At 35.8% G+C, this 72,089-nt stretch overlaps 2 protein-coding genes and 1 long non-coding RNA gene across 6 annotated transcripts; 2 read left to right on the forward strand and 1 right to left on the reverse strand.

The window, feature by feature from the left end:
* Window positions 1-20,716: 20,716 nt before the first annotated feature.
* On the forward strand, window positions 20,717-26,840 carry LOC141724713 (cytochrome b5 domain-containing protein RLF). 4 transcript variants are annotated; one of them, XM_074526946.1, is made up of 6 exons: window positions 20,717-20,808; window positions 21,803-21,863; window positions 21,975-22,275; window positions 24,939-25,076; window positions 26,418-26,468; window positions 26,600-26,840. In XM_074526946.1, exons 2-6 carry the CDS (start codon window positions 21,831-21,833, stop codon window positions 26,674-26,676), a joined length of 600 nt encoding a protein of 199 aa, XP_074383047.1. In that variant the 5' UTR covers window positions 20,717-20,808; window positions 21,803-21,830; the 3' UTR covers window positions 26,677-26,840. The 4 variants fall into 4 exon arrangements, with proteins under 4 accessions (XP_074383047.1, XP_074383046.1, XP_074383048.1 ...); XM_074526945.1 differs by having other exon boundaries at window positions 20,723-20,808; window positions 21,798-21,863; XM_074526947.1 differs by lacking the exon at window positions 20,717-20,808 and adding an exon at window positions 21,435-21,646 and having other exon boundaries at window positions 21,798-21,863.
* A 3,984-nt stretch (window positions 26,841-30,824) lies between these two features.
* On the reverse strand, window positions 30,825-32,412 carry LOC141723382 (uncharacterized). The gene is made up of 2 exons (XR_012576263.1): window positions 32,125-32,412; window positions 30,825-31,136 (listed from the first exon to the last, which is right to left on the reverse strand). It is a non-coding gene; the product is annotated as an uncharacterized LOC141723382 (long non-coding RNA).
* Window positions 32,413-60,307: 27,895 nt separating this feature from the next.
* On the forward strand, window positions 60,308-62,110 carry LOC141660595 (uncharacterized). Its single transcript, XM_074467584.1, has one exon. The coding sequence runs from the start codon at window positions 60,308-60,310 to the stop codon at window positions 62,108-62,110; it is 1,803 nt and encodes a 600-aa protein (XP_074323685.1).
* The last annotated feature ends 9,979 nt before the right edge of the window (window positions 62,111-72,089 follow it).

Consider the following 72,089-nt stretch of genomic DNA (forward strand, 5'->3'; position numbering starts at 1 on the left):
CGTGCAGCTTCAATAAGAGTTCTATTCTTTCTTTCAACAATTTCATTTTGCTGTGGAGTTCCAGGAGCAGAAAATTCCTGCTTGATTCCATGGTCTTTACAGAACTCTTCCATAATCAAATTCTTGAACTCAGTGCCATTATCACTTCTTATGATTTTCACAGAGCTCTTAACCAATTTATCCAGTTGTTTGACATGATCAATCAAAATAGATGAAGTTTCACTTTTTGTGTGCAAGAAATACACCCATGTGTATCTAGTAAACTCATCTACTATGACCATTGCATATTTCTTCTTTGCAATAGACATGACATTTACTGGACCAAATAGATCAACATGTAGTAGGTGATAAGGCTCAAGAATTGAAGATTCAGTCTTGCTCTTGAATGAAGATTTTCTTTGTTTTGCCTTTTGACATGAATCACAAAGGCCATCAGGAGCAAATACTGATTTTGGCAGTCCTCTCACAAGATCTTTCTTGACTAGTTCATTTATATTGCTGAAATTTAAATGAGAGAGTTTCTTGTGCCAATCCCAGCTTTCTTCAATTGATGCTCTACTTAACAGACAGATTGCAGAACCATCAGAACTTGTTGAAAGCTTGGCTTCGTAAATGTTACTAGGCCTGTATCCTTTCAGAACAACTTTGCCTGTAGATTTGCTTACAACTTCACAGTGTTCTTCAAAGAAATCCACATGATAACCTATGTCACAGATTTGACTAACACTTAGCAGATTATGTTTAAATCCTGAGACTAGAGCTAGTTTTTCAATGATGACATTCCCAAGATTGATATTGCCATATCCCAGAGTTTTTTCCATGTTGTCATCTCCATAAGAAACACCTGGGCCAGCTTTCTCCACAAAGTCTGATAGCAGGGCTTTATTTCCAGTCATATGTCTTGAACATCCACTGTCCAGAACTAAGATGTTTTTCCTGTTCCCCTGCAATCACAAAGACCACTAATGATTAGTTTTAAGGACCCAGACTTGCTTGGATCCTTTGGCCTTATTAAGTTTTTTAACATTTGTAGCGGATTTAACATCAGAGTTTATGTTAACATTTTTCTTATCAGAATTTACAGTATCAGACTTTGCATCAGAACTTACACTAGAAGGAATAATGCTAACTTTCTTTAAAGAAGGTTTTATTTGATAATAATCATAGTACAAACTATGATATTCCTTACAAGTATAAATGGAATGTCATAAACTACCACAATGAAAACAAGGATTTTGTGGCCTATATCTAACAGACTGACTCTTAACTCCTGATTTTGAAGGTAAGGAGTTTATATTTTTATTCTTCCTGCAAAAAGAAGCCAGATGGTTAGAATTTCCACAATTATAACATTTCTTTCTAGGAGCATTAGGAACAGGCTTATAATCATTGCTTTTATTCACACATTCCTTTCCATTCCTATTTTTTCTAGGTGGCGTTACCTTGTTTACATTCTTAACATCTTTCAACTTATGCTTAAGTTGCTTCTTTGTCATTAAGCCTATGTTAACTTCAGTTGGCTTATCCTGTTTTGGTTTGTCGAAAGTTAATTTCTCTTTAACTTCTGATTTATTAATATCAGACTTTACAGCTACAAACTTAACAGGATTTACCATTGGCTTTTGTTTAACATCTATAGGATCAATTTCTACAGTTCCTTTATTATTCTTATCATCTCCATAACCTAAGGCCTCTTTCCGGTTTCCACTACTTAACAAATTCTGAGTTGTTCTTCCAGAGTTAGTCCAAGTCCTGATAATCTCTCTTTCCTTTTCTAACTCAGTTTTTAAAGATTGATTCAATTTTAACACTTCATCTCTAACATAAAAAGCATCATCTCTTTCTTTCTGAGTTTGATGGAACATGACTAACTCCTTTTCTAAATAGTCATTCCTTTTCTTAAATGCCAAATTTTCAGAAGTTAACCTTTCACATGTTAAAGTTTGATCTCTATAACTAATGAACATGGTTTTAAGATATCTTCTCAACTCAGTAATATCATCAGAATGAAAAGCATAAGTTGTTTGAGGTACCTTTAACTGAGCAGCTTCAGAACTGCTATCAGCATTTACCATCAAAGCATAGTTCACCTCACTTTCAGAATCTGAAGTGTCTATCCAGCTTTTCATCTTTGTGATAAGTGCCATGCCTTTGTCACCTTTTCCTTTCTTGCAGTCAGGAGATATGTGGTCGTTCTCACCACAATTATAGCATTTAACATTTGAGTAATCTCCTCTCTCAGACTTTCCAGCTTTGCCTTCAGATAGTCTGAATCTGTTAGGAATATGTGTATTAGGTTGATGATAAGTTAAGCAAAACACTTAAGTAGAAATCTAGTGTTTGTAGCCTCAACGGATAAGACCATCTTGGCTATCCGTTGAAGGAGTAGCCTTACTTAGCAATAAGTTTGGTATTGTAGCACATTTCACTCTCTGGTTTCAAGCTGTAATTCTTAGATGTTGTTAGGAAATAATCAGTCATGTTGACTACTAATGGATGTACAAATAGGAGGGCTAATTGTAAATATTTCATGCCTTGTAATTTTGTATAAGTGAAGAAGTGTCAACGGATATTGAAGACCTTCAATGGATAAGAAACAAAGCTTCAACGGATGTCTCTAATGCTTCAACAGATAATATCCATCAACGGATAAGTGCTTCAACGGATAAAGCTTCAACTGCTAGAGCATCAACGGATAAAGCCATCAACGGATGAAAACTTCAACGGATGCTCAGTCTCATAACAGTTGATAGTGACAGTTAATAAAGCTGACAGAGGCACATGGATTGACAGAGATGTGGTAGCCTATTTCAGGAACAGCAGAAAAAGCAGCCGTTTTTAGTCTGGTTCAAAATGGAAAGTCAACAGATAATTCCATATTACACTGGATAAAAATGGAATAGAAACAAGTGGAGAACTATTGTCTTATTGTACTTTATCTTTGTCTTCACTTGTAATCTTGGTGATATATAAACCAAGTAGTAGCTAGTAATTAGATGTGAATTTTCCCCGAGCTGTTTAGAAATATCAAGAGAGAAAATCATCTAGTTTGTACTAGGAAGCAGCTGTGATTTAATTTTGAATCACAGATTTTCTGAAATAACACATCTCTGGTGGAACAACAAATCCACCAGAAAAGTTTTTAAGTTCTTTGTGTTCATTACATTTATGTTTGAATATATATCTGTCTGCATCAGCTCCAAGCAATTCACACACATTTGATCACTCAAATACTTAGCCTTACAAACTGCTCAAAACTTGAAAAAGTTTTGAGAATTACATTCAACCCCCCTTCTGTAAATCTCATTGTTAGTCCACTGGGAATAACAATTGGTATCAGAGCCAGGTTCTTAACATATAAAGAGTTTAAAGATCTATTCTGCTAACATCATGAGTGCACAGAAGAACTCTCCTGTTACCATCATGAATAGGAGGGATATTGGTGTAAAGATTCCAGTCCTGGAAAAGGATAATTATCATCACTGGAAAGTGAAGATGCATTTACATCTTCTTTCTCAAGATGAAAGCTACATCAACTGTATTAAAAATGGTCCTCACATCCCTCACAAGGTAGCCACAGCTGCTACTGCAACAGTTGCTGTTGGACAGTCTATTCCCAAGCCAAGAGCAGAATGGACTATTGAAGACATGGAAGAAATCCGCAAGGATAAGAGAGCCATGAACATTTTGTTTAATGGCTTAGATCAAGATATGTTTGACAATATCATCAATTGCCAAATTGCAAAGGAAGTTTGGGACACTGTACAAATCATCTATGAAGGTACTGAGCAGGTCAGAGAGAACAAAATGCAGCTTCTTATTCAACAGTATGAATATTTTCACTTTGAAGAAGGTGAATCATTAAATGATACCTTCAACAGGTTTCAGAAACTGTTGAATGGATTGAAGCTGTATGGTAGAGTGTACCAAGTCAAGGATTCCAACTTAAAATTTCTTAGGTCTCTGCCAAAGGAATGGAAGCCCATGACTGTCTCTTTGAGAAACTCTCAAGATTATAAGAACTTCACACTTGAAAGATTAAATGGAATTTTGAAGACTTATGAACTTGAAATGGAGCAGGATGAGCTGTTGGAAAAGGGAAAGAGAAAAGGAGGAACAGTTGCTCTTGTAGCTGACTGTGAGAAGATGGAAGCCAGGAATGAGGAGAAGACAATGCCAAGTCTCAAAGTTGGCACAAGCAAATCAGAATCAAGCAAGGGTAAAGAGCAAGTTGCTGAGGATAAAGACAATTCCAGTCAGGATGAATCTGATGATATTGAAGAACATTTGGCCTTTCTGTCCAGGAGGTTTGCAAAGATGAAGTTCAGGAAAAACACAAAGTTCACTAAGCCAAACAAAAACATGGTGGACAAATAAAAGTTCAAATGTTACAACTGTGGCATTAGTGGACACTTTGCAAGTGAGTGTAGGAAGCCAAATTCTGAGAAAAAGAAATTTGAGCAAGTTGATTACAAAAAGAAGTATTTTGATTTGCTCAAACAAAAGGAAAGAGCATTTCTCACTCAAGATGATTGGGCAGCAGATGGGGCAAACGAAGATGATGATGTGGAATATGTCAACCTAGCCCTGATGGCTAATTCTGATGAAAATGAAACTAGTTCATCAAGCAACCAGGTAATTACTACTGATCTCTCTCAGCTCTCTAAACATGAATGCAATGAAGCCATAAATGATATGACCAATAAATTATATCATTTGCGTGTTTCCCTTAAATCTCTAGCAAAAGAAAACACTAGGATCAAGGAGAATAATGTGTTTTTAAGTGATAGGAATGTTGTGTTAGAGGATCAGGTAATTGAGCTTGAAAAGATAAAACTTAAATGCCTGACTGTTGAGAGTGAACTAGCAGAAGCTGTTAAGAAAGTGGAAATTCTTTCTAAACAGTTAGAAAGTGAGCAAGAGGTAATCAAGGCCTGGAAAACATCTAGGGATGTCAGTGTTCAGATTGCAAAGGTCCAGGGAATTGAATCATTCTATGAGGATGCCTGGAAGAAAAACAAAAAGAAGTTAGAATTAATTGATGGATTGTCAACGGATGTGGAATCAACGGATGATGAAAGTTATCCGTTGAAGGAAGAAAAGGAGCATCCGTTGAAGGCTCATCAATTAAAACAGGCAAGTTCTTTTAAAAATAAAAATCTAAATAAAAAGAATGATTCAACTCTCAAGAACTTTGTCAAAGAAGGAGCTAGCACATCCAGAGATGTTAGTAAGGTGAATATAGGACATATGACTTTAGATCAGCTAAAAGATCGACTTAAGTTGGTTGAGGATAAGAAGGAAACTAAAAGAAAATCTAAAAGAAATGGGAAGGTAGGGATTAATAAACACAACAATTACACACCTGATAGGTATGCTCCTAGAAAAAGCTGTGTGCATTGTAAAAGTGTTAATCACCTATCTGATAATTGCAAATCTGTTAAAAATGCTCCCATGCCTTCAAATCCCTCCATACCTAACATGTCTATGTCATCTCTGCATGCTATGCCTGTTATGTCTCACCAGAATCCCCATGCACATTTTGCAAACATGCCATACATTAACAATCCTTATTTTACTGCATTTAGTATGCCTCAAATGCCATACAGTATGCCTATGTGGAATAACATGCTTGCACAACATATGCCTTATCAAATTTAATCAAATGTGTTAAATGATTCTGTGACTAACCCTACACTTCAACCAATCACATCTGAGACCAAGGTTGACCCAAAGTTACCTAAGTCAAAAGATGCAGGAGGAATGAAGTCTAGGAAAAAGACTAACAAGGGTGGACCCAAGGAAACTTGGGTACCAAAATCAACTTGATTGATTTTGTTGTGTGCAGGGACAAAGAAGGAATCTATGGTACTTGGACAGTGGTTGTTCAAGACACATGACAGGAGATTTCACCCTGCTCACAGAGTTTAAGGAGAGAGCTGGCCCTAGCATAACCTTTGGAGATGACAGCAAAGGATTCACTATGGGATATGGCTTGATTTCAAGAGAAAATGTCATCATTGATGAAGTTGCATTGGTTGATGGTCTCAAACACAATTTATTGAGCATCAGTCAACTATGTGACAGAGTGAATACTGTTTCCTTCAATTCTGAAGCCTGTATTGTCACAAGTAAAAAGGACAATAAAGTGGTTCTAACTGGAGTTAGAAAAGGAAATGTGTACTTAGCTGATTTCAACTCTACAGATACAGAATCCATTACTTGTCTTCTCAGCAAAGCAAGTCTAGTTGAAAGTTGGCTATGGCACAAGAAGTTGTCCCATTTGAATTTCAAGACAATGAATGATCTAGTCAAAAAGGACTTAGTTAGAGGAATGCCTCTAGTGGAATTCACAAGGGATGGACTGTGTGATGCTTGTCAGAAAGGAAAGCAAAAGAAAGTATCATTCAGTAAGAAGCTTGAATCTGCAATTGATGAACCACTGCAACTTCTACACATGGATCTTTTTGGACCAGTCAATGTATTGTCAATTTCAAGGAAAAGATACTGCCTAGTGATTGTAGATGATTTCTCAAAGTTTTCATGGGTTTATTTTCTTGGATCAAAGGATGAAGCTAGTGAAATCATCATCAATCATATCAAGCAAGTCAACAATCATCCTGATTTCAAATTAAGGAATATTAGGAGTGACAATGGAACTGAGTTCAAGAATTCAACCATGAAGATGTTCTGTGAAGAAAATGGGATCATGCATGAGTTCTCAGCTCTAAGAACTCCACAACAAAATGGTGTGGTGGAAAGGAAGAACAGATCACTAATTGAAGCTGCAAGGACAATGCTTGAGGAGTCAAAACTCCCAACTTATTTTTGGGCTGAGGCTGTTAACTGTGCATGTTACACTCAGAATATTTCTCTAATCAATCAAGCAAAATGCATGACTCCCTATCAATTATTCAAGAGAAGAAAACCAACTTTAAACTTTCTACATGTCTTTGGTTGCAAATGCTACATCTTAAGGAATCAATCTGATCACAAAGGAAAGTTTGATGCAAAGGCTGATGAAGGAATATTTGTTGGTTATTCTCCTGGAAAATCATATAGGGTCTACAATCTAAGAACCAACATTGTCATGGAATCTGTACATGTTGTGTTTGATGATAAAAAGATTGATGGACTAACAGATGAGGGACATCATGAAGGACTCAAATTTGACAATATTGAGATATATTGTGATGATAGTGAAGATGAGAATGATGAAGAAGGCATCTCAAGAAGAAACCAGAGTCTGCCTTTGGATAATGCACAGAATGCTGCATCCGTTGAAAGTCATAATTCAGCTTCCGTTGAAAGAAGCAATGCAGCATCCGTTGAAAGACAAAGTGCATCATTCGTTGAAGTTCATAACGAAGCATCCGTTGATCACAGTCTGTCAACGGATAATCAATTCACCTCATCAGTTGATAGAACTCCCAATTCCTTTCAAAGGATCAGCAACTCAGGGGGAGTTTCAACAAATCAACATTCTATCTCACATCATGACAATACTGAGGCAACCTCATCAAGGGCTAATCTACCACCTCAAAGGAAATGGACCAAGAATCACCCTTTTGAACTGATCATTGGTGATGCTACATCAAAAGTACAAACTAGAAGGGCTACTCAAGATGAATGTCTGTATAGTAGCTTTCTATCACAGGAGGAACCTAAGCGAGTGGAAGAAGCTCTTTTGGATCCAGATTGGATTTTAGCAATGCAAGAGGAGCTAAACCAATTTGAGAGGAACAAAGTATGGAAGCTGGTACCCAAGCCAAAGAACAAGAGTTCTATTGACACAAAGTGGGTATTCAGAAACAAGATGGATGAAAATGGCATTGTCATAAGGAATAAAGCCAGATTGGTTGCTAAAGGCTACTCTCAACAAGAGGGAATAGATTTTGATGAAACATTTGCTCCAGTTGCCAAACTTGAAGCCATCAGAATCTTTCTAGCCTATGCAGCTAATGCCAATTTCAAAGTCTATCAGATGGATGTCAAGAGTGCATTTCTAAATGGAGAATTGGAAGAAGAAGTTTATGTAAGCCAACCTCCAGGTTTTGAAGATCCAAATTTTCCAGACCATGTTTATTATTTATTGAAAGCACTCTATGGACTAAAGCAAGCACCTAGAGCCTGGTATGAGACTTTATCAAAGTTCCTTCTAGATAATCACTTCACAAGAGGTACTGTTGACAAAACTCTCTTCTTTAGAAATGTTAATGGCTCAAAGATACTTGTACAAATTTATGTAGATGATATTATATTTGGATCTACAGATGATAAACTTTGTAAAAAGTTTGCTAAATTAATGCAAAGTAAATATGAAATGAGCATGATGGGAGAGCTAACTTACTTTCTTGGTTTACAAGTTAAACAAGTTAGTGGTGGAATTTTCATTAGTCAAACTAAATATATTTATGATCTTTTAAAGAAGTTTGACTTAATGGATTGTTCACCTGTAAAAACTCTCATGGCCACTGCCACTAAGCTTGAATTAAACAAGGCTGAAAAGTTTGTGGATATTACAAGTTATAGAGGCATGGTTGGCTCACTTTTATATTTAACTGCTAGTAGACCTGATATTATGTTTTCTACTTGTCTCTGTGCTAGATTTCAAGCTGACCCTAAAGAATCTCACTTAGTGGCTATTAAAAGAATTTTCAGATATCTCAAGGGGACTCCAAATCTAGGAATTTGGTACCCTAGAGAGTCTGGTTTTGATCTAATTGGCTACTCAGATGCAGATTATGCAGGTTGCAAAATAGACAGGAAAAGCACAACAGGCACCTGTCAATTTCTAGGGAACAAGCTTGTATCATGGTTCAGCAAGAAGCAGAATTCTGTTTCCACATCAACAGCTGAAGCTGAGTACATTGCAGCTGGTAGTTGCTGTGCACAAATACTATGGATGAGGAACCAGTTATTTGACTATGGTATAACTGTTGACAAAATTCCAATATTTTGTGACAACACAAGTGCCATTGCCATTACTGAAAATCCAGTGCAGCACTCAAGAACCAAGCACATTAATATCAAGTACCACTTCATTAGGGAACATGTGATGAAAGGTACAGTGGAACTTCATTTTGTTCCAAGTGAAAAGCAGATTGCAGACATATTTACCAAGCCACTTGATGAATCAACATTCACAAGATTAGTAAGTGAGTTAGGTATGCTTAACTATTCATAATCTATGTCATCTATGTAATTTGTCTTGTAGCCTGAAATGAATTTGCCGCAAGAACAAAGTTGGCTTTAATCAAGACTTATCCTGTCAACGGATATTCCCTATCCGTTGAAAGCCAAAATTGTTCTATCAACGGATATTCGTCATCCGTTGAAAGACAAATACATTTCTGGTAATTTTATCCTTCAACGGATAAAATGGTGTTGTTCATCAACGGATAACTATTTACCTTATCCGTTGATGTGTCACGTCAGTGAGTCACAGCCGTTGATTCTTTTACTCAACCGTTGATACAGATATACAGTGTTGTATGTATTTGTATTTACGGTAGTTTTCAGAATTTCTACAGTTTTATTTATTCCTGAACGGCTGTCACTTACTTAAAAGTATCATTTAATTATTTTATTTATGTTTTAATTCAAGAAAGTATAAAAGCCCAATTGAATTCTTATTTTCACTTTACGCTTTCTTGCAATTATCATTCTCTTTCTCTCTCAGTTCTCAAGTTTTTCTCTGCAACCTCTACTCACAACAATGGCACCAGTAGTCAAAATTATGTCTCAAACAAGATTTGTTTATGAAAAGAATAATTTCATAGTCTTGGTTGAAAAGAATGAAGCCCATTCTGATTATCACAATATGATGGACTTCATCAAGAACTGCAAACTGAGCTATGCAATGCTGGAAGCCCCAACCATCTACTGTGAAGTGATTGAGGAAATTTGGACAACTGCAGAGTTCAACTCCACAGATATGACTATTGCCTTCTCTCTCAAAGGTAAGGACTATTGCATTAATTGTGATAATATACAATCTTGCTTTAAGTTGCCTGAGAATAATGCCATGACACCACATACTGATAAAGATGTCTCTGCAATGCTAGATTCCATAGGCTATGCTTTTGATTCTGCTAGTTTAGGTAGTATTAGAAGGAAAGGCCTTAGGAAAGAATGGAGTTTTCTTGGAGATGCCTTTATTAAGGTTTTCTCTGGGAAGATTAGCAATTTTGATGCTATCACTTCATCTCTTGTTAATATGCTCTATATGCTAGTTTCTGATAGGTACTTTAATTTTAGCAACTGTGTTATGCTAGAATTAGGTTCCAGATTAGGCAACAAAGCTAATAGACCACATAACATCTACTTTGCTAGATTCTTTATGTTATTGGCTAACCATGTTGCTGAAGGTTTGGTTATATCCAATGAGAATAATAAACTCAAATGCTGGGCTCAAGAGAAAAGGGTCCTTGCAGACCTTTTGAGAATGAACCTCAACAGCCAGGTGCCATTGGTATACTTGCCAATCATGAATGCACCACAGGTAAGTGAGGTAAATGTTTCTATAACTCCTACTATTTCCAACCCCAATATTTCTTTGCCTTCTAGTGTGGCTATGGAACCTGTGTCTTTGTCCAAATAGGCTCCTACCAAAGCCACCAAATCTAAAGTTTCCAAATTCAAGTCAAAGAAACCTACCTCTGTTGTTTCTCAAAAGACAACAGTTGTAACAACTACCATAAACCCTGAAGGGAGTGAACAGGGTGTGAGTGGTGAGGGGAGGGGTGAACATCAAAAAGCCCCTCAGGATAAGGTGGGAGAGGTGAGTGGTACCCAAACCAGCCAAGCCACAGTCTCTCAAAAGACTGTGGTGGTTCAAAAGGAGTCCAACACATCCCTAGTTGCATCCTCCCAAAAGGTTGTAACTATTGAAAATAGTCCCCAACCAGGGACACAGAACAAAAGAGGGAGGGACACTGAAGCCACACATTCACCATTTAAAGCCTTTTCAAGGAAGAAGAAGGCCAAGACCCTAGTTTCCACACAAGGGACACACACAGCACAGATACATCCACCTGTATCTGTGCCTTCTCAAATTTAGCTTGATGTGATTCCAGCAAATGTGGAATCACAACCCCATTCTCTTAATATAGAAACACACCATTCATCAAGCTCTCCAACACCCTCTCTGGATGTGGACATGATATTCACATCAATTCCTGATTCTCCCTCATTAAAACTCAGGGAGGAGCCCCACTCAAAACCTGGTGATCATCATCTTTTAGATGATTTGTTGGATCATCAGCCAATTCTTTCAGATGTAGTTGCAGAATCTGTGTCACCACACTTAAAATCAATCCACACAGATTCAACAATTATGTCACTTTCTATATCTACATCTTTTCCTTCTTCAACGGATATCTCTCATCCGTTGACAAGTGGTTGTTCTTCAACGGATAAGCTTAACAGCAGTTATCCGTTGATACCATCAGTTTCCACTTCAACGGATACTCCCTATCCGTTGATGGCCTCTACACACTTAACAGAAACAATTCCAACTGTAGAGGACATGGCAACTGTACAATCACTTTTAGGCTTGAGGGAAGGGAGTGATGTTTTGAGTGAGAGGCTGGGTTGCTCCCAGGCAAAAGGAGAGGTTGAGAGTCACCAAATGCATGCTATTTCTTCCAGCATGGCAAAAGTAAGTGAGAGGAGTGCCACCTTAGAAGGTGAAGGTGAGGGTGTGAGGGTGTGTGTGAGCCAGGGGGAGCCCCTGATGCAAGAGCAGAGAGAAATTGAGAGAAAGGCAGGTACAGAAGCTATAAGGGTGGATCCAGCCATTGCTAGTGAGTTAATGAAAGTGGATGATGCAGATAAGGAAAGACAATTTCAGCAACATTACAAAGCTGTCATTGATAACATTTCCTTGGATGCTGACACTTTTACTCACCCTGTTTCAGCCTTTCAATTTTTGGCTGCTCAGGGCAATGTGGAGGCAGAACAGACACTACACATTGTACACACTTCAGAATCTCTTCTCAAAGACAAAGATGCTGTCAACAGGCTGCCTTCTCAAGCTGGTGAGCCATCTGAAGAATTTGGAGTAAATTCTAATGATGATGACTCTAATTCTTTGAATGAGAGCATGAACTTAGGGGGAGTAGAAGGCCCAAGTTCTGCTCCTGCTCTTCCTGAATGGGCACTGGCCAAATCACCAACACCAGGAGAATTTGGTGTCACTTTGGTCAGACAAGTCATGACAATTCAGAAGGCCTTTCAGGAGACTCAAGATGCTGGTACCAAGGCAATTCTTCAAGCTCATCTGGAATCTCTGCATCTCTTGCAGTTGCAGCATTACCAGCAAAATCTAAGTGTGGATGAGCTCAAGAAGGACATTGTTGATCTGAAATCCTACAATGCTGAGAAATTGGATTCAGTTATACCCTATGGTACTATGCAAGATTTGTTGGGGAGACTAAGGAAAGCATCTGATGCTGACAAGAGGCTGGCCAGATTGGAAGATAGGGTTCAAATCATTGAAGACTCTATGGTCACCATTCTTCAGAATCAACAAACTCAAAGAAATCTACTCATGCAGCTGGCAAAAGCACAAGGCTTGACCCCTACCCTTGATGATAACAAAAAGGGGGAGAATAAAGGGGAAGGGGGAGGAGAGCCATCTACAACAGTTCAGATTTCTCAAGTGCTAACAGTTCAGATTTCTCAAGTGCTAGTTCCTGTCATCACAACTTCTCCACCAATTCAAGTCAAAGGAAAGCTAGATGGAATTGATCTAATCCAGATAGCAGCAGCTGAATTGCAAGTCAAAGAGCAAAGGAAGAAGATTGATGAAAAGATGCAACTAATATTTGGTTCTACAACTTCTCAATCACAATCTGTGAAGTATAGCACAAAAGTGGAATCAATTATTATGGAACTCAAGCCAGTAGGGAGGCATAAGGATGGAGAAACTTCTTCCAAAGATCTGCAACCTATGGTTCTCAAGCCCAACAACAGCTTCAACAAGGACTCTACAAAGAACCCTCTAAGCCTTGCTCAAATGAAAGGAGTGGATTTTCCTCTTCCAAAGCCTGATGAAGACAAGCTTTTGGGTAGAAGTATCATAAAGCTCAAAGAGAACATGGATGAGGCTGTAAGGAGGAACATGGCTGTTATCTTTAGAGAGGGAAAGAGCATCTATGTGATGCAAGGACATCCCAAATTCTCAATAGCCAAGAGGGAAGAAACCAAGAGGTTGAAGGAAGAAGCCAAACAGCTAAAGGCTAACAAAAGAGCACAAGCAAAGCTTGAAAAACAGCTAAAGTTAAGTCAGGCTGAAGAACAGAAAGAAATTGAAGACAAAGGTGAAGATAGAGCTATGGGGGACATGGTTGGTACTGAGATGGAGGAAAGAAGTAAGGAAGAATGGCAGAAAGGGAATAGAAAGAAGGTCAATACAAAGAGAAAGATGGTAGATGAGACTGAAGAAAACCAATCAATATCCAAACCACTACCCTCTATTCCTGAACCCATTGTGCCTGACCCCTTCATAAACATTCATGGTGAACCAATCATTCCTAAGGAGGAACCAATTGATTGGGACACCATCAAATTGCCCACCTTCCTAACCTCTTTTACACCATCAAAGAAGCAGAAAAGAAGAATCAAATCAACACCCCCTAAAGCCTCAATCAAATTCACACAGAAGTCTAAGCCTAAACCTCAAACCTCTAAAGATGATTATGTTCACATCTGTGACATAAAAGAATTTTCAGACATTGAACTCTATCTGGATGAGCTGGAGGATGTAAGGGGAATAGCTGCCTACAGACAACTACTAGAAAGACTAGTGTTCAAATACAAAGGAGCTGGGGAAAGAACATGGCCTCTTCACAGAATTCTGAATGAAGGCTACTCTACCTTGATTAGAGTCTACTCAGCCATACAAAAGGATTCTGGCTTTACCAGGACTGCCAGGACTGAGATTCTCAACAAGATTGCCAACATAAGGAAAACTTGGAGGGAGCCCAATGCCTTGCCTAGAACTTTACTCATTCAAGAGAGAGGTATTACAATTCACAAATCACCTCATTGGTTAATGGAGTTCAGAGACAACAAAGGAGTCAGAAGATTTTTCAGAATTGAAGATCAGCTAAAGATTGCCAGTAATGAAACTCTCAAGGATATGCAGTCTAAGTTAGATATCAATGAAGAAGATGAAGCTGAATTCTACAAACAACTTCAACTTCAAATAGAGGAGAATGACAGGAGGCTAGGAAAGAAAACCAGGGATCAAAGGAAAAGAAAGTAATTTGCTCAGGCTAAAGGAGCACCCTTGGAAACAATGTATTTCTTCAATTTCATCTCAGCATATACACTTTTGTAGCACTTCTGAATTTCTGCTTTGTTACAGTTTATATATTTGTTAAGTGTTTTGTTATCATCAAGCTAAACCCAAATTTATGCCTACAGTTCTAGTAGACATAAATAGGGGGAGATTATTAGGAATATGTGTATTAGGTTGATGATAAGTTAAGCAAAACACTTAAGTAGAAATCTAGTGTTTGTAGCCTCAACGGATAAGACCATCTTGGCTATCCGTTGAGGGAGTAGCCTTACTTAGCAATAAGTTTGGTATTGTAGCACATTTCACTCTCTGGTTTCAAGCTGTAATTCTTAGATGTTGTTAGGAAATAATCAGTCATGTTGACTACTAATGGATGTACAAATAGGAGGGCTAATTGTAAATATTTCATGCCTTGTAATTTTGTATAAGTGAAGAAGTGTCAACGGATATTGAAGACCTTCAACGGATAAGAAACAAAGCTTCAACGGATGTCTCTAATGCTTCAACGGATAATATCCATCAACGGATAAGTGCTTCAACGGATAAAGCTTCAACTGCTAGAGCATCAACGGATAAAGCCATCAACGGATGAAAACTTCAACGGATGCTCAGTCTCATAGCAGTTGATAGTGACAGTTAACAAAGCTGACAGAGGCACATGGATTGACAGAGATGTGGTAGCCTATTTCAGGAACAGCAGAAAAAGCAGCCGTTTTTAGTCTGGTTCAAAATGGAAAGTCAACAGATAATTCCATATTACACTGGATAAAAATGGAATAGAAACAAGTGGAGAACTATTGTCTTATTGTACTTTATCTTTGTCTTCACTTGTAATCTTGGTGATATATAAACCAAGTAGTAGCTAGTAATTAGATGTGAATTTTCCCTGAGCTGTTTAGAAATATCAAGAGAGAAAATCATCTAGTTTGTACTAGGAAGCAGTTGTGATTTAATTTTGAATCACAGATTTTCTGAAATAACACATCTCTGGTGGAACAACAAATCCATCAGAAAAGTTTTTAAGTTCTTTGTGTTCATTACATTTGTGTTTGAATATATATCTGTCTGCATCAGCTCCAAGCAATTCACACACATTTGATCACTCAAACACTTAGCCTTACAAACTGCTCAAAACTTGAAAAAGTTTTGAGATTTACATTCAACCCCCTTCTGTAAATCTCATTGTTAGTCCACTGGGAATAACAGAATCCCTTCTTATCAGAACTTCCACTTTTCCTGGAAAACTTCTTTCCCCTTCTGAATTTCCTATAAGCTATCTTTGTGATACCCTTCACCATAAGAGCACACAATTTCATCATCTCTTCATCAGCATCCATCTCAGATAGACTTTCAGTTTCTGAATTATCATCACTATCAAAACTTGATGACTCAGTATCAGACTTTGTGATGAGAGCCTTTCCTTTGCCTTTCTTTGAGACAACCACTTTAGGGGATTCCTCCTCAGCCTTAAGAGCAACTGTCCTTGACTTTCTCCCATGCCTCTTGCTTCTTTGATCCATCTCAAGTTCATGAGTTTTGAGCATACCATAAATTTCATCAAGAGTAGTTTCATCAAGAGCATAGTTGTCTCTTATAGTAGTTGCCTTCAAGTCCCAACTTTCAGGAAGAGCTAAAAGGAATTTAAGATTAGTATCTTCAAGATAATATTCCTTATCCACCAGTGACAGATCATTCAAGAGTTTGACAAATCTATCATATAAACCAGTTAATGACTCATCAGGTTTTGAGTCAAAGTGCTCATACTCTTGAGTGAGTATAGTCCTCCTGTTCATCTTAATTGAATCAGTTCCCTGGCATCTTGTCTCCAAGGCATCCCATATCTCCTTTGCAGTCTTGCAGTTAATTACCCTATTTGTCATGACATTATCAATGGAGCTATGCAGCAAATGTCTTACCTTTGCATCCTTTGCAATAGATAAGATATCTTCAGCTATATATTCATTTTTCTCCTTTGGTACAGTCTGTGCTGGCTGATCTGCAACTACAACAGAGAGCTTGGTTGGCTTTTGCGGTCCTTCATTAATTTTGTCAAGGTATTCTGGATCTGTAGCTTCCAAAAACATAGACATCCTCACTTTCCATATGGGATACTCAGAAGGTTTCAGTATGGGAACCCTAATAGTCTCATATCGATTATGGATTTGAGTCTTTGGAGTTTCTTCAGTTTTGGTGGGCTTGGTTGGAGTTTGTGCTTCTTCAGATAGGATTGTTTTTGGATCTTTACTGTATGTATGTTAACAGATTGCTCTGATACCACTTGTTAGGTCACACACACTGTAGAAGGGGGTTGAATACAGTGTCTAGCACAATCAAATCGAATTTAACAACACAAGTATGAGATAATCTTATTAATAAAACAGTATTACAATGGAACCATCCTCTCTCAGTGATGAACAAATATCACGAGAGCTGTTAGGGTTACAATGAATAATATTCTCGAATTTGATAACACGTATAGTGTAAACCCTATGTTGTGTTTATATAGATACACAGTATCAAGATAATCTTCTAATTGATATCGAATTTTGCATCCTAAAATATATCAACTAGTTATCTTTTCTTCTAAGTATTCTATTCTTCATAGAATTCTTCTTCATGCATATCTCTTCTTATTTTAGTCTTGATCTTCTTTCCTTTCAATCAGTCGCCTTTCTTATCTGAAAGTCTTCTTAAGTCCTGATATTATCTCCTGATAAATATCTTCTGATAACTTAAGTTCTGATATCTTAAGTCCCGACTTCAGTATAAGTACTGATTTCCAGTTAAGTCCTGATTTGTCCTGTTAGTTAAGATCTGAAAACTAAACACAAATCATCATTAGACATGACATCACAAATATATCTAACAGTTACCTACGATAAAAAAAACCAAACCATCTTGAACAACCAAGTTTAGAATATGTGCACTACAACGCACATGAAAGAAGTCACCAGCACATGGAACTCTATCAGAAAGACAAGATTTTAAATGCCTAACCATACTATCATTTGAAGATGCATTGTCAACAACCATAGAAATAATTTATTATCTAAATTCCACTTCATGTTAATTGCGAGATAACTCTGAATAAAGACTCTCCATCATGTGGCCATACAATCCATTTGTAATTTAAGATTGTTTTTCGTAACTCCTACTCATTATCAATATAATGTGCGATTAGACATCCATATGCAAAATTTTGTGCATCAAAAATCCAAATATCAGTCGTAAGTATGGCTCTACAGCCTATATTATCAATCTTTTCGTACACCCTTTTTTTCATCTCTCCATGCAATTCGATTATATCGAATTTCACTGGTTTCGAGTCACAAGCTTAAATTCTGGTCGTAGTCCTTTATAAAAATTCTCAAAGAACTCGTGATCAACTATATTAAATGGATAATTATGCTTGATCACCATTTTTGCTAGATCCATTCTACTCCTCTCTTAATCAAATTTAAATGTTTTAATCTGAGTAGGACCATCTGATTTTTTCATAGTCACAATTAATTTTTGCCCATTGTCTTTATAAATTTTTGCGTTGCATCTCTTAATATGTTGAACCAAATGACTAGTTCATGAATTACTATCTGTTAGGAATATGTGTATTAGGTTGATGATAAGTTAAACAAAACACTTAAGTAGAAATCTAGTGTTTGTAGCCTCAACAGATAAGACCATTTTGGCTATCCGTTGAAGGAGTAGCTTTACTTAGAAATAAGTTTAGTATTGTAGTACATTTCATTCTCTGTATTTAAGTTGTAATTCTTAGATGTTGTGGGAAATTATCAGTCATGTTGACTACTAGTGGATATGCAAATAGGAGGGCTAATTGTAAATATTTCATGCCTTGTAATTTTGTATAAGTGAAGTAGTATCAACTGACATTAAAGGCCTTCAACGGATGAGAAACAAAGCTTCAACGGATGTCTCTAAAGCTTCAACGGATAACATTCATCAACGGATGAGTGCTTCAACGGATAAAGCTTCAACTGCTAATGCATCAACAGATAAAGCTTCAACGAATAAAGTCATCAACGGATAAAAGCTTCAACGGATGCTTAGTCTAAAAGCAGTTGATAGTGACAATTCATAAGCTGACAGAGGCACATGGGTTGACAGAGAAAAACTGGAATGTGGCAGCCTCTAGGAGGAATCAAGAAAATGCAGCATTTCCATTCTGGTGCAAACTAGGAAGTATTCAAAGATTCACAGCTAAACCTAAATTGCATTGGATAGAGAAATGAAGAAGAAACATGTGAAGAATCTTTTAATTGTATTTTACAGTTTTGTCTTCACTTGTAAACTTGGTGATATATATAAACCAAGTAGCAGCTAGTAATTAGGTGGTGAATTTTCCAGAGCTGTTTAGAAAAATCCAGAGAGAAAATCATCTAGTTTGTACTAGGAAGCAGCTGTGAATTAATTCTTTGAATCACAGATTTTCTGAAATAACACATCACTGGTGGAACAACAAATCCATCAGAAAAGTTTTTAAGTCTGTTGTGTTCTTTACATTTGAGTTTGAATATATATCTGTCTGCATTAGCTCAAAGCAATTCACACACACTTGTTCATCAAAACACATAGCCTAGAAACTGCTCAAAATTTGAAAAAGTTTTGAGATTTACATTCAACCCCCCTTCTGTAAATCTCATTGTTAGTTCACTGGGAATAACACTATCTCCGACAAAAATGCTTACATAACGCTTTATCATTCCCTTTAACATCTTTATACTCTGTAAAATCAAGCCATACATTTGATGTTCTCTTCCTTTTTTTATATCCACCGCCGTGTCTGTATTTACATCAGCATCCACATCCACTATAATTGGATTATCAACACTTTTATCAGTTGGATCGTTAACCATAGCAGTATCATGACTTCCACTAGCCTGAAAAAGAGAATAAAAACAGATATTAAATCAGATTCATATATATTATTGAATAGAAAAATTAAAGAAAGAATCAATAAATAAATGTACCGTGATTAATAATGAATATTAAGGTTTCATTTTGGATTGAAGTTGTCAACCGTGCTTGTGCATGAAACTTGAACAAGGAACATATAAGATCACGTTATAAGTATTAGGTTTAGGGTTAGGTATGTCAACTAGTTAGATACTTAGATGTTAGATTATATACTATTTATTATAAATATATTATATTATGTTATATTATATTATATATTTATAATATATATATATAATATTATATATATAATTAAACGGGCCGGGTTATGGATAACCAGATCGGATCGACTTAAATCGATATCCAATTATTATTCAAGTCTCCCTTATCGGATCAGGTTGCGGAATCAGATAATTTTCAGGTCAGTCCAATCCACAAAAAAGAATTCGGATCGGATCAAATCGAATCGAATCCCCGCTCCATTGATAGACCTAACTCACTATGATATATTCATTGTATTTTAATGATTTAAAAACAAAATATGTTCCCGTGATTTTAACAATAAAATATTAAATATACAGTGAGCATAATGTACATTACTAGAGGTGGTCGCGGTCCGGTTTGGTTCTGTTTATATGTTAAACCGAAACCAAACCGCATAATTGCGGTGTTAAAAAAATTCAAACCAAACCACACCTCATAACCCAATAAAACCAAACCACTTGGTTCGGTTTAGCAGATTTTGGCGGTTTAAGACATTTCTTATTAGTGAACTCGGGAAATAAAGTAACATTTTTATTTTCTTTTTTTCTAAACAACATTTCTTATATCTAAATTTTCTTTCTTACAATTTAAATAAGTAATAATATATTTATTTATTTTATCGTAGTAAAGTATATCATTCGTATTAGTTGCAAATGACTAACGTCTAATAACATGTTGATTAATTAGTTGCAATATTAAATGTTCAATGTAAAAGTGATAAAAAATTCATCAACATTATTTTTAAAGGAAAGCAATACACAATACACAATTTTAGTTAATGATTATAGAATATAATTATTTTATGTTATATAATAATAAATATAAAATTGTATATATATATATATATATTTTTTAATGCGGTTCGGATTGGAAGCGGGTTGGTTTAAGGTCAAATCAAAACCAACCCATAAACCGCGGATTTTTAAAATAGTTGCCGCAAACCACATTTCGGTTTCAGTTTGGGTCGATTTAATATCGGTTCGGTTTATGCGGATTATCCGGTTTAACCCGAACTGTTATCACCCCGTACATTACTACTTTATTGGAGTTGAAGGTGGTTAAATGCGTTATAAATTAGCCGTGATGCAATTTGACACCAAACTTTACGGGTGGCAAGTGACCCTTATTTATCCGGGTCGGGTCGTTATCAGCCAACCGCCAACTTTGATTCTACTTTATTCTTATTCTTCTTCTTCTCCATCTTTTCAAACCCTCTTTATATATATATATATATATATATATATATATATATATATATATATATTATTTATATTAATTCTTACATCCCCCTTCATTTTATACAATTCTCAGCTTCATCCCCTTTGGTAATTTCCTCCCCCTTTCTATTCAAACTCTCCATGTCTTTGCATACATTTTGTATGTATTTGTGTCTATATGTGATCTTTTGCTTTTCTTTAGTTAATTTTATATGAATGCCAACTGAAAATTATTGTGTATCATTTGATTTAAGCTTTTAAATATATGGGGTTTTGTTTTTTTGTTGATTGGTATTCTAATGTAATTAAAATTAATTATTAGATAAAATAAAAATTAAAAGGTGATTGGGGTATTACTTGATTTTGATTTGGATATTTTCTTGATGTTCTTACCTAGGAAGCAGGGTTCTTGTTTCGGATACTCGGACATATGAATTCCCGTATAGGACACAATTATACTTGTGCAGCTCCAAATTAAATTGTTCATATTGTACTCGAAATTAGTGTTTAGGAAGTACGTGCCTGAAATCAAAGTATAATCATGTTAAGTAGCAATGTAATTAATTGAAATTTGTAATATTTTAGATGATTAAGTTATGCATTTGATTTGATTTCCATAAAAATTTAAGTTTTGTTTATATTTTTTGTCATATATAGCGTCGAATGTATTATATAATTATATTATTTTAAATGATTTCGAATTACCCTGCACCTGAATACTTGTATTATTACCTTTGTCGAATTTGTGTTTCCTTGTATGATGCAACCGCGGGGCGCCACCCGTATCCTTGCTTCCTAGGTTATTACATATTTCGAATTAGAGCAGTGCTAGGGGACCCAAAATGGATCTCAAATTTGTTCCCGAATTACACTTGGCATCTTTTAATTGGCGGGGATCATATTAATACACGCGGGGTCCGATTATTTTAGAAGGGAATAACCAATGGTTAGTTAACACATCTTCATTTTGGAACCGTTTCGGGATCGATTTTGGGAGCTCTAACATTTCGCTTTGTATTATAACTCAATGAAAGTTTATATTTGATTGTTAATATCTGATGCAGTGTAAATAGACTTATTGGGTATATTTTGAGCAGGACAGATTGCTAGCTAGCTCTCTTTGATTTCAAATGGATGATAACAATGATTTTACCTTCTGTAAGGTAAGTTTTTAGATTTGCATGATTTATGTGTGTGTGCACGAGTCGACGACTGTGGTTTTTTTGAAGGTTTGTACTTTTTTGTGTGTATTAAAAAGAGTTGAACTCTTTCAGGTTACCGGTCCGGTTAATGTAGAAGTGTTTGAGGCACATAAAATTGTTCCAGATATTGGCAATATTGATTTAAAAGACGAATTAAGAAATGGCGATAAAACTGATAAAGCTGGCGGTGTTTTGTCAAAAAATGACGTGAGTGCTTCAGAAGCATCAAAAGATGAAGAAAGTGCACCGAGTGCGACACAGGAGCCAAAAAATGTAGTGAAGAAGCCTGTACCTCGGGCCAAGGTTCCTTTTGAGAAGGGTTACAGCCAAATGGACTGGCTTAAACTTACTCGAACACATCCAGACCTAGCAGGTACACTCTACCTACATAAAACATATAGATTCATTATTGTAACCTAAACAATGACGGAGCTAAAAATCTAAGTGAGAGTGAGCCAATACATTATTTTAATTACTAATTTTGGATTAACATAGCGTATCGATTCCGAGTGTAAGAAAGACTGATTACCAAATTATATTTTACTTAAAAAGTAAAAATCACGTCTATTTTTGAAAAACTTTGTTGGTTTAGTCACGTTTGTAAAATGTTTATATCGGACGTAAAAAGTAAAGAATCACTTCTCTATCTTACGTTAGTAAGAACCATGTTTATAATTATAATAAATACTATATTTAGTTGTATGTAAGAAAAACTTACGTATTTTGTAGAAGAGCTAATTTTCTTTATTTGACAAATGCACATAAAAGTGACGGTACGCGGTGCTGTAGGCTCGCTCCTACGTCCCTCCGCCCCTGAACACAAATAGTAAGTATCTATAAGTATTTATATGTGTGTGTGTATTAATCATTGTAAGTTGTAACCGTAGAGTCTTCTTGACACCTTTACACAGAAATGTAACAGAATTTTAGAATCTTCAATCAATTACTAATGTGCTGTGCATTTTATTTATAAGTTAAATAACTTCAAGATTTAATGTTTCGTACTATGTTGCTATTTAGAATTTCTCAGTAATAGTGTGTACTTATAGTTATAGAAATATACTATGTGTTTGCTCAACTGGAAAATGTTAAGTTTTATGTTTAGTACCACACCAACCAGTATAGTTACCTGTCCAGGAGAAGTGTGATGTAGGACAGGATTTTTAGAAAGATGAATTATAATATAAAAACAAGAACAAAAGATTAAAGCAAAGATTTATACGAATCCCAAGAGTAAAATCAAAATTATTCCCAAGAAAAGTGTGTAATCAAAGCTACGTAATATGTGGGGAATTACAATGCTTATATAGGGAATAGAAACCCTAATAAAATAACCTAATGGACAGACTAAGGCCCATAAACTCCTTCAAAAAAAGACTAAGGCCCATAAACAATTGGGCTTTATTATAACAAAACTTAACTAATATACTCCTAGCCCCACATATAAAACATATAGATAAAATGCAATATTTATCTTTAAACTAAATAAATATAAACTAATTAATAACATATATATTAATTCTATATTCTCGTTCCTCATCAAAGTGCAATAGCCACACCACACCTATTAGGAGGTTTACCATGTAAGTTAGGTAACTATAAACCAGTAAACATGTCAGATCATAGCATTTCAATGTGTTTTCAAACATCAAAACACACGCTTGAACGTAGTGAAGGGAGAGGAATGAATTTTTCTCTCAGTCATTCCATGTTAAGTCCTGCAAGAATATCAATTACTCAGTACTTCATGAAGTGTTTATAGTCTCAAGCATGATTGGCACTTTTTGGGAGGGCGTGAGATGATCCAGTTCTTAGTTCTTACATAGAATAGTATGGCCATTGTTATCTATTTTGCATGTTCCGAGGCTGTGTCGTGCTGATATTGTATTTTTTAAAAGCATCTCCGGAGTGAGGAATGCGCTAACTTAATCATTATTACAATATTGCATATCCAATCGAATTTTATTACCATTTAATAAATATAAATAGTATCTACTACCATTTAACTATGAAGTTATTTGAGGTCCTCCAACATCTAATTGAGGCCATGTTTGTTATTGCTATTGTAGACAGTAACAACTTTTTAGCTGAAAAGCAAGTTAAAAATTATTTAGTAAAATTCAAAAAGGGCGTTCTGAAACTTGCTTTTGCTACTAAAAGCTGCTTTCTTTTAGAGAAAGTAGGTCTCTATAGGCTTTTGGAAAAAGCTACTTTCAGCTTTTGTGGGAAGCGACTACAAGTTTCACTACCAAACCTTACCAAACACATAATTTTATAATATTATACCTTAAGACATGCACATATGAAGAATATCACAAAATAGTCATTAGATTTTTCCACCAGCACTTTTTTCACATTAGTGCAGTTTTGCAAAGAATCCCAAGCGAAAACTAAGCAAAATTTGATCAATTTCGTCCTGATATGTGCCAAGCCACTAAATAAGAATATTTACTTGCACATTACCCTTGGATGATTGAGCACTAGAACGTCTCCGATAACTTAATCCCTTCCAACTCGATGTCGGTTTCCCTTCGACATTTTTTGGGATAAAAGTAGATAATCATGAGGGCCTTTGTGTGATTCTTGATGATTTGTAGAACATTTATCAGAGATTCCTCATTACAGTGGCGTCCTTGGTGCATAAATAGTTTGTAGGTCGGTCACGATCTGTGGTTTTATATTCCTCCATTGTTGATGTCCCTCAACTCCCTCGAATATGTGTGCTGTGGTTTAGCTCCTGAAACTCCAACAGTTTAGTGTAGCTCTTGAGACACTAATAGTTAAACATAGTTAAACGCACCAAGATGGAATAGGGGATTTGTGTTACCGCACTTCTCTTTTATTTTTGGTCTTATCATTGTATAGACTGTGATTGACTGGCTTACAATAATAAAAGACCAATTTTTAAGGATCTGCTACGATAGAAGATCTTGACAATAATAATAAAGTCTGTGTTTAGCAATATATGCTTACCAAGTTATAAAAAATGATATTACATGTTTCATGATCACGATAGGAACATTTTCTTTTATATAGGGTTAAAGGGACAGTCAAATAAGAGGCTGATTTCGCTAAAGGAAGTGAAGCTGCACAAAACAGAAGAAGACTCCATGTGGACTGTTCTTAATGGCCGTGTCTACAATATTACTCCATATATGAAGTTTCATCCAGGAGGTACAAAAATTTTGTTATAGCCTTTACTTTTTATATTTGTTTAGTTTTTTGTGCCTTAGTTTTGCATAGACATCTAAATGTTATTCATTTATAAATATTGTTCTTGTTTACTCTCTGTTTGTTTTAATTAATTATATGAGAAACTGTAATCTGTCACAATTTCAACTTTCCCTTCATGTAAGGGAAAGGGTTTGTAAGAAATTGATTTTCCTGAAGATAGTTTACTCTTCCACTTCATTTGTACTTGAGAGCTTTAGATAGCATACGTGTACAGATCAGACATGGATGATTAGATGGTTCCCATGGGAAACCTTAGATTATATGAGAATACTAAGAATATGTAAAAGGGATTATAGTAGAGAGGAGAGATAGATAGAGAGAGAGAGAGAGAGAGAGAGAGAGGGAGAGAGAGAGAGAGGCAGAGAACTTAAAGTGTATCCTTTATATATTGTCTACTGCATATTACAAAGGAGGCAATATATAGAAAAAAGAAACCTGGTTGCTACTCTTGCTACAGGATCTAAGTACGTTATGATGTCGAGAAATGTCATAAAGTGCATTATACGATTGCGGCTAGTGGTTACCTGCTACAGGAACCCTTTTTGTGTGTGGTCTGTTTCTTTATACCTTCTCCAATGTATTAATCAACTAATAAGAGGCTGTGATGCCTCCAGATTTTTCCTTCTCATTGTCCACAGTTTTATAAAAGAAACAAAAAAAGGGACATTGGCCTTTGTGTGTTTTATTACGCAGAACTTGTTGTCAGGACTTATTTGATCAACCGTATTTCCCAAATTCAAGGAACTTGAATCTATGGAAAACACTAATTCATAAGTGCATCACAAGTGATCAGGACAAAAATTTAGTCATGTTTATAATGTCTATTGTCTAGATATTGTTATCTACTGAACTTATGGCTTGAATCATATTAGTGTATTAGCCCCTCTATACTGATATGAAGGATTAATATAGTTATGTGATACAATTCGTAAGTTCTTATCATGTGATACTTAAAGTTTTGTATATGATATGTAATTTTGTTTGTTTTTATATCAGCCTTTTACTTGATCGCTCATTGTCATTCATCTCGACTTTATTACTAGTTTACTGGGAGTAACAGTCTACTGTATATGGAATATTACGTTACCCTGTATGTTGTCGGTATAGCCGTGTAGATTAATTATATGAGATTGCCTTCAGCCTTTCAGCCTCTCTGAAGTCTTAGTTGTTGCTAATGTATTGCAATTTGAATTAAATGAAGCTCTTACTTTTGATATTTTTGTTTAAATTTGTGTGTTCTTTCAAATAGTTTCACTATGTTAAATTAACCTTGCTTTTCAGGTGTTGATTTCCTAATGAAGGCAGTTGGAAAAGATTGTACAGCCTTATTCAGTATCCTCGCATTGTTGATTATTTGTTTACCTTACATTTATATTATGTGATGTTCGTTAATAAATTATTTAGAGTACATTTCTACAGTATTACGGTGGCTGTAAGTTGCAACATCCTTAAACTATGTTCAGATAAATACCATGCTTGGGTGAATGCTGACTTCATGCTGGAGAAGTGTCTGGTTGGTATTTTAGACGACAGCCAGTAAAGGTCCCTTCATAAAAATGAAGGAATGGGGGGAAAGTCTCGTGTTCATCCATTGAATGCTAAAATTTGGCATCTCCTTGAAAAGATACAAATTCTTAGTTTATAAATTTGGAAGTCGGTGATAATACTGATCTTGGTATACAAAAGAAATTATTTTTTATGTTATCTTAATTGTTAGTGCTCCTTTTTAATTCGACGCCTTGAAGTTTAAACAATTCCCTTCAAAAGGTGCTTAGAAAAATTCTATCTCTATCTGATACAATCGAAGCCGGAAAATTATGTAAACGCGCAACTTGTTGGATAAAGACCGCTACAACCATGAAAGCATCGAACGGATGTTTCACCCCTATAAAGTGGGCATACTTGGTGAATCTATCCACCACCACCAATATGGAATTAACCCCTAACGACATTGGGAGCCCTTTTATAAAATCCATCGAGACATCCTACCAAACCAAAGACGGAATAGGTAACGGTTGTAATAGACCAGCCGAATTCTGTTGAGATATCTTGTGCCTCTGGCAAATATCAAACCTCCCTGCTACATCCTCTCCAAAACCAATCTTCTACCAGCCTTAAATATGTTTTGTTTTCCCAGGCGTGACTCCCTACCAGAGAGTCATGATATTCTTTCAACAACACCGGAATGAAAACTGAGGTTTTTGGTATCATATATCGGCCCTTAAACAGCAGTTTTCCATCCATTACACTCAACTTGGAATTCTCCTTCGAGTTGGTACGAAGCTCCTGTATGATTGTCTGAATGTCCTGATCAGCAACAATTTTTTTCTCCAATTTTTCATAAACCGATTTTTGCTGGCCCTTAGATCCCAGCAGCTTACTAAAATACGCAATCGGTTGGTTTGTCTGCATTAACACTGCCCCGTTACCTGTTCCCGACGCATCAGTTTCTATTATAAATGGCAGATGAAATTGTGGTAATTGTTGACGGAGGAATCTGGTAACAACAAAGATTGAGGTTTCTCGCCGGAACTAAGATCTGTGACGGTGGTTCTTTACCGGAAACTTAAGCGGTGTGTGGTGGTTTATGGTTGTTTTAGGCTGAGATTGATCAGAGTAAGTGGTGGCTCTCTTATCGGCTCTCAACTTCTTACCCTTTTAATGTGCCTACGTACCCTTTATATAGGGATCAAGCCTGACGTAGTTCTCGTAGAACAAGAAGTCTAATGCGTTGAGACTTCTTACTCCTAAGCCCAATAGAAGCTCATCCGATATCCATCTTCTGCTAGCTTTAGGAATGTCCAACTATGAGGCCCAACCGCAAAGGCCCAAGGCTCGTCCGCAATCGTAAGACTTCACGGATAATGCATCTCCCTGCGCAAGGATAACACTCCGCTACAGCTATCTCCCTTGATTTACGAACGCAGGTATAGCCACGGTTCACCCCAAGTGTCAGACGCGTCCCTATCCCCCGAATGAGGATAACCCACCAGATAGCAGGACAGGTGATCCCAAGCTCTTGGGTGCAAAGTGCAGGATGACTCCAAAGTTCTCCAACGAGGACACCCGTTGAATACAAGAACAGAGCTCCCAAAGCACACACCAAAGTTAAACCCCGCATCCCCAACGAGGACACCCGTTGAATACAGGAGGAGGCCTTCAATCATCAGGCACACCCCTGGAGGCCTTCAAGCTTTTCACGGACATCCCCCTCCTTGACCGTCTCAAGGAGGGAATTCTTCAGAGAGTACCTGCAACAAATACATTAGCAAAAATAATCCTCCATTGCTCCTCTCCATGCAAGCTTTGTCCTGAATTCAACATCAAAAGTATATAGATCAGACACAGGACGCGTCCTAACCAAGTGGGCGCGTCCTAACCTCCATAAATCCAACTCTGCTTTAATCATTTCTTATAACATGTAAAGTCATAGGACACGTCCTAAAATATAGGGCGCGTCCTTAACCTTATTAGACTTGCACCGTACCCTCTAACCATCGTGCACAATATGTCACTTTCAATGACGCATCCTTGCTAAAGTAGGCGCGTCCTAAAGCACCCATCACCATAAGATTTCATCTGTCAAGCACTTTCATAAATATTGACGCGTCCATAAAGCCTGGGCACGTCCTTCCTTGACCATGCACTTTTCTAGCCTCATAACATATCCCTGCCCAAGTAGGCGCGTCCTGTAAGCTTGGACGCGTCCTTACTTTCACAACACAATACTGAATTTGACTGTAATTAGCCCGCGTTTGACCCGAGTCAATCCAATGCCAAATTTTGGGTATAGCAGTAATCTCAGGACTGGAGGGCTTATGAGGGCTATTTTAAGTTGTTGAAAAGCTTGAGTTGCTGCCTCGCTCCAACCAAAGTTATGTTTATGCAATTGATCAGTTAAGGGTTGAGCCAATTGAGCGTAACGGGCTACAAATTTTATGTAGTAACCTGTCATGTCCAGAAATCCTCTAAGTTGTTTAAGATTTGCAGGTTTGGTCCATTCCAAAATAGCCCCAACTTTTTCTGCATTTACTGTTACTCCTTTCTGTGAGATTACGTGACCGAGGCACCCTATTGACATTCTCCCAAATTCATATTTCCCTTGATTTGCAAACAACCCTTGATCAGCCAATGTGCCCAAAATAGCATTAAGGTGTGCCTATGTTTCCCCTTCGCTATTGCTATAAACTATGATACCACTTGTAATACACTAGAGATGAGTAAACAAGAAACAGGACACTCGACCTCACTACTGACCTATCACAATAATAACAAATATATAATTCTTGCCCTTTCGCTTTGTTCCTTTTACTCTCTTGCCCCTGGATCATTTACTTTATTACCAACCTTATCTGTATTGTTCAATTGACTCTTCTGCCCCTGCAACTTTTAGTTTTTTTTTACGAATAAGTTAAATGCCGAGTGTATCACAGGAGGATGGATCTTCGACTCGAGGTGAGAGGAGTACAAGAGTTGTGTAATAGATGAGGACCCTCCTCGGTATAAACATCCTGGAACTAATTCACATTTAAAATTGTAATTTAGAAAAGAGCTCTTTGATTGCAATTGCATCCCAAGAGAGAACCGCAGCTCGGATCCTATTGAACCCCAGGATTGTGCAGAATCACCTTAGTAACATCCCAACTTGATACAAATCCCTAGGCATAAACATCGCCTAATATACTATCATACAAAGTATGAAGTGTCCGGTTTGAGGAGGCTCCAAAATCCTCAAGACTTCATTGTGAGCACAAGTAAATGTAAGTGCATAAAGAGACCCTTTCTTAACAGCAATTATATGTGAAACCGAGGCTTAATTTCCAAGATGGATGACCTCAACACCATAGGCTACTGGAAAGTACATTCCTCCGGGTTGAGGTCCCCCGGAAATGTACTTAATGAAACCATTAATTTTCCATTTGGGTACTCCATACTTTCCTTTAATTACAGTTTTATTGAGGTCACTTGGTTTTGGTCACCTTCAAAGTTTCCATTAGCAAATAGTCCTAAATTTAGCTCATAAACTTCAGTACATACACTAGAGTCTAGACATATTAACTTATAACTCGTGCAAGCTTAACCTTGTTTGTTTTGTTTTTCTTTTTGAAGCAAGAAAGATTATTATATAATTACATATTTACATTTAAAAGTTGGACAACAAATATATAATGCCATTTTATACTTGTCACCAACCAGTGTTTTGAATTATACTATTATGTAATTATTGTATGACCGTGTGGTAGAAATGCCATTAGATAATTAGTTCAAAATCTAGTTCCTCAACCACTGATTAAGTCATTCAAACAACAATAATCTTTGTAATTTAATACAACATACATTTATACAGAGAGACAGATACTCAACATTATCCATAAAGATTCCCTAATTCTAGTTGTTGTAAAACCTCAAATCAACCAGATATTTTTTTTTTCTAAAATAATCCAAACTTCTAACAATAGCCTATTTAGCCGCAACCAAAAAGAGTCTGCAATTAGCGGTAATATATAGCACAATAATATAAACACCACCACACCTCAAAGAACACAAATAGAACACTATTATCATTTCAGTTAACCTACAACTATTGTACACAGTAGACGTTGCATCCGAGGGGCAGTGTCACCATTTCCACAATATGATACAACCTCTTGGTACTGGGTACCATCTGTGACAAGAATGAAAGAATGAAAACAATAAAACGCAGTCATAGATACATTATTTATTGCAAAGGGGTTAAAACACATACAACATCTTTCTCATGCTCTAGTTTTAGTGATAGATACATTCTTTATTGCAAAGGGATTAAAACACACACAACACCTTTCTCATGCTCTAGTTTTTTACTTAACATCCATGCTTTTCATATTGAGTGATCTCTATGTCAAATGAAAAGACCTATTATCATCCTTTTTTGAACGTACTTAATCTTCTTTATTGCTCACTAGCACACCTTGCTCCTTACTTTTTTATAGAATTACTTAACATGTCAAATGTATCAGCCTGAAATTTGTAAGATTGCAATAAAGAGTCAAGCATACATATCTTTTAGCATATATCACTGTGCGTAATGGTAATAACATATAACATTATATTTATAAGTGGGGAAACAACATAACATAAGCACCACGAAAGTGCCTTAAGTATGTCATTACACCGATGTCTAAGAGAAGTTTCAGTCACGTAGTCCGTTCCAAATAGATTTTACTATTACATGACTTTTTCTTGTTTAATAAGAATGTCCTCATTATTACATATATTATACACTACATCCCTATGGCTAACATGATTAAACAAAGATGAGAGAGTGGTTTCCGAGTTTTGGGCAGGTAATCTGCTCATCACTAAATCATTTCTCAGTGCAAATGTTTTCACATGTTTGCCCTGAAGTAATTATGACTGGATAATACATGAGTTGGAAAGATATGGAAACCTTAATTTCTAAGAAACCTTAATTAAGATATGGAAACCTTAATTTCTTAGTATATGTTCTAAGAAATTTTTGGGGTGAGCGTGGGTCGAATCTCGAACCTGAGACGATTGAGTATAAACTCTTGACCACTTAAGGTATCCAACCGTGCCCGCCTCCTTGATTTTTAGTAAAATGATGAACTGTGTATATTGGGGTCGTTGTGTACTGATTTTATAAGCCATTTTGTGGTTGTTTAGAATTTCAGATTCAAAATTGTACAAATAGAGTTTTTCATTTGCTTTAGAATTTCAAATTTGTCAATTCTTGGTTCCTTCATTAAATTTTTGATGTGTTGTTCTTCTTCAGTTGCTTGTACTCTTTTAAAGTGATTGTTGGAACCAGATTCCGGTAAGGCGGTTACTTCTTTCAATCGACCTATAGATAAGATAATGTGAGAGATTGTCTCTCGATTTACCTTCGGTGTGAAAATAAGTTAATCAGGTCAAAGTAGGTTTGGGAATACAAAAACTTTGAATATATTTGTGAGTGTGTGTATGATTTGAATTGTGTGATGCAAACCTCAGATAAAACTAACTCCCTTCAGTTGGCGAGATAAATGGAGATACGTTGTGGAGAAGTGGACCACGTCCACCCCGATTCTTCGACCACGTCCAACAATCAGACAATTATTACTCATATTGGGCCTGAATCCTTGAATCATTCCTTTCATTAAGATCAATAAGAAGTGTGACATATTTGGCTCATACGTTCTGGTCCTAAGCTGACAGGCCTCCAACATGTCCATGTAGTTCGTTCAGATATAATGGATGAGCGAAGGACAACCTTCAAGGACAAATTCTTAAAAGATTAATTAATTTAAATCTATGAATTCTTTTATTAACATTATTGTTCTTAATATTGTAAGCTATAATATTTGCCTCCTCAAACCCAAAAAAAAGCTCTCTCGGCCTTTCTTTTTTTCTAACCGCCGTTCAGGGCTTCCATCGGTTTTCACCGGTGGAAAACCTCAAATCATCTATTTTTCTTACTTTGTTCGTATTTTTCAATAATACTCCTCCCCGGGTAAGGATTTTTATCGTTCAAGATTGTATTTTTGTTTGATAAAATCTTTATTGGATGAGATTTGTTCCCAATTTATTTAGGTTTTGTTTATTCTCTCCTTGTGAGAGCTTGGTGTGTTTTTTGGTGTGATTTTGTGTGATTCGATGTCCAGGTCGTTAGATTTGCCAGATTTTCAGAGGTTTGATTCAGCGATAAAGATTTATATGGGATTGCAATTACGATCGATATCTCAAACAGGTTTTGGTGAAGGCGATACATGTGTATATATCAATTTCAACAAATCGCTTGATTGTGTCTTTATAAAGACTAAATTAATCAGCGATATGATCTGTTTTATGTTTGTTCGACTCGATTGTTCTTGTAGATGCCGTATGGCTTTTCATTATTGAATTAATTCTGATTTTTTTTTCAAAAAAAAAACATTATTGTTCTTCCTGGAAATTCTTTAAAGTTACAGTAGCAAACAAAACTAGTGGTCTTCAAAATTTGGTTTATTGATTTCTTAATAATTACCGATTATTTCCAAATTTGTCTATCAATCTCTAATTAAGAACTCAACTGATTACGATTCTCGATTTTTATAATCATAAACTCACCTAAAAAGTTCAATCATAAATAAATATTTAGTTTGATAAATCTAAAACTAGACAATATAATTACTAGTATAAAATGGGCAACCATACTAGGTATAAAATACACAGAGTGAGATCTCTTTCTTCTTCATCAGTGTAGTGTATTAGCTTATTGCATATATAATCCTATATAGTATGTATCACTATTGTTATGGTTATTATTATGTCCGCTTTTGGCATGGGTCCTAAACGGGCCCAACAAGCTCTCACGCCCATTACCAAGACACGAAGCGTTATTAATAGAAGTCACGTCTCATCGCTATGAAAACAAGTGAGCATACCCCTATCTAAGGGTCACATCGCTAAATAATGGATATGAGACCAACCCAATTAGAGGTCAAATCTCATTAATATCGCTATGGAAAACTAATTTAAGCTATAAGAGAAGAATTAAGGACATGCTACCTCATTACATGGAGATCACCTCACTATCAACTTACACCACTTATTCTCTATTAACTCGAAGACCCATGACCAGGCCTGAAGGGATCACAAAAGCTACTTTCAGCTTTTGTGGGAAGCGACTACAAGTTTCACTACCAAACCTTACCAAACACATAATTTTATAAGTAATAGTAGGCCAAGTAATAGTAGCACATGTAATAAAATACGATAATCTATACGATACAATATACAGAACAAAGAGTCGGTACATATTCTTATTCTTATTCGATACACACAATACACATAACATATAAATAACAATAATTCAAAATCAATAACTCATGCAACGACCACTACAACCCGGTGATAACGGTCCTAAATTTTCAAAAAACTGTCACTACAATCCGGTGACTTCGGTCCTAAGTTTTAATTCGATATTTTCACAAACCATGGCACAAATCAGAAATCCAAAATTATAGTTGGCACATAACACATATACGACAATACATATACTATAATACATAATACTTTTAAATATATCATCACTTAGCCCATATTTTGATAATCAAATATAAATGCATAACATACAATTTTGAAAACACTAGCAAGATCGATCGAAAAACTTACCTCAAAACCTAACCAGATCTGAATTTAGTCTTTTTAATCCTCTAAACGATGTTTTATTGAAAAATACGAAACACCAAAGTTGTAGAGAATGAAAAGACCTTTCCGAAAAATCTAGGATCACTGAATTCCGACTTACGATGAACTTTCTACGAATTTTACAAGACTGCTAAATTTTATGAATAAAAGCCCTACGAATTTCAATAATTAAGACGAGGAAGACGAATGAGATGCATTTATAATGACACAAACCATATATCTTAACCTACAAATTATCCATATTAGAATCTGATCCAAATTTTAGGTCCATTAGTCTAATTCAATTTTAAATCCTAGTCCTTATATAATTTTAATACTTTTTTCTATTATTCTTTTATTAATCTAATTCTAAAATATACAGGATATTACAGTGTGGCTTGAACCCCTATGAAAGGGAACATAAGACTCTTGTTTACGGATGATCGATAGTTTGAAATAAGATAGATAAAATACATTTCCTCTGGCATTCTAAAGATCTTCAAACAAGATCATCTACAACATCCATCAATTTTTGTCCCGTGTTCTTCGCGCTCTTCGTGAAAACAGCTTCAAATCAACATAATTTAGAAAAAGGCCACAAATGTCACTTTTTTGAGACACATGGCCCTCAATGTCACTTTTTGAAAAGATGGCCCAAAATGTCACTCTATAACCTAGTTTCATATCATGTTTTTATTAAATAAGAAAACGAAATCTCGTTCCACGTTTTTAACTTCTTTTGCTTTAATTTATTACATTACTTTAAGTCACGTTTGGAGATCCTAAACAACACTTGATGTTATGTTTTTAACAATTAAATACAACTAAAAAGTACAATTTCATTAGTTTTTAATCAATGTTTTCTAATTTCATACATTTTTATTATTTCAAAAATATTAAAATTTTAAATTAATTTTTTAAAATTCAAGAGTGGCCCCAATTTAACAATTTTTAATTTTTTAAGGTTCAATAATCCCCTTTTGAGTTTAAAAAAATTAAAAAATAATAATAATAATAAAATATCCAATTTAACAATTTTTAACCTTTTAGGGTTCACTAATCCCCCTTTTGCGTTTTAGAAATATTAAAAAATAAATTAATAAAACTTACGTTTAGGATTTAGGTAATCCTAGAGCCTAAACCCTAATTTAATCTAGGGTTTAGGGCCCTAGGAACGAAATTCTAATTGTTACACGTTTTTAATATTTTATGGTTCGCCAAATCTTAATTTGGGTTTTAAAAATAGTAAAACATTTATAGATATGAATAAAATACGAACAAAACACCGCTTAGATTAATGTGTTAAGCTTAAAAATATAAAATTATCTTGCATTTTGGGGAAATGACATGGTGTGGGTGATGTGGCAATATGGAATAATTTAATTGGTGCTATTATTCTGAATGCAGGGGGTTCATTTATATTTAACCAATAAATATCTGAAATGTGGCATTTGTAACTATTTTGGTAATTAATTTTGTACCCTTTCAGGAAGTGACATTTGAGGTCATTCTCCCCCAAATAGTAATATTTCGAGCCAACACCCTATAATTTGCTCTATGATTCCAGAACCTCCAAATTCGTGTTGTTATGAATTTCTCCCAATAACAATTATGCTCATGGCAATCTATTATTATTGATACTCCCACCGTTTCTTTTTAATAGACGTTTGACTTTTTTGCACTCATTTCTAAGTGCATTGACCGCATAGTTAAATTAATAATTTTCAAAATTTTCTTTTTATGAATAAAAATATATAACTTAAACTTCTGTTTAAAAATGATAATTTTTACTATGCATCCAATGCATCCTGAGACGCGTGTAGAAAAATCAAGAGACAGTTAAAATCAAACAGATGGAGTATATACTTGGGATTGACATCATTTATCTATGTTTAATATATCTTTTACTAAAAATTATAGTGAATGATTAGTTACCAATACCAGTGATAGATTATTTTACACCAGTTTCATGTTTATAATACTATAGTATAAAAATATTACAAGCCATACTTGTTAGAAAAGCACCCACACCCATTCTCTGCAAAAAAATGAAAACATTCACTTCAGCTCTCTTCTTCTTCTTTTTCATCTTATTCATTGCTTCTGCTCTCTTACAGTTGTTCCTCTTGAAGATGTATGTCCCTCATTTATTTATCTTGCTACTTTTCACTTTGCACAATCTTTTACCGTTTTTTTGCTTTATATGCTTTCATTTTATACAAATCTATATATTGTACTTGTGTATCTCAAGTAGTTAATCTACATTTAATACTTTCATCTAAACTCAAGTTTCTATCTTTACATTTCAGGAATGTCATGGATCTATTAGTACGCGTTTAAATATATGACAACATAGAAATATAACAAGAAAATTATAGGATTAATCTAAGGAAGTCCTTTTAATGGGAAATGGATTGATTTTAGTTGACATGTAGTGTAAAGTTTTGATCTTTATCATGATTATCTATACTATTTATACTATAATAAGCAAAATGTAATTTAATTGTTGGTAGTTTGGATCAACATCCCAACACTTCTAGGAGTTAATTTTATAATATTTATATTATAATCATATCATTATATTAAAAAAAGTTTCAATTCACACGTTAATTTCCCCCTAATATTCAATTAGGTCACTGCTCTACAGACCCAAAACCGACAAACCTCGCCCCATCCAAATTGTGAGTGCCCTCCAACTTAAATTCACTAAAACTTTCAATTCTTCAATTCTCAAATTTTCAGCCAACATTACATATACTTATAATCAATTATATAATTATAGATATAAGCATGTATGCATATCTATATGTATTAATTCAACTGAGTTTATTATTTGTTTGATTCGATTCATATTTCTGGGGTTTTCAATTCATATGTGTGTCTGTTAGGTAATGAATTACACAGAGAGGGGGGAAATGTGATTTTGTGTTTTCATGCTTTTCTTGAAGTATTTATGGTTTGAACAAAGTAAATGTAAATCTTGCAGTGATGTGTGTTATTACTGAATTTAAGCATGCAATAATAGTGAACACAGATCTTTCAAAACTCACTTAACTTTATATTTAAATTAAGAATTTTTTGCTACAAAATTTCTAGGCTCTTTGTTAATAAAGAGCTTAGCTTCTTCCTTGAGAGAATAAAAGATTTCTAATCTTAATTTGTTATATTTAACAAAGGACCAGTGTTAACTTTATATCTCAGTTAACTGCCGGTTTACACATTGTATAATAAGATATGCTATTAACTTTAGTAAGATGTCACTAATCATTCCATTTTAGGAAAAGTATATCTTCCATTTATGGATTAGCATATCTTTGCATACTGTGTTAACTTTGATCTTCCTTTGTCAGTTAATCTTCACCCTTGATCTTGCACATTCTGCAAGCTGCTTTTTATAGACTTGTCAATCCAACTAGTTGGATTGTTTGTTAATTCTTAATCTTGGATATTGAACTGGTCTGCAATTTGTACTTTGAGATTTTACCTCGAGATCTCCAATTAGGCATATAGAGATCTTGACATCTCGATAAGTATACTGACTTATCGAGATCTCTAATATTCCATAGTTGATTTGACTTATAGAGGTCTCTGAGATAAGATAATTTAGCTTGTCGAGATCTCTCATCTGCATATCTTCACTTTGACTTATCGATATCTCTGAGTTTTCTAGTGACATGTTGACTTGTCGATAACTCAGAGTTCTCTAGTGAAATTTGACTTGTCGATAACTCAGAGTTCTCTAATGAATTTTGACTTGTTGATATCTCTGAGTTCTCTAGTAAAATTTGACTTATCGATAACTCATAGTTCAGTAATGAATTTTAACTTGTCGATAACGCTGAGTTCTCTAGTGAACAAATGACTTGTCGATATCTCCAATCTTCATGTCTTCAATTTGACTTGTCGATATCTCTGAGTTCTCTAGTAGCTTTCCTGAGTTCTCTATAATTCATTCTGGAGTTCTCCAATGGCTTCTCTATAACACTCAATATGTGACTTGTAGAGTTCTTGACTTAAAACATTTTTACCAAAATATATTTATTCAACTCCAAGCTTCTTCATAATTCTTCTGAGGCATGATCTTCTTGATCTTCTTCTAGATAGAATTCTTAGGTTTAATACTGTTTAAAGAAAAAGACTCCAGTATGCTCTTTTGACATTTTTACAGACTTTAAATGTTACAAATATAAAATGCAAACTAAGATTACAATATAACTTACTTAGGGTTGTCAATTTGACTTAGTCTTGTTATTGTACAGGCATGTCCTGCACAAAAATCTCCCCCAATTTATGAGATTATTGCTTAACATAAATTCATGCCTGTTAACAAGACTAACTCCAAGTTATAATGAAAAATAAGACTAATATAAAAATTGACACAATTACAACAATTGTACATTAGATGATTTTGAGTTTGAGAATTACAAGCATTAGACAAAGACTGGAACTTTTGATTCTTCTCTAATGAGGTCCTTTAAATATACAAGAATTTCAAGTTCCTATATAACTGGAGTTCCTGTTAGAGCTTTTATCAGCTTGAGTCTGTCTTGCTTTGGATAACCATCTAGCATTTCAATTCTGAATTTTGAAAATGTGCCAGCTTTTACATTCAGAAATCTTCCATCTTTAGAAATTCTGCTCATCCCTTTAGCTTTAAGTTCTTCTGATCTTTTGATGTACATTTCAATCTCTTCATCATACTTTCTCCTTTTTATCCTCATACTGTGCTATGCCCCTTACTCTTCTTTCCTCTCTTGCAATCAACCATTCAGCTAGAACCATTCAGCTAGAACTGATCTCCATACTCTTGAAGCAGTATCCTTATCTTTGAACAAACTTATCACTCTTTTAATTTCTATTGGAGAGAGAGAGTCCATCAAATTGCTGCCTAGAAAAGTGAAGGACCCATCTTGAAAGTAGATTCTTACTTCCTTTAGAGTAACAACCCAGACTCTAACTATTTCCTCAGCCAGTTGTTAAAAATAGTCTTCATTTGAACTGCACCAGTTTAAGGGTAGAAAATCTTTCTGCTTGAAGCAATTCCATATGGCCCTTTCAGTAACTTTAACTTTTTCAGTAGGCTTAGCTTTCTTAGGTTTTCTCCCAACAGACTTGAAATGAGTTTTGTGTGATGGTTTGACAGAAGGTAAGGTTGAGATTTTCTTAAGAGATGTTTGGCTTGTGGTGATTGGAGTTTTTAGAAAAGAATTAGCAGTTTGCTTGAATAGGAATTTATTCTTAGAGGTTTGAGGTGGTTTGATGTTTGAGATTGTTGACTTTGAAGGTTGAGCTGAAGGTTGAGCTAGTTGTGTTTGGATTTTTAGGGTTGGTTGTGGTTCTGAGCCATCATGATTCTTTTTGCTTCTCCTCTCACTTCTGCTCTTCTTCTCATCATCCTTCTTTTCCTCTTCTTTCTTCTCTCGTTGACTCTTATCTTTGCTACCAGCTGCTTTAGAGATTTGACTTGGATTTGAGCCAGAAGGCTTTTGTTTGTCATCCTTCTGCTCATCATCATCCTCATCTTTCCTTAAATTGTATTGAGTATTTGGCAGCATTGTGTCAGCATTGACAAAGTATATATCCAAGATTCTTATCATCTCCACATCCTCTTGCTTCTTGTTCTTTTTGTGCTTTAGATCAGATTACAATGTCATGATCAGCCTCATGTTTGATCTAACACAATGTTTAGGAACAATTAGATGTCTTGCTTGATTGGTTGTTGGACTGACATAAACTACTTCTTTGTGTGGATATAGATAAGCTTCTGGAAAAGCTACTATCTGTTCCTTTTTGAGTTCTTGGAGGAGTTGAGTGTCTTCTTGAATGACTGGATTCACTCGGTCAATCATTACATCCAATTTAGATGCTCTTAAAGTTTGAATATATGAAAGAGACACCTGGAGACATCTATCCACACCACCATCATTTATGTTCATGACAATCCTTTTCTGTAGAAAATTATCAACTTCCACCACCACTGCCCTTATGAAATTGATATTCTTGTCCAAAGCTTTCTTGCAGGCCATATAGTTGTTTTAAAGAGACACTCTTAGTGCTGCAAGAAAGTCATTGAATTCCTGATCTTGATTGGATCCTTCTGCAGCCCTTAGAAGTCTTTATTTTCCAACATCAACTTGAGCATTTGAGCTTTCCCCCACCTGAACAGGCTCTTTAGATTTTGATTTAGCATCCCTGGACTGTTAAATCCTAGCCTCAATCTTCCACTTAGTCTTGGTGACAGGCATGAGGAGGGGAGTTGGTAACTCTGGCCTTATTTGTTCAGGTAAAGCAAGCAGTGAAATGTTGAGCTTCCCCATGATGGCCCCCAAAGCAACAAAATTCTGCATTTGAAGATGTTTATGAGAGTCCAATAGGGTCTGGATGTCTGTTTATTGACTTTTGACTAGAGAAGTCAAGGCTTAGACCTGTGTACAGAGAGAAGCATTAGAGGTCTGCAATTCTGAGACTTGAGTTTGGAGAGATTGGATTTGCAGATTTGTAGAAGTGGAGCCAGGCTGATAAGAACTAGTGGATGTTGAGGAGCCAAAAGTTGCTTCCACAGCCTGTTTGATGCCATCCATGAGCAAAGTTAAAGGCTCATATCTGCTTTGGTGAAGTTGTTCCAGCTTGACCTTTGTATCATTTGAATGAGTGATTTGTTGTTGGAGCACTATATGAAGAGAAAGGAAGGATTATTTGAGATTTTTGACTTCCTTTTCAATGGTAGTAAGATCCATCCTTGACATTTGATCAGCAAAATGCTTGAACTTGGAGGTGATCTGTACTTGAGATGGGATGATCTCATCCATTTTGTCCTTCACCGGCATCCTTATTTTGTCTTCATGACCAGTCAACTTGAGTTCTAGGGCTTTACCAAACAGGTGAAAAGCCTTGAGTTGAGCTTTGTAGACCTCAGTCACTGCATCATAGACATCCTGTGGAGTCAAGGCCTTGGTATTGCTCCCAAGAATTGTAACATACTCATCCCTGAATCTGGCCAAGACTTGATCCATCTCCAACACAAAATCCTGAGATAGCCATGCATCTACATTTCCATCATGTTCTCCATTATTCACAATCTTCTCCTTTGGTTTTTCAACATCTTCATTATATGTGAGCATGATGGCTTGATAGTCTTGATTGCTCATGTCAGAAGTGAGTAGATGCTGTGAGATATTTGCCATTCCAGAAATCTGTTCAACTAGAAGATCATCTATAGATTTAGGTTGAGAACCAGATTCTTGCAGCCATTGAGATATAATGTATGGTTGTTGAGGTTGTGAGGTTGAGGATTGAGCTGTTGAGGGATCATAACCACCTGTGACTAAAGGCATAGTTTTGCTCACAGATTGCTATGTGTTTATGACAGTGTGTTGTCCTCCACTTGTAGTGGGAACCTCCAATTAAAGTGGATGGGGTTTGACTGGGTTACTGTCATATACACCAGCCTCAAACCCTTGTACTTCTTACAAAGAACTATCACATGAAAGTGATAAACTTGCCTCCCCCATAGCAGGATCATTGGCAATTGTACTCCTAGCATCAACTGCTAATGCAATTTTTGTTAGCCTGTCGAGATCTCTCATCTGCATATCTTCACTTTGACTTATCGATATCTCTAAGTTTTCTAGTGACATGTTGACTTGTCGATAACTCAGAGTTCTCTAGTGAAATTTGACTTGTCGATAACTCAGAGTTCTCTAATGAATTTTGACTTGTTGATATCTCTGAGTTCTCTAGTGAAATTTGACTTATCGATAACTCATAGTTCTGTAATGAATTTTAACTTGTCGATAACTCTGAGTTCTCTAGTGAATAAATGACTTGTAGATATCTCCAATCTTCATGTCTTCAATTTGACTTGTCGATATCTCTGAGTTCTCTAGTAGCTTTCCTGAGTTCTCTATAAGTCATTCTGGAGTTCTCCAATGGCTTCTCTATAACACTCAATATGTGACTTGTAGAGTTCTTGACTTAGAAATTTTTTCCCAAAACAGATTTATTCAACTCCAAGCTTCTTCATAATTCTTCTGAGGCGTGATTTTCTTGATCTTCTTCCAGATAAAATTCTTAGGCTCGATACTATTTAAAGAAAAAGACTCAAGACTGCTCTTTTGATTTTTACAGACTTTAAATGTTACAAATATAAAATGCAAACTAAGATTACAATACAACTTACTTAGGGTTATCAATTTGACTTTGTCTTGTTATTGTACAGGTATGTCTTGCACAACAGTGTCTATATAGATAATGATGAAGTTTTTATATAATTTTGTGGTTTATCTGTGATTAAGGTTATAAGTATGTAGGTGAAGTTGAAATTGGAGGGGTAAGTAGCTTTATGTTTACGGTATGGTTGTTTGTAAACTCAATGGCTCACTGACTATTATGTCGAGCTCAGTAGATGGCCACTCCACTTCCTGTAATAGTTGAATGGCATTGAAACTATCAACATCAATAATGAGATTTTTTAATACCCAACTATTTTACCCTTTCAGGTTAATTGATGGTTTGGAAAACTGATTAGTGTATAATGAGCAAGTTAATATTTAAATTATATCTTCATTAAATAATTTCTTCATTCTCTTACTCGATAATGTCTTCTATAGTAGCCAATAGTGGACTGATTGCTACATATAAACCTAAGGTGTTTTGGAATTTTAATTCAAGAAGCCTGGACCAGGAGGATTCACTCGGTAGATTTTTGGGGTTTATTTCGGCTTCAGTGCAAAGTTCTTCATTTAATTCACATGTCGATGTAAAGTGAAATGGATAATTTAAGTAGATTTTTAAGATGGTGATCGAGTCGAGTTGTAATCCTCATTTTCATAGAGTGTTCATACTGCAGTGGGGTGGGCAGGGTATAAGCATTGGGTTTTATGATGGAAGGTCCAAAGATATAGACAAGAATGGCTTGAGGTTACAACTGATTTTGTATTTGAGAGGATGGGAAGCTCCTATATTGGAGGAAGATGTAGGTATGCAATCATTATACTTATAAGGGACTTGAGATAGATTGGTTGATGTATAGGAGCTGCTACTGTTTGTTTAAGCATTGGAATATATAAATTAAGATTTAATCTAATCGTATATGCACACTATCGTTCTCTTAAAGGTTTCATTAACGACATGGAGGTTTGTTAGTGGATCAATTTTTTGCCCAATATTTGTCTAATATTTCTAAAATATTGTTTGTAGGATTATATGCATGCAACTCGTGAAAATTATTAAAGTTTGATGGTATGCATATGATTATTTTATTGCAGTAATTTGATATGATTCTTTCAATTTCTTTTTGAATTCTTCTTTTGCTACCGGTGTGAAGCTTAAGTTATAAGCTTTAAAAAAGGCTTAAATTGTATCTTCTAATGTACCGAGGGCCCAGTATTCTCAAGGAAAACTTGAGACTTTTACAACCTTAATTGCATTTATTGCTTTAAATTATTATGTTTTTTTGTGTGTGTGTGTGTGAGAGAGAGTGACAGGGTGCGAGCGTGAAATATAAGAAACATTCTATCAGGTAAAAGGTTGTTATATTCTTTTAGAAAGAAACATTCTATCAGGTAAAAGGTTGTTCTGTTATGTTAGAAAGATATGTTATTATACAGATGGTTGGAAATGATTGCATTTTAACTGATTATATCTGTTAAGTAGTCTTTTCCCTGTACCCAATATAGTATTGGACTATTTTTAATTTTTTATATTATTTTTGTGACTCAGAATTGATCCTGTTATATGTCTAAATGTACTAATCAAAGTATTATAAAATTTGAATACATTGATATGAATACATTGATTTCAATACATTGATATCTTTTGTTTATCCAGGAATTTAATTTAGTTAAGTCGATTAAGTCTTCTTTCAAGTATTTTTTAAGCACATACTTCATAAAATATTCTTTTATCTCAAAACTAAATTTCTAGTGTTGCCCTTGCGCAACATTGTTGTAGATTTGTTAAAAACTACTAAAATTAAAGCAGATAAGCCCATGTAAACAGAAGCTCCAGTTATATTCTCCCCCAGGAAGTTATCCATGTTTACTAAGAGAATTTTCTCTATCTTGAACTTTGTTGGATGTTCATAGCTCGAAAACGTATATTATTTTAGTAAACTTTATTTAAAATTATGATTTAACTTGCTCACTTAAGCTGTATAGTGTATACCACCATGGGCTACGGTGTTATGCCTTTAGTTTTCTAGATATATTGGAAAGTAAAATAAGAAAAACATAGTTTAATTTGTAGTTTGGATGCCCCCATTTTTGGGTTCCTTTGATTAGCCTTTAATATTAATTAATTTAGAATAGTAAATACATAAATAAATATAATCACCATACTAATAGTTCCCTACTGAAATTTAATTAACTCACATTTCCCAAATTACAAGCACTGCTTCCGAATAGTTTCTGAACACTTGATTCACTTCTCCCAACCGGAGCAAAACTCTTCCTCCCAAATTATAAGCGCCTTTTGCTGCTTTCGAACACGAGGAGAAAAGAGTGGACCATTGAAACATAATACAAAATTTGATAGTATCTGTTAGATATATTTGAGATGTCATGTCTAATATGATTCATGTTTAGTTTTCAGATCTTAACAAACAGGACATATCAGGACTTACTGAAATCAGGACTTACTGGAAGTCAGAACTTAATATCAGAACTTAAGGTCATATCAAAACTTAAGTGCGGGAAGACTTTCATATAAGGAAGGAAGCTGATATACAGTAGAAGATCGAGACTACAACAAAAGAAGATATGCATGGAAAGAGTTAGAAGACTGGAAGACTTGTAGAAGATATCTGATTGATATATTTTAGGAGACAGAATTATATTCCATATCAATTAGAAGTTATCTTATAACTGTGTACTATATAAACACAGACTTAGGGTTTACACTATATGTGTTATCATTATCGAGAAGATTATACATTATAACCTATCAGCTCTTAGTGATATTTGTTCATCACTGAGAGAGAACAACAGTTCTTATTGTAACAGAGTTTATTCAGTATACTTGATCTTTGTTACATACTTGTGTTAAATCGATTTAATTGTATTAACACTGTATTCAACCCCCTTCTACAGTGTTGTGTGATCTAACAATTGGTATCAGAGCTTTTCTGTTAACACACATCAGTAAAGATCCAAACAATCATGTTTGGAGAAGCACAAACTCCAACCAAGCCCACCAAAACTGAAGAAACTCAAAAGACTCAAACCCACAGTCGATATAAGACTATTAGGGTTCCCATACTGAGACCTTCTGAGTATCCCATATGGAAAGTGAAGATGGCTATGTTTCTGGAAGCTACAGATCTAGAATACCTTGACAGAATTAATGAAGGACCACATAAGCCTACCAAGCTCTCTGTTGTAGTTGCTGAACAACCAACAAAGACCATACCAAAGGAGAAAGGTGAGTACACAGCTGAAGACATCTCATCTATTGCCAAGGATGCAAGGGTAAGGCATTTGCTGCATAGTGCCATTGATAATGTCATGTCAAACAGGGTAATTAATTGCAAAACTGCAAAGGAGATATAGGATGCTTTGGAGACAAGATGCTAGGGAACTGATGCAATCAAGAAGAACAGGAAGACTATACTCACTCAAGAGTATGAGCACTTTGACTCAAAAGCTGATGAGTCATTAACTTATTTATATGACAGGTTTGCCAAACTCTTGAATGATCTGTCAATAGTGGACAAGGAATATGATCTTGAAGATTCAAATCTAAAATTCCTTTTAGCTCTTCCTGAAAGTTGGGATTTGAAGTCTACTACTATAAGAGACAACTATGATCTTACTAAAACTACTCTTGATGAAATTTATGGTATACTCAAGACTCATGAACTTGAGATGGATCAAAGGAGCAAGAGGCATGGAAGAAAGTCAAGGACAGTTGCTCTTAAAGCTGAGGAGGAATCTCCTAAAATTGTTGCCTCAAAAAGGGGCAAAGGAAAGGCTCTCATCATAAAGTCTGATTCAGAGTCATCATATTCTGATGATGATGATTCAGAAACTGAAAGTTTACCTGAAATGGATGCTGATAAAGAGATGATTAAATTGTGTGCTCTTATGGTAAAGGGTATCACAAAGATAGCCTACAGGAAATTCAGAAAAGGCAAGAAGTTTTCCAGGAAAAGTGAAAGTTCTGATAAGAAAGGGTTCAGAAAGTCTGAAGGTAAAGGAAAATCTGACCGAGGAGACAACTTAAATGTCAAATGCTATAACTGTGGTGAAAGAGGCCACATATCTCCTGACTGCAAGAAAGGAAAAAGTGACAAAGGGAAGGCACTTGTTACAAAGAAGAAAAGTTGGACAGAAACTTCAGATTCTGAACATGAGGTGAACTATGCCCTGATGGCAAATGCTGACAGCAGCCCTGAAACTGCTGAATTGAAGGTACCTCAAACAACTTATGCCTTTCATACTGATGATATTACTGAGTTGAGATTGTATCTTAAAACCATGTTCATTAGTTATAGAGATCAGACTTTAACATGTGAAAAATTAACATATGAAAATCTAGCTTATAAAAAGAGAAATGATTATTTATAAAAGGATTTAGTTTTTCTTCATCAAACTAAGAAAGAAAAAGATGATGCTTTATATGTTAGAGATGAAGTGTTAAAATTGAATGAATCTCTTAAAGCTGACTTAGAAAAGGAAAGAGAGATTATCAGAACTTGGACTAACTCTGGCAGAACAACTCAGAATTTATTAAGTAGTGGAAACTGGAAAGAGGGCTTAGGTTATGGAGATGATAAAAGTGAAAAAGGAACTGAACAAATTGAGCCAATTGTTGTTAAACAGACTGCTAAGCCAAAGGTAAATCCTGTTAAGTTTGTAGCAAAAACTGTAAAGTCTGATTCTGAAAAGATGAAAGAGTCTGTGACAGAAGTTAAGAATAAGTCAACTTCTGACAAATTAAAACAGGATAAACCAGCTGAAGTCAACATAGGCTTAATGACAAAGAAGCAGCTTAAGAATACACTGAAAGAGATTAGAAATGTCAACAAGGTAAAGGAAGTTAGGAAAAATAGGAATGGAAAGGAAGGTGTGAATAAAAGTAATAATTATATGCCTATTCCTAATGCTCCTAGAAAGAAATATTATAACTGTGGAAACTCTAACCATCTTGCTTCTTTTTGCAGGAAAAATAAAGATATAAACTCTTTACCTCCTAATTCAGGAGTTAAGAGTCAGTCTGTTAGGATTAAACCACAAAATCCTTGTTTTCATTGTGGTAGCTTATGGCATTCCATTTATACTTGTAAGGAATATCATAGTCTGTACTATGATTATTATCAAATAAAACCTTCTTTGAAGAAAGTTACTTTAATTCATTATAGTGTAAAGTCTAATGTTGTTGGGAATATGTTGTGAACTTGATGATTACATTAACAAAACACCTTAGTAGATTCAACTTTGTGAATAATGTAGCACTCGACGGATAATCAAATATAGTCCCGACGGATGATGATTTGACATCCATCGAGTGAGTATCTTATGTAACAATAAGTCATGTAGCACATTTCTGCAAACAACTTTGTATAGATTCTGTAGTAGCTTATGAATCATATAGACTGCTAGTAGATGTGCAGAATAGGTTGATTAAATGTAAATAAATGATGTCTTGTAATTCTGCACAAATGAAATGGAGTCAACTGATAAATGGCTACCCGACGGATGATCAACAAGGCTACCCAACGGATGATCAACAAGGCTACCCGACAGATGATCAACAAGGCTACCCGACAGATAACAAGCATGTACCCGACGGATGATCAATTCAAATATCTGTTGACAGTGACAACACAGTCACATGTGTCGAGTGTTTGCAAAAGGAATGTGGCAGCCTATTCAACTGGGTTTTTGAGAACAAAGAAGCATTACCATTTCCATGTTATTATGAAGATATTCAAAGATGCTAGAATAGAGTAGTGAAGCAGCATAGTATTAGACTTGATAGGTTTTGTTTTATTATCTTGTCTTATTACTATGTAATCTTGGTGATATATAAACCAAGAGTAGCAAGTAGAACAACAAAAGAAGACTAAGCAAATACACTCTCAGAGAAACAATTGAAGGTTGTATCCTGTAGCATTTCTCTGTAAGTTTAGTTGTTCATATTTGTAAGCAGCTGTGAGCTATTCAAGCTTCACAGGGTTCTCTTAATATATATATATATATCTGGTGGATACATTCAAATCCACCAGAAAGTTTTTAAAGACTTGTTTTTTAATTACTTGTGCTTTGATTTATATAACTCTTCATTCCATATTTTGCAAATCAAACACTTATATATTTTTAAGTTATAACCACATTTAATTAATCTCAAAAAGTAGCCAGAATTACATTCAACCCCCCCCCTCTGTAATTCTTGTTGTATTGTTAGGGACTAATAATTGGTATCAGTGCGAGCTCTTGAAGCACAAAGAGTTTAAAGATCACAACAAATAGCAAGATGAACAAGAAGGATGTTGGAGTCAAGATTCCTTTTCTGGACAAGGATAATTACCATCACTGGAAGGTAAAGATGCATCTTCATTTACTTTCTCAAGATGAGGCCTATGTGGATTGCATAGAGAGAGGTCCTCATGTACCAATGAGAGCTGCAACTGGAAATGAGACATCAGTTCCCAAGCCAAGGCATGAATGGTCAGATCCTGATATTGAACAAGTCAGGAAAGACAAGAAGGCCATGAATATTCTGTTCAATGGAGTTGATGGTGACATGTTTGACAACATCATCAATTGCAAGACAAGCAAGGAGGTTTGGGACACCATTCAAATAATTTGTGATGGCACTGAACAAGTTAGAGAAAACAAGATGCAGTTACTATTTCAGCAATATGAGCATTTCCACTTTGAAGAAGGTGAAACTCTCATTGATATCTTTAGTAGATTTCAAAAGCTACTAAATGCTCTGAAGTTGCATGGAAGAGTCTACCAAACCAAGGATTCTAACCTCAAATTTCTGAGATCCCTTCCAAAAGAATGGAAACCAATGACAGTCTCTTTGAGAAATTCACAAGAATACAAGGAGTTTACACTATAGAGACTGTATGGCATTCTAAAGACTTATGAGCTTGAAATAGAGCAAGATGAAAGAATGGAGAAAGGGAGAAAGAAAGGAGGATCCATTGCACTAGTTGCTGAGTTAGAGAAAGAGAAGGAGATGAAGATAGAAGCTGTTGAGTCAACTTCAAAGGTCTGTGAAAATAAGGGCAAGGGGCTGGTAGCAGAAGATGAAGATTCTTTGAGCCAAGATGATATGGATAACATTGATGAACATCTTGCATTTCTTTCCAGAAGATTTTCCAAGCTCAAGTTCAAGAAGAACTTTGGAGTAGCTAAGCCAAATAGAAACATGGTTGATAAATCAAAATTCAAGTGTATCAAATATGGCTTGGCAGGGCACTTTGCTAGTGGGTGTAGAAATTCAAATTCCAGCAAAAAGAAGTTTGAGGCTCTGGATTATAAACAGAAATATTTTGAGTTGCTCAAACAAAAGGAAAGGGCTTTCATTACACAAGAAAAAGACTGGGCAGCAGATGGTCTGGATGAGGATAAAGATGTCAGATATGTCAATCTAGCCCTAATGGCCAAGTCTGATGAAATAGAGACAAGTTCTTCAAGTAATCAGGTAATCACCACTAACCTTGCACATTTATCTAAAGCTGAGTGTAATGATGCAATAAATGACATGTCTACAGAATTATATCATTTGCGTGTTACACTTAAGTCCCTCACTAAGGAAAATGCTAAAATCAAAGAAAACAATTTGTTTTTAAGTGAGAGGAATAATGTGCTAGAGTATCAGTTTAATGAATTTGAAAAATTGAGAATAGAATGTAAGATTGCTAAGGAGGAATTAACTGAGTCCTTGAAGAAAGAAGAAATTTTGAAGAAGCATCTTGATCGTGAACATGAGGTGATTAAGGCATGGAAATCATCTAGAGATGTCCATGCTCAAATCACCAAAGTTCAAGGTATTGAGTCTTTCTGTGATGCAGCCTGGAAAAAGAGTAAAGAGAAGATAGAATCCAATTTGGTTGAAGGATTACTAACAGATGTAGACTCGACGGATGATGAGAGTCATCCATCGGATAATCAAAAAGGTTATCCATCGAGTGACATAAATCCTCATCCGTCGGCTGTGGGAAAACCTGTGAGTAAAGCCGAACTTGCCAAGTTAAATGAAAAATATGGATCAGTTTCTAAAAACTTTATTTTAGGAGAATCTAGTCAAGTGAAGAAAGAGAAGAAAGTGAATGTTGGTCATCCGTCCATCAAACAATTGAATGACAGGCTAAAAAAGATTGAGGTTAAAATAGAGGCTAAAAAGAAAAACAATAGAAATGGTAAAGTAAGGATTAACAAACACAACAGCTACACACCTGATAAGTATGCTGCTAGAAAAATCTGTGTTAAGTGTGGTAGTGTTAATCATCTGTCTGTTAATTGGAAACTTGCCATGCCTACTTCCATGACTATACCACCTTCCTTTCCCAACATGAGTACTATGCATTCTATGCATTTGAATGTTATATCTACACAAAATATGAATGCACAATTTGCTAATATGCCATTTGCACCTAATCCTTATTATGTTGCATTTAATATGCCTCAAATGCCATTTAGCATGCCCTACTGGAATAACATGTTTGCAAATAGCATGCCATTTCCTGTTAATCAAAATGTGCATGATAATTCTGTTTTAATGAATGGTTTCAAAGGTCCAACTCAGATGACTAAGGATGAATCTGATATCCCCAAGTCGAATGAGATCAAACCTAAGAAACAAAAGAAGAAAGCTAACAAGGCAGGACCCAAGGAAACTTGGGTACCAAAATCAATTTGATTTGATTTTAAAGTGTGCAGGGAAACAGAAAGAATCTGTGGTACTTGGATAGTGGTTGTTCAAGACACATGACTGGAGATTCTACCCTGCTCACAGAATTCAAGGAAATAGTTGGCCCAAGTATTACTTTTGGAGATGACAGCAAGGGTTATACTGTAGGATATGGCTTGATTTCAAAAGACAATGTCATCATTGAGGAGGTTGCCTTAGTGGATGGTCTTAAGCATAATTTGTTGAGTATCAACCAGCTTTGTGATAAAGGCAATTCAGTAACCTTCACTAAAGAAGCCTGTGTTGTGACAAACAAGAGGAGCAACAAAGTGGTTCTCACTGGAGTGAGAAAAGGAAATGTGTACCTAGCTGACTTCAACTCATCAAATGCAGAATCTGTTACTTGTCTTCTCAGTAAAGCAAGTCAAGATGAAAGTTGGCTATGACACAAGAAGCTATCTCATCTAAACTTCAAGACCATGAATGAGCTTGTAAAGAAAGAACTGGTTAGAGGTATTCCTCAAGTGGAGTTTTCTAAGGATGGACCGGGTGATGCTTGCCAAAAGGGAAAACAAATCAAAGCATCATTCAGAAAGAAGCTTGATTCAACAATTGAAGAACCTTTGCAACTGCTACACATGGATTTGTTTAGACCAGTCAATGTGTTGTCCATCTCAAGGAAAAGATTTTTCCTAGTAATTGTAGATGATTTCTCAAAGTTCTCTCGGATATATTTCCTAAATTTTAAAGATGAGGCTAGTGAAATCATCATCAATCATATAAGGCAAGTCAACAGTCATCCTGATTTCAAAGTTAGAAGAATCAGGAGTGACAATGGAACTGAGTTCAAGAATTCTGTTATGAGAGTATTTTGTGAAGAGAATGGGATTATGCATGAGTTTTCTGCAGCAAGAACTCCACAACAAAATGGAGTAGTAGAAAGAAAGAACAGATCACTTATTGAAGCTGCAATGACAATGCTTGAAGAATCAAAGTTACCAACTGAAGCTGTAAATACTACATGCTATACTCAGAATATTTCTCTAATTAATCAAGAAAAATGCATGACTCCCTGCCAATTGTTCAAGAACAAGAAGCCAACTCTAAATTTTCTTCATGTCTTTGGCTGCAAATGTTATATCTTGAGAAATCAAACTGATCAGAATGGGAAGTTTGAGGCTAAAGCAGATGAAGGAATTTTTGTTGGATATGTTGTTGGTAAAGCATACAGAATCTACAATCTGAGAACCAACATTGTTAGGGAATCAATACATGTTGTGTTTGATGATAAAATGATTGAAGGACTGCAAGATGGAGATTACCATGAGAGCCTCAAATTTGACAATGTGGAGATGGTTAGTGATGACAGTGATGATGAAAGTGATCAAGAAACTACAACTAAGGATAGTGCAGAAAAATCTATAACTAATAAAGCTAATAACTCAACATCCATCGAGTTACAAAATGCTTCATCCGTCGAGAGACAATCTGCATCATCCATCGGGAGACAATCAGCTTCATCCGTCAGAACTCAAAATTCACCATCCGCCGAGTCATCAAAAGAAGCTGAAAGTCAGAATAGATCACTTACAGAAAGTTCCCCTCTCTCAAATCATAGATTTACAAACTCAGGGGGAGTTTCCAATAATCAAAACTCAATCACACATCAAGGCAACAGTGAGGCCTCTTCATCTAGAGCTAATCTACCTCAACAAAGAAAATGGACAAAGGATCACCCCTTTGAGCTCATCATTGGTGATATATCTTCTAGAGTTCAAACAAGGAATGTAACTCAAGAAGAATGTCTATATAGCAGCTTCCTCTCTAAGAAAAAACCAAAGAAGGTAGAAGAAGCTTTGTTGGATCCTGATTGGATTTTAGCTATGCAGGAGGAGCTAAATCAATTTGAAAGGAACAATGTTTGGAAGCTGGTACCCAAGCCTAAAGGGAAGAATCCTATAGACACCAAATGGGTATTCAGAAACAAGATGGATGAAAATGTCATAGTAGTCAGGAACAAAGCTAGATTGGTTGTTAAGGGCTATTGCCAATAAGAAGGAATAGATTTTGATGAAACTTTTGCTCCTGTTGCAAGACTTGAAGCCATCAGAATCTTCTTAGCCTATGCAGCCCATGCCAATTTCAAGGTCTATCAAATGGATGTCAAAAGTGCCTTTCTAAATGGAGATTTGGAGGAGGAAGTCTATGTCAGTCAGCCTCCTGATTTTGAAGATCCAAATCTACCTGATCATGTATACTATCTTTTGAAAGCACTCTATGGATTGAAGCAAGCACCTAGAGCCTAGTATGACACTTTGTCAAAGTTTCTTTTAGAAAATCACTTCACTAGAGGTACTGTAGACAAAATTCTATTCTTTAGAAATATTAATGGCTCTAGAATACTTGTTCAAATTTATGTAGATGACATTATTTTTGGCTCCACAGATGAAAAACTTTGCAAAACGTTTGCCAAATTGATGCAAAGTAAGTATGAAATGAGCATGATGGGAGAACTAACTTACTTTCTTGGTTTGCAAGTTAAGCAAGTTAGTGATGGAATATTCATTCATCAAACTAAATACATTTATGATCTTTTAAAAAAGTTTGAACTAATGGATTGCACATCTGTAAAAACTCCCATGGCCACTGCAACTGAGCTTGAATTAAACACTATTGAAAAGTCTGTGGATATTTCAAGCTATAGGGGCATGGTTGGCTCACTTCTGTACTTTACAGCTAGTAGGCCAGATATAATGTTTGCTACCTATCTTTGTGCTAGATTTCAGGCTGATCCTAGAGAATTTCACTTAGTAGCTATTAAGAGGATTTTCAGATATCTCAAGGGAACACCAAAACTTGGCATTTGGTACCCTAGAGATTCTGGTTTTGATCTAACTGGTTATTCAGATGCAGATTATGCAGGTTGCAAAATTGGTAGAAAAAGTACAACAAGAACCTGTCAATTTCTAGGAAACAAGCTTGTGTCCTGGTTCAGTAAAAAGCAAAATTTAGTTTCTACTTCTACAGCAGAAGCTGAATACATTGCTGCTGGCAGTTGCTGTGCACATATTTTGTGGATGAAAAACCAATTGCTAGACTATGGTCTGCAAGTGGAAAGAATTCCTATTTTCTGCGATAACACAAGTGCAATTTCCATTACTGAGAATCCAGTATAGCACTCAAGAACAAAGCACATAGACATCAAGTAACACTTCATTAGGGAACATGTAATGAATGGTACTGTGGAACTATATTTTGTTCCAAGTGAAAAATAGCTTGCAAATATATTTACCAAGCCACTGGATGAATCCACCTTTTCAAGGTTGGTAAGTGAGTTAGGTATGCTTAATTACTCTTGAATCTTTTCAGATTTTTTGTAAGTTGTAATGCAGCCAGAAATTTAATTGATTTTTCAGTCTTGGATGAAATTTTGGCTAAGTCAAAATTTACACCCCGACAAATGATCATTATCTATCGAGTTTGATCATCCGTCGATATACAATTTGTTAACAAAATCAATTACTTTTCTGGAATATTTTATAACTCAACGGATAACTGATTTATCCTTATCCGTCGAATTGTCTCATTCTTAGCCGTTGATTCTCTGAACATTATCCATCGAGTATACTTACAGTTTGTAAGAATAACACGACGGATAAGTGATGGAATTTTTATAGTTTATTTTTTTTAATGGCTATTTTGGGCAAGTTTTATTGGTCACTTTATTTTACTTTATTATTTTTTTACAGTTATTATTGAGAGAGTTTAAAAGCAAAATTCATTTTCATTTCTTTTCTTTTATCACTCTCAATTCATCTGCTCTAACTTCTCTCTTTCTCAAAAGCAATTACTCTCTCTCTGCAAGTTCTTACTCTCTAACAATGGCACCAGTCGTCAAAATCATGTCTCAAACTGGTTTTATCTATGAGAAGAACAATTTTACTGCTCTAGTGAACAAGGGGATTCAACGATCTGGCGACTACCACAAAATGATGGATTTTGTGAAGAACTTCAAACTCAAATATGCCATGCTAGAATCACCCACCATTTACTGTGAGGTTGTTGAAGAAATGTGAACAACTGCAGTGTACAACTCAACCGACAAGACCATCACTTTCATGATTAAAGGTAAGGAATTCTGTGTTAATAGTGATATTGTTAAAACATGCTTCAAGTTTCCTGATAATATTGTAACTTTTCCACATACAGACACTGACATTGTTAATATGCTTAATTTATTGGGCTATGCACTCTCTACTTCTAAATTAAGTGAAATTAGGAGGTTGGGTCTTAGAAAGGAATGGAGTTATGTGTGTGATGTAGTTACTAAAGTATTTTCTAGTAAAATTAGCAATTTTGATTCAGTTAATATCTCCATGCTCAATATGCTTTACATGCTAGTAACTGATAAATTCTTCAACTTTAGTGATCTAGTCTTATTTGAGTTGGGGTTTAAGTTAGGGGAGCTTAATAAGAGGGGTAAGAATGTTTATTATGCTAGATTTTCCATGATGCTTGCTAACCACCTCTCTGAGGACATTGTGCTTAGGAACCCAACCAACAAGTTAGATTGTTGGGGTTCAAGAAAGAAGAATTTTTACAGATTTAAACAGAGAAAACCACCACAAAGAGGTGCCACTCTTCTACTTTTCAGTAATGGAGGCACCTCAGGTAAGTGAGGTAATCTCAACTGTCTCTACTCTTCCAACCTCAACTATTTCTTTGCCTTCTAGTGTAGCAGTGGCATCTGTGTCAATGACCGACAGATGCCTACCCAAGCTACCAAATCCAAAGTTTCAAAACCAAAGACAAAGAAAGCCCCCTCTGGTGTCCCTCAAAAGATGCCAGTTATAAAATCCACTAAACACAAAGAGGGGAAAGACTAGTGAGGGACAGGGTGAAAATCAAAGAAGCCCAAAGGATAAGGTTGAAGATGTGAGTGTTTCCCAGCCTAGCCACACTGCAGTTTCTCAACAAACTGCAATGCTTAATAAGGACATTAGCTCATTACTAGTTTCATCCTCCCAAAAGGATGTTACCATTGAAACAAGCTCTCAGCCAAGAGCACAGGCCAAGATGGGTAGGGACACAAGTTCACCACAAACCTACACAAGAAAGAAGAAATCCAAAACCCTTGGGGATGCACAGGGTACACACACAGTGCAAACTGGAGCTAAAGACCCAGTCACTGCACCATCTCAAAGTCAAATTGATGTGGCTTCAACAAATGTGGAGTCACAGCCAAAATCTGTACAAATTGAAACACCTCAAACACCAAATTCTCCCACACAATCTTTGGATGTTGACATGATTTAAACATCACAACCATATTCTCCATCTTTAACTCTGTTGGAGAAGCTAAAAATCCATGCAAGTGAGCATCATCTTCTAGATGATTTGTTGGCTCATTCGCCATTTCTTTCTGAGACTGTTGAGACATCTGTGCCAAAATTCTCCTTAATCTGCACAGAGTCCACAATAGTCTCCACTCCAAACTCTTTTATTTCTACTCACTCGATATATATTGTTCATCCGTCGAGTAGTGATTGTATCTCGACGGATGTGCCTAACAGCAGTCATCCGTCGGTTAGCCAAATTACTACCCCGATGGATATTTCTCATCCGTCGGGTGTCTCTGCACAACTCCAAAGTTCATCTATAGTCACAAGTACAGATGACTTAGAAATTGTGTAATCACTATTAGGATTGAGGGAAGTTAGTGACTTGAGTGAGAGTCTGGGTTGCTCCCGGGAAAAAGGAGAGAAAAAGAGTGATCCAATGCAGTCCATTTCTTCAGGACTGGAAAAAGTGAGTGTGAGGAATCCCACCTTGGATGGTGAAGGTGAGGGTGTGAGGGTGGGGAGCCAAGGTGAGACCTTGATGTAAGAAAAGAGAGATCATGAGAGAAATGCAGGTACAGGAGTGATAAGGATGGAAACCATTACAAGTGAGTCAATGAATGTCAATGATGTAGAAAGGAAAAGGCTATTTCAGCAAGCATATCAAGCTGTTATAGATTCTATTTCCCTAGATGCTGAGACATTTACTCATCCTGTTACAGCTTACCAAACTCTAGCTGTACAGGGCAATGAGGAGGCTGAAAGAATACTAAACTTGGTGCATACTACACAATCTTTACAGAGAGCAAAGGATGCAATCACTGCTATGCCTTCTACCATTGGCAGTGATTTTGAACTGGATGAAAATTCTTTTGGCAATGTTGGTGGGGATGATGAGAAAGATAGCATGAGCATAGGGGGAGATGCAGATGTTCCTTCCTGGATGCTAACAAAAGAATGTTCCTACTCACATCTCCAATCAACACTATTCAAGCTAATTCATGACATCCAAACAGCCATTCAGGCATCTTCTAATGCCAGCACAAAGAAGCTACTTACAACACACCTTGAAGCACTCCAGTTGCATAAAATTCAAGCTCTCCAACACAGTCAGAGTGTGGATGAAATCAAGCAAGAAATTTTTGAAGTAAAACAAGATGTCATAGCAAGGTTGGATGCTAGACTTCCTGCAACCACCATGACTGAAATAGTTCAAAAGCTAAGGAAGGAGGCTGATCTCAATAGGAAAGTTGAGGTCATGGACTCAAGATTATCTGCTGTAGAGAAGTCAATGGCCAAGATACTTAGCAATCAAGAAACTCAGACTGCTCTACTCCAACAGTTAGTGGTTGCTCAACTCCCTCTCATACAATTTGATGATAACAAAAAGGGGGAGAAAAGCTCAAGTGAGGGGGAGAAACAGCTCAACATTCAAGTTAGCAAAGTAATTATGCCTTCAATTGTTTTCACAAAGCCACCAGCTAAGAATAGCATTGATCTGATCAATGAAGCAACAACCACTTTGAGAGCAGCTGAGAAGATGCAGTTTAGTCCAATAAACTGGGAGAAAATTGATGAGGATATTCAAAAGAGGTTTGGTCTAGCAAAGGAGTCAGAAAAATTAGCCATTCGTCATTCTCAAATCAGGCAAATCTCTATGAATGATATGAGCATGAACAATCTGGAAAGAGGCCAAACATCCTGCATCAAATCTCCAAAGGCAGATGTAATCATGAAGCCAAAGGTGAACTACCCAAAATCTTCACTAAAGAATCCTTTGGACACAGTGTATGAGACACCAAAGCCTGATGAGAAGAAGTTGTTGGCCAGGTCTATAGCATTCTACAAGGATCCTGCAGATTCAGTTCTAAAAAGAAGAATTTCCAAGATTTTCAGAAATGGTAAGGAAATTTGTGTGGTGGCTGGACACCCTCATTTTGTTGAAGCAAAAAGGGAAGAAAAGGCAAGATTGAAGCAAGAAAAGAAGCAAGCTGCTCTAGATGCTAAAAAGCTCAAATAAAAGAAGGAGCAAGCTGGTATCTTGGCCAAGCTGCAAGCTGTGAAACCCACACAATAAATTTCTGCACAACCATCTGTAATTGTTGAATCTCAAGATCAAGTAGTGCAAAATGAACCTCCACAGACAAAGAAGCCAAGATATAAGCAAAGAATCAAGAGAAAATTGGATTTAAGTGATGAGAAAATGGAAGGATACTTTCCCAAAGAGTCTACTTCTACAACAACTCAAACATCCATGCCCTCTGTGTCACATGGAGAATTCAAGATAGATCCATTCAAGAATTTCCATGGTGAACCTATCATTTCAAAGGATGAGCCAATAGACTGGGATAGTCTACCAATTCCTGAACTCAATCTACCTCATTTTATGAAGCCAAAGAAGACAAAGACCAAGGCAGTCAAGAAAGTGAAGCCCTCAACTCTCAGATCCAAGTCCCTAACCAAAGCTCAAACCAAGGTCAATAAGGGAGATATCATGTACATCTGTGACATCAAGGAATTCTCTGATCTAAACCTCTATCTAGATAAACTGGAAGAAGTTAGAGGGATTGATGCTTACAAAAATCTACCTGAAAGGTTAGTATTCAAGTATAAGGGAGGAAAAGAGATACCATGGCCACTTTACAGGATTCTTCAAGAGAGCCAACACTACTAGAAAATCAGCATTAGGCATCACACATTAGACATCAGTCAGAAAAGTCACTGATGTTAAAATCCTTTTTTACATCACATAAAAAAAAGTGATGTCTTTTTGGTATGTTTACATCAGCTTTTGAGTAAAGTGATGTCTAAGTTGTTCTTTTAAAAACTACGTTACATCAGTTAACATATAAACCGATGTCCAATTTTCTTTTAACATCAGTTGACATAATAAGCGATGTCTAAGCTCAATTTTAAAAAATTATAGCCCACTGCTTCTCCCTTTTGCTCCCCGCCCTTAGCCAATTTTTTTCCTTTTCCCCCCTTAGTATATTTCCCCCTCCCGCCTATTCACTCATTCACTTTAATAACATTATAACATAAAATTATAAATAAATCAAAATCAAAACAAAAACAAAAAATTACAATCTCCACAAAAACAAAAACAAAAACTCATTCACTCATTCCCCATTTCTCTCTCGACTGCTAAACCTAGAACTCTCAAATGTATGCTTACTGTCTTTCCCCCTTTCCGACTAGACCTTGAATCTCCAATTAAACCTCTCAATTTCTTCAACTCATCTCTTAATTTCTTACTGTCTTTCTTTCAAATGTTTTTTTTCTCATTTGTTTCAATTTTTGTGACAAATTCGAAGATTAAGGAGTGAAGTGTGTTCATTGAAGTTTAAGGTGAGGAGTAGAGTTTCTTGGAGCTAAATCTTGGAGCTAAGGGTTTATTAAAGCTTAAAGCTCGGAGCTAATTAAGTTGGATTTTGGGCTTGGAGTTTGTTGCTGTGTTTTTTGGGATTTTGGAGCTTGCTTTGTTAGGTATATTCTTCTTTACATATCTATTTATATTTGTTTGGGCTGCATGTATATATTTGTGTAGTTGTATGTATGCATGTGAAATTGAAATGTGTAGTTGTTGCATGTGTAGTTGTATTTGTAGTTAAAATACGGATTTACATGTAATAACAAGTGCTTGTATATATTTGTATTTGTGTTGTTTGTAAATATATTTGTATTTGGGGCTTGCCGTTGTAAGTAGCATGGTTTATGAGTGAATATAGGAATTTTATATTGATTATACTAGGTAGTAAATGTACTATAGTATATAGTAAATTAATACGTTATTTGACAATCAGGTAGTTTGAGAATAACATGGGAAAATCTTGGATTTTCAAAGATAGGGACACACTTGACTATGAAATCGAGGTTGAAGAGTTTTTGATATTTGCCGAGGAAAATGCTAGTGATCCTAAAAGAATCCCCTGCCCCTGTAAAAGATGTGCTAACTTCAAAAAATTTGCAGTTAAGATTATCAGGGGACATTTATATGAAAATGGTTTTAGTCTGGGGTACCTTAATTGGATTTGGCATACACAAGGGTCTGCAAGTAGGTCATCAGTTAATAGAAATGCTCCGACCCCTGCATCTACGCCTACCCCTGCACCTACGTCTACCCGTGCACCGATACCTTCCCCTGGCCTTGCATCAGAAACAGTCAATGTTTGTGATGCTGCATATAATTCGAGTGAGTACAATAATGAGTCATATCAGTTTAGAAGATTTATGGCTGATGTTGAACAGCCTTTGTATGAGGGTAGTGAATGTACCAAGTTGGAGTTGATGCTAAAATTACACAATTGGAAAGCTAGGTTCGGAATTAGTGATAGTGCATTTAACGATTTGCTGTCTACCGTTGGCTCTCTCCTTCCTAAGGACAATGTGATGCCACCTAATGCATATGAAGCCAAGAAAACCTTATCCGACTTGGGCCTAGAATACATAAAATATCACTCATGTCCAAACAATTGCATACTATATTGGGGGGTAAATGTTGATGCTTCCGAGTGTTCTAAGTGTCGTTTATCTCGTTGGAAGTTAGGAAAGGATGGTAAAATAAGGATTAATGTTCTTGCTAAAGTAATGTGGTATTTTCCAATTATAACGAGATTCAAACGGATGTTTAAATCTCCTTCTACATCTGAACTAATGACCTGGCACTCAAAGCAACGAATAGAAGACGGAAAGATGCGGCATCCAGCCGACTCTCCTTCTTGGAGAAATATCGACTATAGGTGGCCTGCCTTCGGTAGTGATGCACGAAATATTCGTTTGGCGTTGTCTGCAGATGGTATAAACCCACATACTAACGGTCTAACCAATAGATACTCTTGTTGGCCAATAGTATTAGTGACTTATAATCTTCCTCCGTGGTTATATATGAAGAGAAAATTTATGATGCTAACAATTTTAGTTTCCGGTCCACATGAGCCTGGCAATGACGTTGACGTATATTTACAGCCTTTAATCGATGATTTAAAGAAGTTGTGGGAAGAAAGTGAACCAAATGTTTATGATGCATACACCAAGTCATATTTCACTTTAAAAGCAATTTTATTGTGGACAATAAATGACTTTCCTGCATATGGAAATCTGTCCGGATGTGTTAATAAAGGTTATATATGTTGTCCAGTATGCGCTGATGATACAGTTTCCAAGTATTTAAGCCATAGCAGGAAGATGTGTTACCATGGCCATCGGCCTTACTTGGCTAGGAATCATCCATATAGGAAGCAAAATGCCGCTTTTAATGGACAACAAGAATTAGGGCAGGCACGTCAACCTCTGTCTGGAGAAGAGGTTTTATTGCAGCAAGATAAAATTGAATTTCAGTTTGGGGAGGAAGTAAGGAAGTCAAAGAAGGTTGATTGTCCATGGAAGAAAAAGTCGGGTTTTTTGGAATTAAAATATTGGAAGTTTCACCATGTCCGTCATTGTTTAGATGTCATGCACGTCGAGAAGAACGTGTGTGATAGCTTGATCGGCACACTACTAAATATGAAACCTAAGTCTAAAGATAGTGAAGCTTCTCGTCTTGACATGATTGACATGGGGGATAGGGCTGATCTAGCTCCACAAAAAGGAGAAAAAAAACTACTTACCCCCTTCGATTTTTAATTTGTCCAAGGCAGAAAAGAATAAAATGTTGTCATCATTAATGCACATGAAACTTCCTTGTGGACACGCGTCGAACATTAAAAACTGTGTTTCCATGGAAGAATTAAAGATGTTTGGGATGAAGTCCCATGACTGCCACATCTTACTCCGACAACTGCTTCCTATTGCAATTTGTGCGGTACTTCCAAAGGAAGTCAGGGTCACCATAAGTAGGTTGTGTTTCTTTTTTATGCTTTGTGCAGGAAAGTTGTAGACGTATCGAAACTAGATAAATTGCAATCAGATGTAATAGTAACTTTGTGTGAGCTGGAAAAAATCTTTCCTGGATCATTTTTTGATATAATGATACATCTCATAATGCACTTGGTTCGGGAATTACGGTTATATGGGCCGGTATTTTATAGATGGATGTATGCATTTGAGAGGTTTAATAAGGTGTTGAAGAGTTACGTACGTAACCGTTATTACCCCGAAGGCTGTATAGCTGAATGCTATATGGGAGAAGAATCAGTAGAATTCTGCCAAGAGTTTGTCAAGCAAGCTTGCACCACTGCTGTTAGAATGTATAAAGAGTATCTAGAGGGAATCCATCAAGGAAAAAATAAAAGTGTTCATTGGCTCTTGAGAGAGCACAATCGCCTTTTTGCCGATTGGTTTCTAGAAAAAGTTAGTATTTTTATAGTTTCATTTGTGCCTAATTTATTTGCTCTGTAGTAATATGGAATTTAGAAGTATTTTTGTTTCTGAAAATGTGTAGGTTAGTAGTGAAATGGAGGAGAATCCTGGAGGAGTTTCAGAGACAATAAGATGGATAGCCGGAAAACCATCATTTTCAGTTTTGACTTACGAAGCTTATCTAGTAGACGGGGTCCGATACTTTACAAAAGAGCGAGACGGTGTGAGGGTTGTTCAAAATAGCGGAGTGTTTTTAGTTGCTAAAACTGTCCAAGTGTCTAGCGCTAAAGATTTGAACCCCGTAGAAAGTGACTTGACATTTTACGGTGTTATCTTAGAAATATGGGAGCTAGATTATCATGCATTCAAAGCCCTGTTATTTTTATGTAATTGGGCAGATAATGACAAGGGAATTAAGGTGGATGATCTTGGGTTCACACTTGTCGATCTAAGTTGACAAGGCCACAAGAGAGATAAATATGTTTCTATGGATCAAGTAAAGCAAGTGTATTATATTGAAGATCCGGTGGATGCCAAGTGGTCCGTTGTATTAACCTCTACAACTCGAGACTACCAAGATGTGTATAACGACGATGATTTAGGAGACACAACCATGGAAAATCCCCCATTCTGCTGCCAAATTCCTATATGTGATGTCGGTGAAGATGTTGAAAAAATATTAGAGAAAATATTAAGGGCACTTGGGTTAAGAAGTGACAATATTATTTGCAGTCATGTATCTCCTTTTTTTGTAACTGTTTAGCATTGTTTATGCCTAATGATATTATTTGAATTTTCGTATGTTTATGACTGTTTATGAATGCATATAGTCATCATGTATGACTGTTTATAACAGTTTATGTATGCATACTTCACTAGTTTAGTTATGACTGTTTATAAGTATTTATATATGCTTATGACTAATGAAATATATGTTTCATTTTCAGATTGAAAAAGATAAATGGCAAATAAAAAACAAATATCTAAAGTACAATTCCAAGAAGACCCTAACAAGTCAGATGAGGAGGTGGATGAAAGCTTGGAGCCGGAAACAGAACCTTGAGATGAAAATGTGGATTCTATGGAAGACATAAAGGAAACAGTCACTACTTCTGAAACTACAAAGAAAAGGTATGGATCTGCCCGAGGGGTTTCCGCTATGCACAAAGTGGTGGTGAGGAAGGCGTAGGGCAAGAAAGCAAAGGTATCGTGCAATGCACATGGAGTTCCAGTCGGGAATACAAGGCATAGTCTACAGTCCTACACCGGAATGTTGGCTAGGACGATGATTCCGATTGATTATCCTAACTGGTCAAAGGTACCCGATGAACTAAAGGATAAAATATGGATCGATGTGAAGGTATATAAATAAGCAATTTCTTATGCACTTTGTAAATTTTTCATTTTCTTGTACTCATGTAGAGCATAACATTGGTTTCAAGAGACATTTAAAGTCCCCAAGCAACTTCAGAATTGGCTGATCAAGTCTGCAGGAGCAAAATGGAGAAATTTTAAAGCAAATTTAACAAGGGATTATGTTAAGCCATATCTTGGACAGAAGAAGAAACTACGAAAGCCTCCAGTGAAGTATGCTTTTGTTGGTAAAGAGGCTTGGAAAAATTTTGTTGCTGAAAGGACTACCTCGACATGGAAGGTATACGCGAAAGAGATCATGTGTTTATATCTGTGTTTTATTTATGTTGTGAATTGATATTTTTGTGTATTACAAATATTTTAGGGAAAATAGCATGTTAATATTATTTAAAATGTTTGTTGTAGTCACTTAGTGAAAAACAAATGGAGCGGGTGAGCAATCGAAAATATCCTCACCGCACATCTAGAAAGGGTTATGTTGGATTGTTGGAAGAAGAGGTAACTCTGTTTAAGCATTGAACTTAAATAGTTGCATTCTACATATATTGTTGTTTTAATATTTTTTTGATTTTAATCAGCAAAAGAAAGGAACCTTGGCTCCCGATGAAGAACCTGATCGGGCTCTTATGTGGCACAACGCTCGTAAGGGAAAACTTGATGATGAGGAGGTTGATCCAGAGCTAGCTGAAATAGGGAAAAGAATTGTGAGTATTTAACAAGCAACGTTAATTTTTTTAATTCAATTCCATTCAGTTCTAATTTTAATATTTTTATGAGGAGGTTCATTCAGTTCTGATTTATATGTTAACATTCTCATGACAGGAGAATTTACAGGAGCTGCAAAGTAAGGGGGAATTCACTCCTTTTGGGAGTCAAGATGTGTTAACTACGGCCTTGCAAACTCCCGAACATTCGGGGAGGGTTCGAGGAGTTGGAGGCTTTGTTAGCCCATCAATTTTCTTTAATTTACCAAATGGAAAAAGAAGTAGAATAACCAAAGCTGAGCTGTTGGCCCGGGATTGTGAGAGGGATGCAGAGTTGGAGAAGGCCAAGCAAGAGATGGCGAAGGAAATGGAGAAGACAAGGCAGGAGTTGGCCGAACTGAAGGGCTTGCTCAGTAAAGCAAATATTTCATCTCCTCTGGTTTCGGATAAAGCAAGTTGTGATGCTCAAATAGTTGATGATCAAATGGATCCTTTTCCACCAGAGAACAAGGTAAAATAACAAGCACATTTATTTAATTTAGCTCGATATTATTCAAGCATTCGTCATAGTTACTCGTTATATATATATATGTGTGTAGGCTGGTCCACGAAAATGTGAGTTGGCTGTGGGCACAATAGAAAATAAGGTGGCATTTGGCTTGTTGTTTGACGATGATGACATGAACAAATCTATTCACGGATTGCCAATGTAGCCTGGTTGTGCTCGTGTCTCAGTGGATGGGCCAGTCCAAGGACAAGCCAAGATTCCTATTCCGGTAGTCGGTGAGATTGAAACAGTAGAACATGTTGTTGGCTCCTACTTCTCATGGCCCCGCGACTTAATCATATTCCCAGATGCCCCTGCTACTGCGGTATATATTTTTACATCTATGTTTTATTGGATCTCGCACTATTATATTAACTCTATATTTGTTTTAATAAATTTGATAATATTTTCAGAAAAGTAAAAGGAAAGGGAAGGATCCTTTAACTAATTTGCATATGGTTTAGTCCTTATTTGAGAATATGGAAATGAATTAAAATGTTCCGAAGCGCTTTCGGTTGTTGTATAAACATGCAACGACATTCATGAAGTCCACTGGAAACTCCATTCAAATCCCGTGCGATGCGGAGGTGTTTGGTGTTGAGAAAAGAATTTTCATTTTGCATGAAAACATAATTACTTTGCTTGAGTTTAAAATGATTGGCCAAGCAGCAATTTCTGCATAAATGGCGTGAGTAGTATAAATTTTTTAATTATTGTCTTGTCTTCTTGTCGATAATTGCTGCATTTATATTCTTGTTTTTTATATAATTTCATTTTATTTGCAATGCAGATACTTGCATTGCATGGTTTGTGAAAATGAAAATTTGGAGCAATTTGCTTTCTGTGATCCCGGAGTCTCGTTTACCTTGAACATCAATTTTGAAGATAATCTGGTTAGTCGATTTAAAGAGGGTAATCCTAATCGTCTCTTTTTTATGCCACATAATAGCAAGTAAGTACATAAAAATGTCTCCAGATTTATTATAAATCGCTTTATTTATTTATTTATAAGCATGAAATTCAAAATGATATGATTCTGATATTAATTCTGTTTATTATAAATATTTATAAAAAATAGCTCCCATTGGATATTGGTTGTGATTTGGGCGGGCGAGGTTTTCATACTCAATCCTCTGCCTCGTTCAACTACCTTTGCCGAGTTGGAAAAAGCAATATCAAGGTATTTGCATTTAATTTCGAGTGATTATTTTCATTATTGAGATATCAATCAATTTGTGTTATTGATACTGCTAAGATGACACGGCTGTGATTGCGTTCAATGTTCAGGCCGGAAGGGGAAATAAAACACCGACTATCAGATATATTACCGTAAGAACCAGGGGCATTAATTTACTTATTAGTCAGAGTTTTTTCGGTTAGATAGGGGCATTAATTTACTTATTAATTGGTCTGAGTTTTTTTAATTAAATAGGGATGCCCCAAACAGCCCGGTGGAACTGAATGCGGCTATGTTGTTATGTGGTATATGAAAGAAATTGCCATGGATAATGAAATGACATTTGTCAAAAAGGTATATTTTTTTGCTTAATTCATTCTTGATATAATTGGTGTACATATAATTTGTGGTAGAATTCATTGTTACTAATTCCTGTGTGTTACATTTTTCAGTGGTCGACAAAGAATCGAAAGGTGACTGTTGCCAAGGCTGAGCTGGACGAGGTTCGATGTGAGACTCTTAGCCATATCGAGTCCTTCTTATAAAAAGGCCTAATCTGCAGCTCCTTTATGTAGACTGAATTTGTAAGAAATTATAAGAGCTACTAGTGGTTTTTGTTGATAAATATAATGGGGGAACTTTAGTTGGTAAATTTCTATTTGGGATGAACTATGTAAATGATCGATGGTGGATGTCTAGTACTTGCTTTTGCAGTTATGTAGTTTGTTTGGATTATGAAGTTTGGTTGATGGTGGATATATGTACGTACTTGGTATAATCTATGGTAAATCAATGAATGTATGTTTATTTTTGCGTTTGTTTTGGTTTGGTTAGTTTTGGAATGGTAAAATGGCAGTTGGTATGTTTTTGGATGACTCTTGTTTGAGTTTTGGGCATTTGATTGAAACAGGGGATTCACGAATAAAAAAAACAAACATCACTTCATGAACAAAATAATTGATGTAAAATATAGTCAAATAAGACATTTCATACAATAAACTGATGTCATAAGCAGGCACATATATCAGCTCACAAGAAATGACTGATGTAAAACAATATAATAGATATCACATTTTGAAAGAACTAATGTTAAACACATACAAAGACATCGGTTTCATTAAAAAAAGAAAGGTACGACATCATTTCTGATAAAAGACTGATGTAATATGTTAAGTTACACATCAGTTTAACAAGTTTTTCGATGTTAATGTATCATATTGCTTTATATGTGATAAGTTTAAAATGATATACATGACATATGAATGAATAACTTAAACCATAGTGAAGGTATACATTGAAGAAAAATACATCACATTGTTAAGAAAAAGGATGTCTAAGTTGTGTATAGACATCGGCTAATAAGCGATGTGTAATACACCTACCTTTCTCATCGCATGCAAAGACATCGCTTGGATTTTAAATAGACATCGGCTAATAAGCGATGTCTATTGACAAATTTCTAGTAGTGCAATCTGTACTGATAAAAGTTTATTCATCCTTCAAAAAGAACTTTGGATTTAATGTGACAGCTAGAAGACTAGTTCTAAAGAAGATTGAAGGACTGAGGAGTATTAGAGCCAAAGATGCACTCCCAAAGACCTTAACTATTCCTTACACAGGGAGTAGAGTGCATCTAAGGCCCTACTGGCTAATGGAATCATGGATGATAAGGGAGTTAGAAGATTCTTCAGATTAGAAGACCAGTTGAGCATCTCTAGCAATGAGACTCTTCTGGAAATGCAAGGAATGCTAGATCTCTCAGAATCTGATGAACTTGAATTCCACAGACAGCTCCAAAATCAGATAGAAGAAAATAACAGGAAGCTTAGGAAGAAATCCAGAAAATCAAGGAAATAGATCAATCTGCTCAGACTAGAGGAGCACCTTGAAAATGATTGTGAGCAAATCTTTGTACACTTTGTCTTGTAAATTTTTCAGTAACTAATGAAGCACTTTTTAGTTTTATCTACTACTTTTTAAATCTGTATTTTTTAGAGTGTTTTGTTATCATCAAGTTTCTCTTAATTTATGGCTACAATTCTAGTAGACATAAATTGGGGGAAATTGTTGGGAATATGTTGTGAACTTGATGATTACATTAACAAAACACCTTAGTAGATTCAACTTAGTGAATAATGTAGCACTCAACGGATAACCAAATATAGTCCCGACGGATGATGATTTGACATCCATCGAGTGAGTAGCTTATGTAACAATAAGTCATGTAGCACATTTCTGCAAACAACTTTGTATAGATTCTGTAGTAGCTTATGAATCATGTAGACTGCTAGTAGATGTGCATAATAGGTTGATTAAATGTAAATAAATAATGTCTTATAATTCTGCATAAATGAAATGGAGTCAACTGATAAATGGCTACCCGACGGATGATCAACAAGGCTACCCGACGGATGATCAACAAGGCTACCCGATGGATGATCAACAAGGCTACCCAACGGATAAAAAGCATGTACCTGACGGATGATCAATTCAAATATCTGTTGACAGTGACAACACAGTCACATGCGTCGAGTGTTTGCAAAAGGAATGTGGCAGCCTATTCAACTGGGTTTTTGAGAACAAAGAAGCACTACCATTTTTATGCTATTATGAAGATATTCAAAGATGCTGGAATAGAGTAGTGAAGCAGCATAGTATTAGACTTGATAGGTTTTGTTTTATTATCTTGTCTTATTACTATGTAATCTTGGTTATATATAAACCAAGAGTAGCAAGTAGAACAACAAAAGAAGACTAAGCAAATACACTCTCAGAGAAACAATTAAAAGCTGCATCCTGTAGCATTTCTCTGTAAGTTTAGTTGTTCATATTTGTAAGCAGCTGTGAGCTATTCAAGTTTCACAGGGTTCTCTTAATATATATATATATCTCTGGTGGATACATTCAAATCCACCAGAAAGTTTTTAAAGACTTATGTTTTTAATTACTTGTCTTTTGATTTATATAACTCTTCATTCCGTATTTTGCAAATCAAACACTTATATATTGCTAAGTTAGAACCACTTTTAATTAATCTCAAAAAGTAGCCAGAATTATATTCAACCCCCCCTCTTTAATTCTTGTTGTATTTTTAGGGACTAACAAATGTAAAGTCTGATATAAACTCTGATAAACAGAATGTTAGCATAAACTATGAAATTAAATCCGCTGCAAATGCTAACAAACTTAAAAATGCCAAAGGATCCAAGCAAGTCTGGGTCCTTAAAACTAACCATTAGTGGTCTTTGTGATTGCAGGGCAACAGGAAAAACATCCTAGTGCTGGACAGTGGATGTTCAGGACATATGACTGGAAATAAAGCCCTGCTATCAGACTTTGTGGAGAAAGATGGCCCAGGAGTTTCTTATGGAGATGGCAACATGGGAAAAACTCTGGGATATGGCAATATAAATCTTGGGAATGTCATCATTGAAACTGTAGCTCTTGTCTCAGGACTTAAACACAATCTTCTAAGTGTGAGTCAAATCTGTGACAGAGGTTATCATGTGGATTTCTTTGAAGAACACTGTGAAGTTGTAAGCAATTCTACAGGATAAGTGGTTCTGAAAGGTTACCGGCATGGTAACATTTATGAAGCCAGACTTTCAACAAGTTCTGATGGTTCTGCAATCTATCTATTGAGTAGAGCATCAATTGAAGAAAGCTGGAATTGGCACAAAAGACTCTCTCATTTAAATTTCAACAACAGAAATGAGCTTGTAAAGAAAGATCTTGTGAGAGGACTTCCAAAATCAGTATTTGCTCCTGATGGCCTTTGTGATTCTTGTCAAAAGGCAAAACAAAGAAAATCTTCTTTCAAGAGCAAAACTGAATCTTCAATTCTTGAGCCTTATCACCTACTACATGTTGATATATTTGGTCCAGTAAATGTCATGTCTATTGCAAAGAAGAAATATGATATAGTTATAGTTGATGAGTTCACTAGGTACACTTGGGTGTATTTCTTGCACAAGAAGAATGAAACTGCATCTACTCTAACTGATCATGTCAGACAGCTGGATAAGTTGGTCAAAGATTCTGTTAAAATTATAAGAAGTGATAATGGCACTAAGTTCAAGAATTCAATTATGGAAGAGTTCTGCAAAGAGCATGGAATCAAATAGGAATTTTCTGCACCTAGAACTCCACAGCAAAATAGAGTTGTAGAAAGAAAGAACAGGACTCTCATTGAAGCTGCACGAACTATGCTTGATGAAGCAAAGCTACCAACCTATTTTTGGGCTAAAGCTGTGCAGACTACTTATTTTACTCAGAATGCTACACTCATAAACAAGCATGGAAAAACACCATATGAGATGGTGAAGAAAAATATGCCAAATCTGAAATACTTTCATATATTTGGATGTAAGTGTTTTGTTCTTAAGACTCATCCTGAACAGCTGTCAAAATTTGATCTAAAAGCTGATGAAGGAATTTTTGTTGGATATCAACTTTCCACAAAAGCCTTCAGAGTCTACAATTTAATAACAAGGGTTGTCATTGAATCTATCAATGTATCTTTTGATGATAAGAAGATTAATGGGCTTGAATATTTCAATGATCATGATCAACTGAGATTTGAAAATGAAGATTTAAATTATGATTCCGTAAATTCGGATGACTTAAACTCTGATCCTGTAAGTTCTAACGGGTTAAGTTCTGATGTCATTGAAACTGTGGTAACAACTCCAAAGGAAAATACACCTGTACAGGGGGAGCAAGCTAAAGATCCTACCACAACTCAAGACTCTCAAGAAGCATCAGAACCTGCCACTGGCTCTTCAAGTTCTGATTCATCAAGTTCTGATGAGCCAAATTTTGATAATTCTGGAAACTCTGATTCTTCAAATCCTGAAGAATCTAACTCAAATTCTGAAGTCTCAGAGAGCATAACTACAGGGGGAGCATCAGAAAATGTTGATAGAGATATCATGGATCATGGGGGAGGATCCGGTTCTAGAAATCAACTTTTATCTGCAAGGAAGTGTACCAAATCACATACACCTGACTTAATAATTGGAGATCCTGAAGCAGGTGTCAAAACAAGAACTGCAACATCAAATGAATGTCTCTATCATTTTTTTCTATCTCAGACTGAATCAAAGAAAGTGGAAGAAGCTCTTCAAGATGCTGATTGGATGCAAGTAATGCAGGAAGAGTTGAATGAATTTGAAAGAAATAAAGTCCGGACCCTAGTGCCAAGACCAAAGAACAGATCCATTGTCGACACAAAATGGGTGTTCAGAAACAAAACTGACAGTGATGGCATAATTACAAGGAACCAAGCAAAGCTGGTTGCTAAAGGCTACTCTCAACATGAGGGTATTGATTATGATGAAACATTTGCACCACTTGCTAGATTGGAAGCCATAAGAATCTTTTGGCTTATGCTGCTCACAAAAAGTTTAAAGTCTTTCAAATGGATGTGAAAAGTACTTTTCTCAATGAAAAATTGGAAGAAGAGGTATATGTTGAACAACCTCCAGGATTTGAAGATCCAAA

This window comes from Apium graveolens, chromosome 5 (genome assembly GCF_009905375.1).
Source record: "Apium graveolens cultivar Ventura chromosome 5, ASM990537v1, whole genome shotgun sequence".
Classification (NCBI taxonomy): domain Eukaryota; kingdom Viridiplantae; phylum Streptophyta; class Magnoliopsida; order Apiales; family Apiaceae; genus Apium; species Apium graveolens.

Bases quoted from the DNA above. Each gene is read 5' to 3' on its own strand.
- LOC141724713 (XM_074526946.1), top strand. From the start codon at position 21,831: ATGGATGATAACAATGATTTTACCTTCTGTAAG. The intron at 21,864-21,974 runs GTAAGTTTTTAG...GAACTCTTTCAG, and splicing joins ATGATTTTACCTTCTGTAAG to GTTACCGGTCCGGTTAATGT. The intron at 22,276-24,938 runs GTACACTCTACC...TCTTTTATATAG, and splicing joins AACACATCCAGACCTAGCAG to GGTTAAAGGGACAGTCAAAT.
- LOC141660595 (XM_074467584.1), top strand. From the start codon at position 60,308: ATGGGAAAATCTTGGATTTTCAAAGATAGGGACACACTTGACTATGAA.